The 72089-nt window shown below is 34.5% G+C and overlaps 1 protein-coding gene across 2 annotated transcripts; it reads right to left on the bottom strand.

Annotated features, from left to right (window-relative positions):
* Window positions 1-2430: 2430 nt before the first annotated feature.
* Window positions 2431-55619, bottom strand: PIK3CG (phosphatidylinositol-4,5-bisphosphate 3-kinase catalytic subunit gamma). 2 transcript variants are annotated; one of them, XM_074268355.1, is made up of 14 exons: window positions 55491-55619; window positions 55163-55216; window positions 48076-48223; window positions 47688-47737; window positions 43875-45875; window positions 37988-38053; window positions 37178-37403; window positions 35022-35125; window positions 30615-30761; window positions 28779-28869; window positions 25602-25732; window positions 24153-24264; window positions 20288-20445; window positions 2431-4145 (listed from the first exon to the last, which is right to left on the bottom strand). In XM_074268355.1, the coding sequence occupies exons 5-14, from the start codon at window positions 45870-45872 to the stop codon at window positions 3867-3869; spliced, it is 3312 nt and encodes a 1103-aa protein (XP_074124456.1). In that variant the 5' UTR covers window positions 45873-45875; window positions 47688-47737; window positions 48076-48223; window positions 55163-55216; window positions 55491-55619; the 3' UTR covers window positions 2431-3866. The 2 variants fall into 2 exon arrangements, with proteins under 2 accessions (XP_074124456.1, XP_074124455.1); XM_074268354.1 differs by lacking the exons at window positions 47688-47737; window positions 55491-55619 and having other exon boundaries at window positions 55163-55268.
* Window positions 55620-72089: the final 16470 nt, after the last annotated feature.

Here is a 72089-nt window from a genome sequence, read left to right on the forward strand (position 1 = left end):
ATGAAAATCAAGTGAGGAAAAGAGTATCCAGGTGAAGAGAGTATTGCTAAAGGCTGAAGAAAAGTCAACAAGGATGAGGACTAAGAAAAGGCTATTGTTTTTAGTTATGCCTTCTCATTGAGGTTTTCTTGGCAAAAATACTAACATGATCTGCCATTTTCTTGTTCAGCTCATTTTACAGATGAGGAGACCTAGGCAAATAAGGTTAAGGGACTTGTCCAGGGTCACACAGCTATTAGAATGTGTGAGGCTAGATTTAAAGAGAGGATCATTTATAAATGCTTGTTTCCTTCCTTCCTTCCTAAATCTGAGAAAAGATAAAGAACTTTAGCACCCTTTTGTTTGAAATAAAGACTCTAGCTCACCATTAAAAATTCTGGCTATACCACGAAAAGAATATGTGACTCTGTTGTACTGAGAGTTTTAAATTGTATTTTTTAAAAACAGCCTCTAAAATGAGATTTTGCAGTTCTCAGGCTGGCACTAAATTTATGGTATCAATTGCTTGTTTTTCCTTGTTAACAGAAAACAAAATAATAGACTATCCCTTGTCCCCAAATGAAGCACATGTACAAGAAAATATTTTTCCTTATTTTTAAAATACAATGTAAGAGAAGCAATTCATTTCATGAACACTGACAAAGAATGCCAAGTGAAGAAGCATATTTCCATAAGCCTCCTTTTTTTTTTCCTGAGGCTGGGGTTAAGTGACTTGCCCAGGGTCACAGTGTTAAGTGTCTGAGACCAGATTTGAACTGGGGTCCTTCTGAATTCAGGGCTGGCGCTCTATCTACTGTGTCACCTAGCTGCCCCCTATAAGCTTCCTTTCTAAATGAATTTCATTCCTTTTTCAGGGAAGAGCTTTTCTTTAACCTGGATTAAGTTTTTAATATTACAACTACTTATTTGGAAAGCAACTCTTTCATTTTGAAAAAAGGAAACTTCTAAAAAAAATTCCTAAAAATTTGTGTTTTGTCTAAGTTAAGGCAAATCCTCCAATGACTTAAAAGAGCCAAATCTAATGAAGCTAAATAGCACAGGTTTGAAACATTGGATCCATTTCATATCCTTGGGGCGATTCTAATAGTGCACAAGCAATGTGACCAGTATTTTCTGGTGTTTTTATATAACCATAAGGATGAAGGATAGTAAACAAAGCAGAAAAAAATTTTTGTTCTTATTCATTTCTGCTATGCTCATGTAAAAATAAACTACATGTATTAAACAGTGGTTGAAATAACTTTTCAACCTATCAGCAAGCATTTATTAACTGCCTAATCTATGCCAGACTTTTAGAGATATAAAAATAACTATAAGGTAAATTACATTTTATTGTGGGTGTGTGTATGTATATATATTATATATGTATAATGCATATATTAATAATAAAATAAATTTATTTATGGAAATAAATATTGATATATATTAAAATATATTATATATTAAGAAAGAAATCTGTTTAATCTGAATGCTCTTCTTTGTTTTAACATGATCCTAATGGGCTACACCCAAATCTCAGAGTCATAAGAGACCTTAAAAATTATTTAACCTAATACCTCTCAATTTCTAGATAAGGATATAAATGCTTAGAAATGTTCGGTGACTTCCAAAGGATAGTAGATAATAAGAGATCTTTGTTTAGAATTCAGAACTTCCAACTCTAGTTCTTTCCATGCCACTATGCTATTCTAGAGTCTCCAGACCTCTCCTATGACTCAGAGAAATTGGTTCTCTCACAATTTCAGGGATAAAGAAGCTCCATTTTATAGGATTCAATGGAGGCAGAAGGATCAAATTGGAATCCAGTAGATGATTTGCTTGTACTTATGAACATAACTCCAGAGTTGAAATTTTACCTTGCCCTCAGGATAGGGGACAATTAAGTCCTTCAGAAGATCAATTCCACATTACGTAACAGGAATGAAAAAAAAATTAAACTATCTTATCTACTATAAATTCTAAAAAAGAAAGCAATTACTTAGGTAGTAAGATACAAAACATTTTCTTTCTTTTGTTATCTTTAATCATCAAGGTAAGAGTCTTAGAGTAAGAGACTATCAATAACTCTGTTAGAAAGAAAAAATAATTATAGAATGCCTGATCTGGTTATTTTTTCATTTGAAAGTAATTATTTCTTACAAGAATAATGAAAACATACTTGTCTAAAGCCAAAATCTTTCTTTTCTTCCTAAAAGGACTTGTAGCAAACATTATCTTGAGAATCTCCACAGGCTCTGAGTTATCCTTCTAGGGATAGAGAATTTGTTTTCCCCTCACATAACTTAGGGCCTGCAGCAGAGTGAAATCTTTCCAGTTACCAAAGGATTGTAAAATTGCTTTAGTATAGCAACCCCTTCTTTTGTAGATTACTTCAATGTACAATTCTATGTATAGATTGTTTCTAAGAGCTCACAAATAAATTTCTAATGATTCCATTTCAGAGAACTTTTTATTTCACAAGAACCTCATAAATAGCAAAATATATAATATATCAAATAGTCTAATATATTTCCATTCATTTATTATAGGCTACCTGGAAAATATCTAACAGTTTTGAAGTTTATGAGCTTTAAAATAATTGGAGAAACTGTCATTCTTCTCAAAAGGAAAATTTTCTTAGAAGAACAATTATCTTTCCCTTTCCTGCCCCCAGGCAATTGGGGACTTATCCAGGGTCACACAAGTATGAAATGTTAAATATCTGAGACTGGATTTGATCTGACTTCAGGGCCAGTGCCCTATCTACTGTGTCCATCTAACTGCCCCAGAACAATTATCTTCCTTAAAAAAATTCCTTTTAGGCTAAATTGAACAGAAATCACTTGTTTACTAATTTGTATCTTCTGAATTATCCTTCAAAATATATTTCAAAAATATGAAATTTGTTTTGTATAAAGATTAAAAAGGTTAGTAATTCTAAAGGAGACTTTCTTTCCAAGTGATTTTTCTCAATTGTGGGACAAAAATGCCCTTGAAGATTTCACAATCCTGTGTGGGCATGTGTTTGTGTTTGTAAATGGTAGGGAGAATGGAAAGCAAGAAAGGAGGCAGAGAGGGAGGAAAAACTTTAGATGAGATGAGTGCCTGTAACAATGATTTCCTGTTTCCATGCTCCAGAAAGAACCTTTAATTACACTGAATTACTTTTTTCTTACATGGAGAGCACTAACAGATGCAATCATTTGTATTACGCACATTCAAAGTCTTGGAACCAGACCAGCAGAAAAAGAATAAGGGCAAAAAGGTGTGGATTTTCCATTTTAAGTTCTCCATGTGTCTTTCTATGCTCATTTGTTCACTTTAAAATACAAATTGCAAATAGCATTATGAAAAAAACTAACCTCCTTCTTTGCTCTTGACATATCATTGGTATCTAAAGATATTAGAGAATGTTTTGAAAGGACCTTTTAAGGAATGAGGTTAAAGTGACTACACTTTTTTCCCTGTAAAGAAGCTTGAAGGATAAAAGATAGAAATAAAAAGTCTGTGTTTGTGTGTGGGGGAAGAGGCATCAAGGGCAATCTTTGATACACAGATGAAAATAGATGTTATAATTTCTTTCTAGAAGTATTTTCAGAAACACCTAATAGCTCAATCATATCTTTTAACATAACAATGATGGTATTAATTTGCTTAAATTTACAATTCTCTTCCCAAGCACTGCTGGGAAAACCCAGAAATCTGCTCAGTATTATACAGTAGCTATTCAAACAATCTGCAGTGATACAGTTTTTCTATTTTAAAAAAAGTCAGCAAGAAGAGCCAACTGTCAGAATGTCCAATCCATTTTGAGTTCAAGTTCAATAATTGACATTTTATTTCAAATTCTTCTAATGGTCTTTTGCCTTCAACTCTTGTTCTAAACACTAGGCAGAGTGTTTTTCTCCTTGTTTGATACCAAGAACAAGATGTAAGAACCAGTTGAACTGCACAGTCCAACCTTTGTCTCTACAAACTTCTATCTGATCAAGGAAATACTTTTTGGCCTCCTCTTCATTTTTCCCCACTGTCAAGGCATCCCGGATATACTCAATATCTTCCTTGCTAGTTAACTGTGGCATTCCAGTCATCAGCATCATGGAAAACAGGATGATCAGCAGGTTAGTGTGTTGTCGAAGAGCTAGGTAAGCCTTGACACAAATGTCCTGGAAAAAGAGGAGGATCATTGTTGTTGTTAAAAATGAGATACTCAAAAAACAAGTTTCAAGACCTTAATTTGACTTGTGTAAAATAGGCAATAGAAATTATGACTCTTAAAACAGGGATCATATTCATAGATTATAAACATGTAAAAAACAAAACTTTTTTGTAAATTATAAAATGCCTTGTTTGCATATACTCTAGGGAAGCTTAGTAACTATTAATATTTCATTAACTATCTTTCATCTTATATTCTTGCCTTATAGATTATGTTCTCCTACATAGATACTGATAATGAAAATTTATATAAGCCCAAGAAGAGATATGAAACAATAGACATAGTTTTCTACTGAGGAAAATCAACTATATCTCCAAGAAGGAGATTTCCCTTACTAAATCTAAATTTGCCTTTTTGTAATTTCTACCCATTGTACTCTGGGATCAAAGAGAACAAATCTAATCTCTCTTCTACATGACAATCTTTCATATACTGGAAATCAACAATCATATCCCTCCCTTGATTCTGCTCTTCTTTGAGGTTAACATTCTAATTCCTTTACCCAAGTTTTTCATATGCCATGAACTCGAAGTTCTATTTGCTTCTCTTGGACATTCTATCTAGCTTCTTAGCATCCTTTTTAACTGTTGTGTCAAAACTAAACACAATAATCCAGAAATAGTCTGAGAGGATAGAGTAGGTGGGACTATTGCCTCCTTACTTACTTATGTTAGATATTATTAAACCTAGCCCAAGAATACATTTGTCTTTTTTTTCCTCCCCTGTGACTTATTGACTCATATTGAGTCCACTAAAACTTTATTTTAAGATATGTTTTCAGACAAATTGCTGTCTAGACACATTCATTATATATTTGGGATTGTGGACTATAGCTGAAAGGGACCTTATAGGTAATCCAATTCAATCTCCTAATTTTGAAGAAATGAAGACAGGAAATGACTTATTCAATATCATAAAAGTGATGTGAAGCAATGGAAGGATTCAAACCCAGATCTTCTGACTCCAAATTTCTTGTTAAACTGATTTACTGAACCCAAAGAGAAGACAATGTTTGTCCCCATTAAATCCTTTCACCTTTTATTTGGCCTGGCATCCTAAGTCATCAAGATCTTTTTGGATTCTGACTCTGTCATTCAATGTATTAGCTATCCTTCTTAGTTTTTATCATCTACAGGCCTTTATTCAAGATGCTCAAATGTTAAATAGCATAAGGCCAATTGTAGATTTCTGGAGTGTCCCACTATGTTTGACTTTTAACTATCCATAACACTCTTGAATTCATCTAATTATACAATTGTCTATCACACATACTTTTATAATGAGAGATATTTTTGCTTGCTTACCTACATTTGTTAAAATATACAGCATAACCTTATAAAAAAGGAAAATAAGGTTATCTTGGCATGATTTCTATTAATAGAGCTATATTGGCTCTCTTTGGGAGGCACTTTTTAATTTTTTTTAATGTTTATGGTCATCTTTTTGGAAGAAAATACAGTCAAGAACATTTGCCTATAGTTTCCAGATTGTATTTTTTTCCTTTTTATGGAGAGACTGAGTTGTTTTTTTTAATAGCATTGTATTTTTTCCAAATAAATGAAAAGATAGTTTTTAACATTCACCTTTGCAAAAGCTTGTGTTCCAATTTTTTTCCATCTCTTCCTCCCTCCCTCCTCCCCAAAACAACAAGCAATCTAATATAAGTTAAACATGTGCAATTCTTCTGAACATATTTCCATATTCATCATGCTGCACAAGACAAATCTGACCAAAAGGTAAAAAATCACAAGAAAGGAAAAAAACAAACAAACAAAAACAAGTAAATCAACAACAACAAAATGGTGAAAATACTATGCTTTAATTCACAGTCTTCCTAGTTCTCTCTCTGGAGGTGAATGACACTTTCCATCACAAGTCTATTGGAATTGTTTTGGATCACCTCATCATCAAAAAGAGCCAAATCCATAACAATTATTCGTCACATAATCTTCTTGTTACTGTGTACAATGATTTATTGTATACGATGATCTCTTGGTTCTGCTCACATTCACTTAGCATCAGTTCATGTAAGTCTTTCCAAGGTTTTCTGAAATCAGCCTGTATAGAGGGCCTCAAATAGTGGGGGAACTCTGGGTAAGATATAAGACTCTTCAGCTCAGAGGGAACCTGCTGACAATGTCTGGTTTGGCTCCCCATCTCCTGTAATGGCTCTCAGCCTTCCTGAGAAGTCAGGGAGGGAATGAGTACCTGTGTTCTACTTGAAGCAAGAGATACTTACAGTAAGAGGAATTTACATATCAATAGCAGGGTGCTTATAGGTAGCACATATGCAGAGTGATGTGATGATGTGGCGATGTAATGGTTCTATAGTTGGCACATGCTCAATGTGTTGTAGTGATGTACTTGTACTAAGGTATTTAAGAGCTGAGAGGATTTGAAATAAACAGACTCCATCTTTGACCATCCTATTGAGTCTCCTGCCTTCTTCACTCCTCCACTAAGACCAAAGACTCGGGCTGGTCCCGAGATCCTCCAAAGAGCTTGTCTGCACAGTATATTTTGGCACCCCAGCATGGAGGCTTTAGAAAGCATAGTATTTTTGGCACCCCAATTTGGGGGCTCTGCAAAGCACACTACAAGCCTGCTCATCATTTCTTATAGAACAATAGTATTCCATTACATTCATATACCATAATTTATTCAGCTATCATCCACTCAATTTCAACTGACTTGTTTAAAAAAAAAAAAACAAAACGTTAAAATATATTACTGATTTTATTTAATCATTGGTACTTCTCTGATACTGTCTCTCAGTCTTCAACAAAAATTTATTTTGTAACAAAGAAGAAAAATTAGGCAAACCAAAGTAATACTTTGACCTAGTCTGAAAAGATATATCTCATACCTTTTTCTTTCCAGCCATGGGGTACCTCTTTCATGATCTTACAAATATTACTGATGGTGATGTAACAAATAACATTCACCAATTCTTTCAGTTATTGAGTATATACTGTATCAAGTAATGTACACTTATGAAAGGGAGTTATGTTATTATCTTACTATCTTCCTACATATCTTGGGCATGTACTTGCTAATTAGTCATTTTTCTTTAATCCTTTCTGGCCCAAAGATCATTCATGGCAGAAACAAAACAAGATACAAAATAAAAATGGAATAGTTCTTCTTTTTCTCTTTCACTAATTATTATCTGATATTTCATGAACAGCAGTTCTATTCATTCTTTGATCCTTCTTTCTTCCCCAATATAGCTTTAACTGTACCCCACTCCCCTACATTTTTTGTTTTTTTAACCGTTAATTTAGGGTTCTCATCTTCTTCCAGACGTTCCCCCTAATTACTGATAAGTTAGATTGTCAAAATCCAATACCACATTTGTCCCTTCTTCTTTTCAAAAGAGCAGAAATATTTGTTCGACTCCTTAGTTCCAGTTCTTCCACTTTCCATTTGCTTATGGATCTAAAGTTCCCAAAGTACCTTGGAGTTTTTCTGTTCATGACTGTGCAGAATCCTTTGCCTCCTGGAAGACTGCCTCAGTGCATTAGGGCTCTTGCATTCTTAATGACTCCATTTATATTAAGAAATCATTTTCTTTTGTCCATGAATATACCCCATTGAGCTGCCTTTCATTTTGCCTTAGTAATTGCATTGGCTAAGTACAGACCTTACCAAAGGCAATATTCACATTAATTTGGCAACTTGTATAATTTTTCACAAGATGATGGATATAACTTTCTCTTGATTCAGAATCACTGTACATTCTAATTAATAATTATTTTAAGTCATTGTGGTTTTGGAGAAAAGGCATATGCCAGGTAAACATCCTGAAAATGGGGGCTTACTATTGAGTTTAAGTTCCTAGTGCTAGTAGAGAATTTCTAACTATAAATTAATGTATTATTGTGATGCCAATCAGTGAATGCTCCCTAATGAGTTGACTGGCATTTTGTATAATGCTCAAATTTTGCAAAGTATTTCACATACATCATTTCATTTGACCCTCAAAAAAAACCCTCTGAGATAGGTAATACAAGTATTATATATCTATTTTAGAGATAAGGGTGAGAGAGCTTAAATAGCTTTGACCATGATTATGAGATGTAAGATCTGAATCCACATTTTCTTTACATTTAAAAAAATATTTATGCCATTAAGTGTTTTACAATTACATGTAAAAACTTTTTGACAATTGCATTTAAAAATTTCCGAATTCTCTCCTTCCTCCTTCGGCTCCCTTTTTGAAAAGGCAACATGTAAAGTCCTGTAAAATATATTATTATAATAGCCATAGATATATCCATATCTATGAATAACATAAATTATCCATATCTTCTTGACTCCAAGTTTAGCCTTGTAACTACTAAGCTACAATGCCTGTGCCATAGCATCTGATGTGATCACATCATTATCACCAAATGAAGACAGAACAATAATGTGGAAAGGAAAGACTATGTAGAGCAATTGGCAATGCACTGGATTCAGACACAATGTCTGAATCCAAACTTCACTTCCATTACCACTTCCCCTAATCATAAATCATGGTAGCTAGGTGTTTCAGTGGATAGAGTGCTAAATCTGGAGTCAGGAAGACTCATCCCCCTGAGTTCAAATCTGACCTCAGACATTAGCTGTGTGATCCTGAGCAAGTCATTTAATCATATTTCCTTATCTGCAAAATAAGCTGAAGAGGGAAATGGCAAACCACTTCATTATCTTTGCCAAGAAAACCTCAACTGAGGTTATGAAAAGTCAGAAATGACTAAAACAACTGAACAACCAAAACCCTATGTATATGCATACATACATATGGAGAAACATATGGAAATATACTTATGTAGACATATATGCTAAGTATTGTGTTAAGTATTGAGCAACTCATTTAATTTTTCTGGGCTTTAGTTTCTTTATCTACAAAATAAGGAGGTTAGACTACATTATTTCTAAAATTCTTTTCTACTATAAATCTTATAATGTGCTCTACTAAATGAATATACAACCTCCTCAAAGATAAATGTCTTAGAGGCCACTAAATCCAACTTATAAACTAACAAGTATCTCATCTTCACATCTCTGATGAATAGAGTCAGTCCTATCTATTCAGAGGAATCACCTATTACAAAATCTACTTGGAGAAATAACCCAATAGTTATTCTCTAGTTCTGAATTGTCCAGCTGGCCCTGGGAGAAAAATCTTTTTTTAGAGTGTTATAATTTGCCATAAGCTCATTATATTGACATAAAAGGCTGGCCAGATCTAATGACTAGAATCCTCATCTGAAAATTTCAAGGGTTCAAAGCCCTCATACTCTGACAAGCCCAGATTCTGTGTCTGATTACTAGAGAAGGTTGTTGCTATTGATTCATATGTGTTAAAGAGAATCTCTATTATACTAACATAGAGGAATTTTTATCAATGGTGATAACCTGCCCAAAAAGGCCTTTTAACTATTAAAAAGGTCCTTCTACCAATAATAGGATATGATTCCCCTTCACTGGAGAATTCCAATCTCAGGACTGGATGATCATTAGGGGATATTTTAGAGAGGATTCTTGCTCAGATATGGGATGGAATCCATGATCTCTGTGGTACCTTCTAGTCCCACCCTTTCTTGATTTTAAAAAGAAGAATGACAATAATTATATGTAAAGCTGTCTGTAATTCCCAAGGGAAAATAGATTAGTAGCTTCTTTGTCCTTTGTTCTTCTCACACCTCTTTACACTGATGTGGTCAGGTAAAATTTCATTCTTTGCACTCTGATCAATGGTGGATCATGGCAAATGTGGAAATCTTTACTTTTCTCTCTCTTGCTTCTCAGTCCCCTTTAGTTCAACTCTAGAGACCAGGTGGCTTGAGGAATTGTGGGGTTCTGTTTCCAGGACTAGGTTTCAAGAACCAAGAAGTACTTTACATACATTTAACAACTCCCAGGGATCACTGTGCTAGACTCAAACTTATGTTTGAAAATTATGTTTTAACCATACACCAAAATCAGGTCAAAATGGGTTCATAACCTGGGCATAAAGAATGAGATTATAAACAAATTAGAGGACCATAGGATAGTTTACCTCTCAGACCTGTGGAAGAGGAATGAATTTATGTCCAAAGAAGAACTAGAGATCATTATTGATCACAAAATAGAAAACTTTGATTATATCAAATTTAAAAGTTTTGTACAAACAAAACTAATGCAGACAAGATTAAAAGGGTAGCAATAAACTGGGAAAACATTTTTATAGTCAAAGGTTCCAATAAAGGCCTCATTTCCAAAATATATAGAGAATTGACTCTAATTTATAAGAAGCCACGCCATTCTCCAATTGATAAATAGTCAAAGGATATGAACAGACAATTCTCAGATGAAGAAATTGAAACTATTTCTAGCCATATGAAAAGATGCTCCAAGTCATTATTAATCAGAGAAATGCAAATTAAGACAACTCTGAGATACCACTACACACTTGTCAGATTGCATATTATCTTTCCCTGTCATTCTAGCCAATGTTGGAGGGGATGTGGGAAAACAAGGACACTGATACATTGTTGGTGGAATTGTGAATACATCCAGCCATTCTGGAGAGCAATTTGGCACTATGCTCAAAAAGTTATCAAACTGTGCATACCTTTTGACCCAGCAGTGTTACTACTGGGCTTATATTACAAAGAGATCTTAAAGAAGGGAAAGGGACCTGTATGTGCAAGGATGTTTGTGGCAGCCCTCTTTGTAGTGGCCAGAAACTGGTGGATACCCATCAATTGGAGAATGACTGAATAAATTGTGATATATGAATATTATGGAATATTATTGTTCTGTAAGAAATGACCAACAGGATGATTTCAGAAAGACCTGGAGAAACTTACATGAACTGATGCTGAGTGAAATGAGCAGGACCAAGAGATCATTATATACTTCAACAATGATACTAAATGATGATCAATTCTGATGGACGTGGCTATCTTCAACAATGAAATGAACCAAATTAATTCCAATAGAGCAATAATGAACTGAACCAGCTACACCCAGTGAAAGAACTCTGGGAGATGACTATGAACCACTACATAGAATTCCCAATCCCTCTATTTTTGTCTGCCTGCATTTTTTATTTCCTTTACAGGCTAATTGTACACTATTTCAAAGTCTAATTCTTTTTGTACAGCAAAACAACTGTTTGGACATGTATACATATATTATTTTTAATTTATACTTTAACATATTTGACATGTATTGGTCAACCTGCCATCGGAGAGGGGAAGGAGGGGAAAAATTAGAACAAAAGGTTTGGCAATTGTCAGTGCTGTAAAATTACCCATGCATATATCTGGTAAATAAAAACTATAAAAAAATAAAATTATGTTTTAAAATAGAAAAAAATATCTCTTTTTCCTTAATTCCTTCTTGAAGTTTTTTTGCCCATTTTTCAAGTGGAGAAGATAAGACATGCCTTAGAAGCAGAATCTAATTTCTAGGATGTAGTTAAATCAATTTGCTACTGAGTGCATCCAAAAGTATTATATAGTGAGGTTGATGTTGATCATCTGTGAGTTCTCTTTCCTCAATTTTTTTTCCTGGAGCACTTTTCTGGACATTTCTTTTTGACTTATAAAATGGTATCATGTTTATTTGAATACATACCATATCCTTTCCCCCCAATGACAGAAACCTATAATTTTTAATGTTTGTATTCCCAGTGTCTCACCCAGAGTAAGAGCTTTAATAAATGCTCATTGATCTAAAATGAAAGTTCATCAATAATTATCAAATTAAGATAGTTCTCTTATTGACATTTATGTTCTCAAGCTTTTATTTTATTTAACTGCCTTTATTAGGGTCTCATAATATATTGAAAAGGCATTTTAAAAATCAGCCACAAACCTTGGAAATATGAATAAATGTGAGCATAAATCATCACTTCTTTGGCCCATAAGTTCAGCAAAATAAAGAGACCACTACATTGAAAATATTAAAAATTTTAGACACAATGTACTAAATTGCTAATAGTTAATGAATAGCAGATTGCTCTGGGTCATAATTTACTCTGGGTCTATTTTTCATCCAAAAGAGAACTTTCCACTTCCCCTGCTGTGCTTACACAGGGGTTAAGAGGAAGTGAAATACTATTGACCCTGTCCTCAAAAAAGTGAAGCAAGTATAGTAAGAGACAGAGGCATATGAGTGCGTGCATGCGTGCATACACACACATACACACATACACAGATGGAAAAGGAGACAGAGAGACACAGAAAAAGGGACATAGAAAGAGTCAAGTAACAGGATGGAAGATTATAGAAGTGTGGCTAAGGATAGAAGGAGAGAGAAAAAAATCCAAAGATTATTTTAAAATTCAAAGGAACTAGAAGGGAAAAGCAAACTCATAAATCTAATCTAATAATAATTATTATTTTCATTATTATTATTATTTGTAGTAGTAATATTAATAGTACTACTAATAGGGAAGTAGGACTTTATGTCTTAGCCAGAAATTGGTAATGTTTAATTTATTGCTCAGGGTTTTTAAATATTCCTCTGACAAGACAATGGAGATTTTATATTATGTTTTTGCTGGAAAAGAAAAGTATGGCTAATCAGAAAAAATATTAAGCATCTCAAGTTAAAATCTTTTATTTACAACCTTTGAATTATAACTTGTACTTTGATAACTTTTTAAAAATGATTCTCCAATTGGTTCTATCTATTAGTAGAAAACCTACACTTACTTTCTTTGCAAATATTTAACTAGAAACTCATTACAATTATGCTAGTACACATTCAGCATGGATTTTCTAATAGTAAGCAAGTAAGAAAATTCTTGGAGAAAAGTTATCTTGGCTTAGCAAATGTGAGTAATAGTAAACCAGTCTCCCAAACACTGGGGAACCTCTTCCTCTTCATTGATAAGCTAATGAATGAATCTAATTTCATCTTTGCAGAGCTAAGTTCACATCTCTCCCTGATAAGTGAATAATAAACTTAGTAATCACTCCTGAGCCCTTCTAAAAATAGAGGTTTTATCTAGGGGAGGGCATGTGGGAAAGGAGGGGAAATTGGAACATAAGGTTTTGCAAGGGCTAATGTTAAAGAATTGTCCATGCATATGTTTTGAAAAAGAAAAAGCTTTAATTAAAAAAAAATAAAATGGAGATTTTGTGTCACGGACTCTTTAAAAGCCTGGGGAAAGTTTTTCTCAGAACATTGTTTTTTAAACACATAAAGTACATAGGATTACAAAGGAAATTAGTTATATTGAAATACAATTATCAAGATATTTTCTTTTTAAAGTCATGGTCCTTAAGTTAATAAGTCCATCTTTAAAAGTTCCTTTAAAATGCCCTGAACCAAAATTAATTCAATTATTGAAGAGTAAAGCATTTTAAAATTAATGATGAATCTTGACTTACATCTAGGAAAAATAAGAGGCTACTCATTTGCTTTGCTTTCTGAGACTTTGGATGTGTTCTCTGTTTACAGTATAAACCCTCCTCTACCCTGCATATGTACACTCTTATAGGATCAAAAAATTTGGAACTGGAAGAAAATTTAGAGATTAGCTAGTCTACTCTTTCATTTTACAAATGGGAAAACTAAGATCCGAAGAGGTAAAATAACCTGCCCAATATCACACAAGAAGAAAACGACAGAGTTTGGATTTGTACTTGGGATTGGATTTGAACTCTGGGACCAGCTGCCTGAATCCTTAGAGATGTCTGAAATACATTTTATAAAAACCTTTTTCTTCTAAAATTAGAAAGGAAATCCTGCGGTGACATTCATGCTAAGTGTAAATGGCATTCAAAAACATTTTTGAGTTAAGTTTTAATTAGGGAGTGATCAGAGAAGCACAGTGCCTGGAGTAAGGAAGACCTTATTTAAATTTGACCTCTGACATTTACTAGTTGTGTGACCCTGGATAAGTAGCTTAATTCTATTTACCTCAGTTTCCTCATTTGTAAAAAGAGTTCAAAAATGAAATGGCAAACCACTATGTTGTCTTTGGCAAGAAAACTCCAAATGGAACCATGAAGAATCAGATATAACTGATGATGATTGAACAACAGAGAGGCAACACAGACTTAGGCTCAGACGTCAGACTCTTTACTAACCAGTTGACCCTAATCTTTCTCAGCTTTAGTTTCTTCCTCTGTAAAATGGGGATAACAATGTCAAGTGCATGAATAGGAAGTTGTGAGGATCAAAGAGGCTATGTTGAGGCTGTTCTGCTTTATTTAAAACAGACTCATGATTTCATTTTTGTGGGGAGCTCCTACTGAAGAAAATCCCTCTGCCAGTGCAGATCAGTATCATTTATAATTTTAGAGAATTGCCTGGGGCACTAAGAAGTTAAGCGAGCACAGTCACACATCTCATTTTTATCAGAAGCAAGGTCTTGAACCCAAGTCTCAGCTCCAAGAATCATTGGTGTTGAAATAAGATCTAGAGACTGTGATTTTGTTTGTACAGGAAATCCCCAAATGTGAAAATGTCTACCAACGCAGACTGGTACTTTCTCTGCAACATATAGTTTTAGGAAGCTGCTTAGAGCAGTGTCACACTCAAATAAAAAAATGGGGTCACTAACCCATTCACAAGAATCCCTTTGGGCCAAATATTAACTAAAAAAATCACACACTAACATTATATAAGCTCTATTGTAATTTAACTCATTTTGATAACTGTTTTTTGACTTCTCTGGCCTAGAAAACTGCAAAATGAAGGGACTTGCATGGGGCTACATCTATAGGATGTGACAGAGATGGCACACATCCAGCTGGCTTTGAAGATAGATCTTTATCCACTATGAAAACATTTTCTCATATGCAATGAGTTATGGAATAGATGTAGTTTATTATCTGGAGAGCTGTAAGAGCTAGAGGGAAGAGGGTTAAGGAAATTTAAAAGAGGATTGGGAGAAGCCAGATAGCAAACAATCAAATCCTATAATTTTGCCTGGGTTTAAAATAGACATTTACTCCTGAAAGGTGACTCTCCCCTCAGTCCTATTTGCTGAAAGTTCATTCTCTTCATAGATAAAAGAATTTGTGCCTTAAATTCAAGTGAAACAGGATGCACCCCCCCATTTTTGTGTGCCTCTGTGTGTGTGTGTGTGTAAGTGGCAGCTAATATGTGAGAAATTACTCTCCCAGCAACAAAGGTCTTGGAAAAAGAAAATCTCAGAAACACTGATTATAAATTCATGTAATCTGTACCCAACTTTTGCAAAACTGCTTCTTAAGAGTGACATCTAGGGGTGATTGCCTTTTAAATCTACTCTTTAACTGAAAGCAAAGTTCATATATTTGTAAAAGCTTAAATTTTTGCTTGGAAATTTTCACCTACATTTCTAATTTTCATTATTCAGGTAATTATTGAGTACCTACAATGTTCAGAGCTGGTCTTACAATATTTATTTGCACCAGGCAAGGTTGTCAGCTTTATCTACAGGGTATCCTGAAGTTGTTGGCATGGTTTTAAGTTAATATCTTTGGGACACCTAGTATTTTTTTCCTTGACAACTGTTCCTTATTAACATTGTTAATTATAAGCATTAGTGTACATCTCATTATTCAGTCACTAATACTCTTTTTCTAATAGGAAGAATTATATCTAATGCTCATAAGCAAAAAACAAAAACAAAAACAAAAAACCCCCCACAAAAGCTGTGTATATTAATTACAATGATTGAAGGTGTCATTTAGTAGCATGTTATGTTTAGTAAAGTGTTTATGTACCATGTTATATTAGATGACCTAGAAGGTTTCTTTCAACCTTAAGAATTTTTTATTTTTTTGTTTCATGTCTAAGGTTCGTTATTTTTGGAAGGTAACAAGATTGAATCTATAAACTGAATAATTCATAAATTATTTCATTTTATCATCAGGTGGCAGTATTTACTATTATTTTACAGACTCATAAAATCTTGGATTAGGAAGGGACTATAAGCAGCATCTAGTCTAACCAGAATTTCACTCAAAACAGGAATCTTTTCTATAATATTGATTTCTTTTAATCTTTTAGCCAAAGACTTATTTACTCAATACTCAAATGAATAAAAACATAAAACAGAGGCACCCACAAACCCTTCTACTAGGGATAATATGTTTTTCCCTCCACACTTGGAGATTTCCTTGGATGTTGATAATGTGTTTCAAAAGAAAGAATTTCAATGGCTAAAGATCTTCTTGAAATTTTGAACATGGCAGACTAAATGTTTGGAGTAATTTCTTTAGATTTAAAATGATATGGTCTTAAATTAATTATCAATAAGCAAAAGAATAATTCCTTCAATAGTTTAGGAACATGTTTCATGAAGGAGAATTAATTCATTATGATCATCACTATCAAAAATATTTATTGAGCGCCCACTGTGTGCATGCTACTATACCATAAGGTGGCCAGATGTCCTTGGTTTCAGAAGTTCTTTTTTTCTTCCTCCCTGACTGAAGCTGACCTCTTAAGTATATATTTTTAGGGAATAGTTCAAAGAAAGTAGCTCCATATTGAACCAGTTACCTCTAGAAGGAGTGAGGGGAAAGATAGAGTAGGGCATTCCTTTACTCTCTGTTCATGTCAATCTACTTTAGATTGAGGCTAATATTAATAGTAATAGATGGCATTTCTAAATTTCTTTAATATTTGCAAATTGCTTTACAAATACTATATCATTTGATTTTTACAACAATCTTGTATGTTAGGTGTTATTATAATTCCTATTTTACAGATGAGAAAACTGAGGCTGAGAGAAGTTATTTGCCCAAGGTCATATAGCTCAAAAGTGACTGAGATAGAATAAGCTCATGTTTTCCTGACTCCAATTCTTGGACTCTAAACATTGTGTCACCTACCTGCCACTAAGTTGGTATATTAATTCTGTGAAGAGGCTCATTATTTATTATTGTATTATTTTTCTTTTCTGCAGGACCTTAACAATCATCCACAAATGCAGCCTTGTGTTAGTTGGTAGTGAAAGCCCAACCTTCCCACTCTTTCTATATAAGTTCCCTTTGTTTGTTTACTCAATATATTAATCAAGTTTATTAGAGGAATTATTTTTTCAGATAGATAAAACTAGAGCCTCTTAAACATACAGTATCAAATGTATGTTTATGTACACCATGCAAATGTGTACAGTATCAGATTGTTACCAGATTAACTCAAATATTGATACTTTTGGTACAAAGTACCAAAGAATCTTGATAGTGTTTTGAAAGGTCATGATCCCTGGCTCAAAGGAATTTAATGCTTAAAGGGAAGCCAAGATAGATAAATATAAATTTGACTAGATAACTACATATACTGGAACAATACTAAAATTTTTTTCCTGAGAGAGTTAATACTGTTCATGTGAACTACAAGTCATTACTTTCTGAGTCTCCTTCTAACTCATCAAATCTGACTAAAAGTACTAACTAGATGATGGAAGAATGAGAAGTAAGTATGGTAAGCAAAATTTTAGCTAATCTCTAGGACAACAATTATTCGTAATGATTGGTCCATAGAGTCACAGTCTGATTCTGTTCCACAGTACTGTCAATAAATCTCAAAGTCCACTCATCATTAACCAGTTAGCTACTAATTCTATTCTTTTTATCTACTAGAAGAATATGTGTGAACAATGAATTTTGAAGAAGCAAATGGCAAACTACCGCAGTATCTTTTCCAAGAAAATCCCATAGACAGTAAGCTTGGAATGACTTCAAGAGATAGTGGAGGACAGAAGGAGAACAGAATGCTGTGGTTCTTGGGAGAATGAAGAGTTAGACATGATTGGATCCTTACAATTTATGCATAAAGACACATATATAATAGTAGTATGCTGGATTTGCTATCAGAATGCGGGTTCTCAAGCCAAGTTATGCCGCTAACTATGCAGCAGAAGTTTAGACCTAGTAGAAAAAAGGCCCATGACCTTAAGGATATAGGATGAACACTTAAGGAAATGGTACAGTCTGAAAGTTGACTACATTTGAATGTGAAAGATTGAGAACACAAGATGGTGGTCAAAGTGGTGGGTGGGATACCTAGGAAGATTTTACTGGTTATGATGGATGAAGATAATATTGATCATTATCCTAAGTAAAGTTCATAATATTAATGAGAGAAAAAGGAGATAAATTAAGCATATGATTCATTTTTTCAAAAGTGTCATTGAAACATAATAACAGTAGCCACAATAAGGCGTATTTATATAGCAATCTATATTTTTTACCAAATGCTTTCCCTCCCAACAATTTTATGAGTATTAATGAAGAGAAATGAGTACAGAGCCAGATTCTCTGCATTTATCTACTTCTTTAAATGTCAGTGTTTTTGCTATGTTTGGACAAATCCAGTGAGATAAATCCCATATATATAGTAGAAAAGAACTGATGGAGTGGTTTTTGTTTCCTTAAAAGATGAATTTCTGCCAATTTTTTTTCTACTTTTTTCCCCTCCAGGAAATTGTCAAAATGTGCGATTTTAACTTGGAAGAAAAACAGGGCTAAAACATGTCAAACCCCTTAAAAATCCCACACCTTTGAAAAAGTCACCAAGAAAAGGTCTGGATCCCAACTGAGACAATACAGAGAAGTACAAATGGAAAAACAAAACAACCACCCTGAGACCATCTGGCCAAAGGAAAGTCTTGGTCACATTGACCATGGCACTGAGTACTGAGAAAAGCAAACTTTGTAACCATTGAAGTGAACATCAGGCACACCAAAGACAAGCAGGAATAAACAAGTTTCTAAATGTAGTGGTCAGGATCCATGATTGGGTTAGGGATTTGGATTGGATGATCTCTGAACTCCTTTTTAAGAAACATTGGCAATGAAGAGCTAAAGACACGATTGTGTTACTATTTGTATGATTTTGGGTAAGTCAATGAAGCTCTTTGAAATCAGTTTCCTCATCTGTAAAATGAGGGAATTGAACTAAATAGCTTGTAGGGTTCTAGCTCTAAACCTATGATCTTGGATTATGATTTATATGGTTCGTCAAGGCCTGCATTACCTTCCTAGAGGCTTAGAGTAGAAATTCTCCAATTTTTCAGTCCTAGGGTCCCTTGACACTCTTCAAAAACAATTGATTATCCTCCAAAGAGTTTGTGTTTATACGGATTTTAATTATAATTATGTAATTAATATAGTTATAGAAATGAAAACATCTTAAATATTTAATTAATAAATTAATATTAAATTAATTTTGACCATAAAAGTCTAGGGGATTCCTATGGTCCTTGGATCATACTTTGAGTGATGCTGCTCTAGACCACAGCTTCTTAACTTTTTCCCACTCATAGCCCCTTTTTACTGAGACATTTTTACATGATCCTGGGTACATAGGCATACAAATCAAACATTTACTGATAATAAATCATAATTTTGTGACATCTACTTGTGGGGTCATGAACCACAGTTTAAGAAACTAGGTTCTAGACCACAAAGAGAGCGACATATAAAAAGTATGGAATAAACCAATGCATAAATCATTTAAAAATAAATAAAATCAAAGAAGCATCAAAGGAAATAGGTCCTTAAATTAAACTTTTGGTGAATATTAAAGTAAACAATCAGTCCTTAATTCACATGATCTTATATTACTTAGGGTCTTTAAGCCTCAGTTTCCTCATCTGCAAATGGGATAACTACTCATTCTATTGTCTTCATAAATTTGTAGTGAGGAAGCTGCTCAATAAACCTTGGAGAATGCAAGATTAAAATTAACAGTGTTCTATATATACATTTTGAGGGGGGAAGCCAGTTATTAACATTTATTAGGGAATCTACTACGAACCCTCTTATTTGAAGTTCAATCTATGAACCCTCTCATTTTACAGATACTCAATTCAATTAGTTTGCCTAAGGCAATAAAAACAAGCTTAGGTTAGGATTTGAACCCAGGGTTTGAACCAGGTGCTTTGACTCATGATCTAGCACTCTTTGAGTATCTTTCCATTTAGACTGGTCCAAAGGTTAATAGATAATATATCTATTATGATTGGACTCACACTTGAGGCCTTTCTAGTTTAGCCCAACCAAACTTGAAATTTACTTTCATAGCTTGTGATGAGACACCAGAGTAGGACTTTTATGGTTGTTTATAGCTCCCTATTGTCATTTAAGAATAAGACATTACCTGAAATTTCTGGAAGTGCAGGCTAGTTTTCTTTCCAGAAGTTCCCATCACGAAGAGGAAGTCTGGGGTTAGCACAAATGGAACTCTCTCTTTGTTGATACCCAGGAAACTTTTGTAATTCCCAAGAATGTGACCAAAGTCAATATGAAATAGATTTCCTTAAAGGAAAGAAATATCAGAGATCATTATGGTGAATAACCTGCCTGATGGGTTAATGTTGACTTCTTAGAAGGTTTCTTAAGCTGCTCTAAAGCCAACTACCTGGAAATGGGTAAGTTTTAACAATTTCCATCATCTTTAATTCAATTAACTTCAATAGATGTTTATTAAGCATTTGGTATATGCCAGGCACCAGGGGTCAAAGGCAAAAACCAAACAATCCCTCAAAGACCTTAATGCACTTTCTTTTGGGGAAAGAAACATTAATACATTAAGTAAATACAAAATCAGTCAATCAAGAAATATTTATTACACATTTACTTTCATACTATATTACCTGCACTTTGACTATTATCCTCATTTTTTCCCCCTTAAAACCTTGGGCTCCACTCCAGGAAATACTGGGTTCTCTACTTCCCTCCTTTCTATCTGTCTGCTTCCTCTATATGTAGTTATCTTCTATTTAAATATAGACTCTTTGTGAGGAGGGATGGTCTTTCTTGGACATATCAATATCCCCAATGTTCATAGTTTAATAAAGTTTTAATTATTCAGCTATCTATATGTGCTGGTACTATCCTAGTTACTTGTGGATAAACATGGCCGCAACCCTTGAGAAGCTTACATTCTATATAAAATAGCATTAGAGATCAGGAGATACTTTTAAAGGAAGTTATGGATGCTATGATTTTTTGTAAGATGTGAAAAATAAGAGCAAAATATAAATCAAATATACATCTGACCTTATTTTAATATTCTTTAAATCACAAGCAAATTATATTACTGAATTCTAGTTAATCATAGAATTATCATTAGCAATTTATATCAGAACTCATTGGTTACTATAGCCAAGTTTACATAAGGCCAGAGGCTATTTTAAGTTCTATATATTACAGGAATGGTTTTGAGTTTATCAGTTAGGTTTATTAGTTGGGGTGTTCTCCCTAAACCCAACTCTTAAAGGTATTTTCAAATTTCACAAAAATCTTTAAAGAGAATTTATTGTCATTGCTAATTGGAAGGGTAATAGTGGTGAGAGCTTTGAGGAGGGCATGACAAATACTGATTTTGCCTAAGAAAATTTGGGGTGGTAACCTACATAATCTCCCTAAAGATTTAAAAATTATCTATATGGAATTACATACACAATAAGACAATTCTTTTGGGAAGTTATCACATTTACAAGTGCTTTACCTCTTAAACCAATGCTCTAGGTTCATAAAAATTTCCATATTAAAAAAAATGAAACTAACATTAGGCAGTTTTACTAATCAAACTTTTCCTGAAGAAGAGATGAGAAAAATCATCTATCTTCCTTCACTTGAAAAGGGCATGAAACCATATTCTAAATATACTAACAAATATACTGACAAACACAATGTGTGGTTAGTTTTGCTAGGCTTCTCCTTTTTTTCCCCCTTTCCCTTTCTTCCTCTTCCTCCTCCTCATTCTTCTTCTTTTCTTCTTTCTTTTCTATCCTCCTTCCATTTTAGGGTAGATTTTTAATGTTTAGTCATAAAACAACTTTATTACAATAATATTTTAAATGCCCAAGCAGGAATGAGCTACAATGACTTTCCATCTGAAATGTCATCAGGAAAACATGCATTTTATATTCATTATAAGTGCAGCAGTATGAAATCTTCACTTTAAAAAAATAGCCATTTTGGTGAAAATTATGTAAGTGCCTAAGGCCAAAATACTGTAGTCATTGCTTTCAAATGGCATTATACTTTTTTTCTGAGAAAATAGAGATGATGGGTAATTGAGAATGAGCCATGCTCTTCTATGTAAAGAAGCATGGGTACAGTTAAAAAGAAAGACAAATATGGAGCTAATAGTTTTATGAAAATAAAAGATGTTGACTTGTAGTAGTAATATTTTCACCAATTTGACAGCACATAAAAATTGCTGTTGCATTTAAAACTCATTAAAATGAAAGCCTATTACTACAGTATACAGAAGCACACACGGTTTTGTTGATTGGTTTTATTGTTTTACATAAAGCAAATGTTTGGCTTGCACTACATTTGCAATCAATAACAAATGTGTGTGTTGTACAAATCAGGTTCCTGGTTCCAAAGCAGACGGTAAATACTGCTTTGTATGCAGTTATCCCTTCTGCTGGAATTTTATTTGAATACAAACATTCTTAATATCATTTGACATATTTTGCTAAATGTATTTGTGTTTGGGAGTGCATTGTAAGGTTATAATTTTGGAGGGGGCATATAAAGAGTGTTTACCTTCTGATTTTTCTAAATTTCAGATTCTGGAGGGATTTCTTCATTTTATGGTTCTATGATCTGTGAATGCTACATAGACTGTGAAGAACTATGGCTTGATCTGTGATTTGACAGATCTAAACTAAGCTAGGAATATGGTAGTTCAAAAATTCATTCAAAATGCCTCACAGGTGCTTATAATTTAAAGTCTGGAACCTTACTCTTGTAGCATAGAATGAACTCAGAAAAATGTACCTTCCATTTAATTTCTTTAAAGAAAATATCTATTGTAATAGCTAGCTTAGTTTGACTACTTCCATTTTGAAAACTGTCTTTTTCATGAGGCTTAAAGTAAGGAAATATATATTCTAATCACCACTCACCCAACCCTTCTTTAACCTCAAGCTCTACTCTCCTGTGTCCCAGAAGATGATGTCCATCTGTTGAAATCTATCTCATAACAATGATTCCTAGAAAACACCTAAATTCATTCTTTTGTCTCAGCAATTTTTTGCATTTTTTTTCATTTGTAGTGTGCTTCAATTTAAACATCCTGAGAAAGTCTGAAGTGAACAAATATTCTGTCTTCTTTGCAGTAATTTTCATCTCACTGCTCAGCGATATAAGTAGGATATATTGGGCCTTAAAGGAACTACTCCTTTAAAAAGTGATTTCCATCCTGCTCTCCTGTCTTTTAAATAAAATCTTTGAGCAATATTGCCTCCTAAACAAAGAGTGTGGGTTTTATTCTATGAAACACTATGTGTAAGGTCCCATTCTAGGGACTAGTGATCTAAAGATAGATGTGATAAATTCTAATATATCTGACACACATAGAAAAAATTAGCTAGCAAGCATTTAAATTCCGGGCAATGCCCTGGGTGCTGAGAGTACTACAAAAATGAATGTAGTCCCTGTCCTCAAGGTACTTATACAAATAGCTTCAATACAATGGAAAATATGAAAAATACAAGAGAATCTGGGCAAAATGCCAGAGATGACTTTCAGCTCAAAATGAACAAGAAAAGTGAACTCTTTAGAATGCTTTTGTGAGATCATCAGGCTTTGAGAACTTCACTTTACAAAGAAAAGAAAAGCAATTACATAATTTTGTCAATTCTGCTTAGCTTAAGATAAAGCAAACTGAAGAAAATTGAAAGTCTCTGAAAAGTTCTTTGAATTTAAATTTGGATCTTAGTCTTTTGCTTATTGCATTTCTAACTGTGGCTGGTCAGCTTGCTATGTATGTGTATATAAGCACTTGGACACACGTGAATACACACATATATGTACAGATTTTTGAGGTATGAAAAATTGTATATAATAATTGGGGTAGAATATTTTTATATTTCACATAGCATGATATTTGGGCATTAGATGCAAGTTTGGATCAGGGATTAGAAAAGATAGAATGCTCATTCCCATAAACTGTAATATAGCTTAATTTCATTTAAAGATTAATGGAGTAGGAATAAACTCACCTGTCTCTGTGATCATAATGTTGTCATTGTGTCTGTCTCCTATACCAAGAACAAAAGTTGCCACACAATAGCCGGCACATGAATACACAAATTTCTCCACTGCTGCCTGGAACTATTAATGCAAAAATTCCCAAAAGTTATTTGATATTGCTCCTCTACTTCCTGCCAAGTAGCACATTCTACCTAATAAAGGTTACTTCCCAAAACTCCTTTCTGGAAACTGCATTCAAAAAGCAAATTATAAAGGCTTTCATTTGAGCTATAGATATTAATTATAATTTACTTTCACTCTGGGATAGCTAAAAGGGCTAATGTGGTTAAAATGCTGGATCTGAAATCAGAAGCACATCTTCCTGACTTCAAATCTGGCTTAGACACTCTCTAGCTGTATAGCCATGGGCAAATTATTTAATCTTTGCCTCAGTTTCCTCAACAGTAAAATGAGTTAGAAAAGGAAATCACAAACCACTCCAGTATCTATGCCCTACCTCCAAAAAACCCAAATGGGGTCACAAAGAGCTGGACATGAGTAAAATGACTGAACAACAACAAATGTGTAATAAATTGAGAAAGGTAGATTGGATATTGGTAGGTTTTTAGCTACCACACAAAGAATCTTTATGACTTAATTGAGGAACAAATGTCAAAGGCAACTGTAATTAAATCAAAAGGGTTCACTACATCATCATGCATCAGTGCCCAACCCTTAACAGGAACCCAAAGTAATTTTCTCCTACACTGTATAACCCTTGCTTTGCTTTTGATCACTAATGGGATGTGAGCCTTCACAAAGCCATCATGTATAATAGGACTATTAAATGTCACTAATTACATTTCCCCCAACAAAGGACTAGTAACCATGCAAATGAGGCTAACTAATCCCGAGGAGCAGAACTTTAAATGACAGCCAAACAACCTTACTACACAGCTTGCAAAGGACTCAGCATATGCACTTCAAAATCATGCTGGAACTGACATTTTCGGTATCCATAATTTATTGTTTAGATTAGAGCAGAGTTGTAAATTATAAATCACTTTATAAAATATTTGGTTCTTTGTCAGATAGAACATAATTTACATATATGAATGAACATTTCTAGTGGATAGCAAAAATTACACACACACACACACACACAATGGCTAACCAAGTGTTTTGCATGGTCTAATTTTATACAAAACATGGCCTGCTAGTCAAAGGAGAGGCAAATGCTTTAAAAAGAAAAAAAAAAGCACCTTGAAATTCTGAGCTCATTATCTATCTTTTATTCAGAACTACTGAGAGCCAATGTATATGGATCTGCATATATCAATCACCTTATTTGTAACTTATCTCAGAGATACTGGGTACCATGACATTTATAGATCACTATAAAAGAATGAAATTGCTACATTAAAAAGTAAATATCTGTATAAGGAATCCTTAGAGTGAGGAAAGAGAAATTAACTCACCTTTTCTTCAATTGGGCATCTTTCTTTGAGCCAATGATTTAGCACCTCATCCTTAAATGCTCCAGTATTACCCACTGTGCTTTGCTGAATTTTAGCAATTGTTGTAGCATCCTTCACAATTTCAATCATTCCTATGTGATAGGAACATAGTTTAAGAAGAATAATCATGACTTAGATTTCAAGGTAAGAAACAAATTCCATATTTATTATCTCTTTTAGGAGTAACTGGGTGACACAATGGATAGAAGACCAGACCAGTAAGCAGGAACAATTGAGTTCCTTAATAACTTAATAGCTATTTGATTCTGGGTATGCCTCAGTTTCCTCCTTGGTAACATGAGAATAATGATTGTACCTACATTCCAGGGCTATTTTAAAAATCAAATGAGACATTTGTAAAGGATTTAGCACAATGTCTCACACATAGTAAATGTTCAATAAATGCTTATTTTCTTCCTCTTGATCCTTACAAAAACCCAAAAAGGAAAGTTATACAAATATTATCCTCATTTTACAAAGTAGGGAACTGAGGTCCAGAAAGGTTAAGTGATTTGCCAACTCACACAACTGCTAAATGACAGAACCAAGACTCAAAGTCAGCCATCCAATATCAAGTCCAGTACACTATCTCAATGATGCTTTGCCACAGGGTTATTTGCCAAGTCATTAGGTTTTGTGGTTTTCTTTTCTTTCATTTTTTTAAAAAGGGAGATAGGAAGGAAGTTGTGAAGAACTTTGTTACGAGATCTCAATATACATTGAGCATAATGTTTTATTTGTGAATGATGAGTAGAATTTGTCTGTCCTACCATGGTGAGAACATCCTTCCTCTTTTAGCCAACGGACATTTTCTTTCTCTTTTATTTAAAATCACACAAAGAGATGATTACTTTGTACCATTTTCCAATCAGACACCTAAGATTTTTTACTCCATACTTGTCTCTCAGTCATTTCCTTTAAATCCTGGGGCTTTAAATATTACTTCATTTCTTTTGAGATAACTTTGCAACCTCTTTCAAAATAGAATTCCATTTGGAATGGAATTTTCCAGATTTTTATAGAAAAGCTTTATCTTGAGAGCTAAGATTCATATATAGGTTCAAAGATAGTTTCATGTTTCCTGATAAAACTGCTCTTCTTCTGGTTTCACTATTTCAATCAGGGACATCATCATTTATCTTCTGTGCCATGTCCAAAACTTTGGTAGTGCTTTTGACTATTCCTTCTTCCTCATCTCTCATATCCAGTCTCTTAGAAAATTTATTTTTTGTTTATTCGACCTTTGTCAATTCTATAATTGAAGAATGGACAATGGATAGGGTGTTTCTAGACATGAAGCTCAAAAGAGTTGTTTCAAATCCCCTTCTGATGTTTTCTGTCTGTGTCACTTCATTTCCCGGGTTTCTCATGTTTCCACATGTATATGTTTCCTCATGTGTAAACAGATATAATAATACCTATTTTGCAGGATTATTGTTAGGGTCAAATGAAATTATGGATATATTTTGTGAAAATTAAAGCCACATAAAAAGTGTTGATTCCTCTTATAATCATTATCTATCCCTTCATCTATATTTCCACTGTTATATCTCTTTAAGAAAACTTGGATACCTCCTATTTGAACTCTTACAATAGCATCCAAACAACCATGCTGAATTCCTTGCCATACTTTAAAGCTTGACTCAAATATTACCATCTTCTCTAGGAAGCCTTTCTGTTTTTTTCTTACTCAGTATTAATTCCCCCCTTCCTCAAGCTCTTAGATTTCATATTTTTTTTATTATGTATTGTATTTAAATGTGTGTCATGCTCTCCAGTAAAATATAAGCTCCATGAGGGCAAGGTTCACTTCTCACATGGATTTTGTACCATTTCCCCTGCCCCACTGAATGGTCTAAACACAGTTGATCTGAACTTTCTCATCTTCCAGTTGAGAATTTGTTTATACCTCCCCAGAGCTCTCAGAAATGGTATAAACTATTTCTGCAGTGAGAAGATAGTGTGTCATAGTAGATAGCATGCTGGAATTGGGGTCAGGAAGCCCCAGGGTTCAATCTCTCCAATAGATAATTATGAGTTGGTGACACTGGGCAAGTTACTTAAATTCTTTGAGCCTCAGTTTCTTAGTTGTAAACCAAAAAGGATGGGTTGGGCTCATTGACTTTTAAGATCCCTTCTGGTTTGAAATTTATGATCCTGTAAGCAATCAGGTTTCACCTGATTTGTCAAGGTTTTGTCATCTTGTTCTCCTACTGGGCTCCCATGCTGGGAACTGGTACTGGGTTTCAGATTTCAGGGCTCATAACATCAGCTTAGTATCAACTTCGTCACAAACTCTTTCCATATTTCCAAACTCCTCAGGAATCCATATTCCAGACTTCCAGATGTAATCTCTGGTTTTTCAGTGATCTGGGATATGACTTATGTACCATGAGTAACATCCTGACTGCCTCACTTGCATTAACTGCAGTATTATGAATTGCAAATACCCAAAGACAGATTTCCAATGCTGCTTTTTCACTGATTATTACATCTTGGCTGTAGTAGAGGCAGAGGGCTATTTATTACTGAGTAATAGTGAAGGTTTTTCACACAGCTGACTCTTTCGAAACTCTATCAACAGCAAGTGTGTAATAAAGGTTTGTTAAAAAGTGACATTCCTGTATGGCCTAAATAGAGACATTATGAAGGTAGAATAAAAATAAATTTTATTGGGCCTGAAAGTTTTTAAAAGGGTCTCCAAAAGCACATAAAAATACAGTGAGTAATAAATAGCTCTCTGATAATCTGAACTTGAGATAACGGTAATAATAGCAAATATTTTCTGTTCTTTTTAAATGTTAAGGGAAAGAGAGAATTTTAATTTGCAGTAGAATATGAGTAAAAATTTGGTGAGGTTAAAAAAAAGAGGGAGTAAATTTTACTAACATCATGTAGAGTTACAAGGTTTTGGATCATTTCATTTTTTTTCTTCAGGCATATTTGATATATCCATATCCATAGCATGAATTTATGTCAATTAACCATGTTAATTTATTCACAAGACCACGAAGAAAATATATCTTACCCCACTTCCCCACCCCTATTATTAAGTTTCCTATGTCATAATTTGGAAAATGCCATAACTTGTTCCCTGCAGGCTGCATGATGGGTTTAGCTCCCAAAGGCTTTGCATACCTATTTTGTCTCCAGTTGAAATGCAACCATATGGCTGCAGGCACAAGTCCAAAGATTCTGCTTCCCAAATAGATCCCATAATTCGAAGAATCTAGGCATGAAAACACAAGTGTTATACAATGCATACTTATTTGTGTTGTTTGCCTTTCCTTTTTTAAAAAAAAATCACATTGTCAAACCTAGTATATGACAGAAAAAAAATGACACAAAGTTAAACTGTTGCATTGTACTTAAGGTCAAATCTTTCTAAATTATTCATCAAATATAAATTTTGAAATAGTTTTGCAGAATAGGCTGCCTGAACTCCTGTTATGTTGTTTTTGAAAATCCTAGAAATTATTCATTTTTTTATCTATGTAAAATACTCTCTCCTAGTTCTATTTAATTCTTACTAAGTGTAACCACAACATTAAAAAACAATGATTGCTTCAGTTTTTAAAAGTCAGACACTCATACTCTGGATGACCAAAGAAACCAATAGTCTTTTATTGTTATTGGGATCTATGATTCATTGGTCTAGCGCAGTGGTGCTCAGACTTTTTGGTCTTAGGACCCCTTTACATTCTTAAAAAAATAATTGAGGATTCTCCCACAGGAATTTTATTTATATGTATTATAGCTACCAATGAAGAAATTAAAACATCTTAGATATGAAAATAGTTTTAACCTCTTGAGCTCCCTGAATAGGTCTTGGGGTCCCCCAGAATTCCAGGATCACATTTGGAGAATTTTTGATCTATATAACTATTCAATTAGAAACCTTCTCTACCACTATAGATTGGCAATTTATAGTTTTAACAGGTTCTCTAGGCACTGAGAGGGTCACATAACTACTATGGGTTGTTGTAGGGTTTACATAGCAACTATAAATCAGAGGTAGAATTTGAACCCAGGTCTTGTCTTTGAGGCTCTTGAGCTCTTCAATTTACTAAATTGCTTCAGTGTATGTTAGATAAACGTATGTACTTCATTTTCAATCTCAATTAATTAATTTTTGGTGAAGCAATTGAAGTTAATTGATTTGTCTAGGGTCACATTACCAGTAGCTTTTAGGTATCTGAGAGTTGGATTTGAACTTAGGTCCTCCTCACTATCTAGCTGCTCCCTTTAATTTTAATTTTAAAAAGTAACTGGAATAATAACAACAATCGAGTTTTTTGTCATTTTTCAAAGATTCAAAGGATTTTTTTTAGATTTAATAATTTTTAAAAGCTTGAAGGGGTATTCATTTAAACAGAAATATTTAGGACAATTCTCATATCCTTCAAAAATATTTGTGACTACCTCACCAACTAATAATCATCTTCCTTTTGATCTTCCATTTCCTCTTTTATCTGTCTACTTAGTCTCCAATCCATGTCCCTATTCACCCTTTTTCTCTCTTTCTAAAAAGCTTTAACTTCTACGTTTGAGTGTGTGTGTATATATGAAAAGGGGAATATCAGTTATGGGGGAGAAGATGTAGGTGCACATGTTCATGAACACAGATGAATGTGGAATAGCTATACAGTTTAGATATTGTTGAGGGTAGGTGTTAAGAATGATACATGTGTGTTTAAACTATATGTGCTGTGTGAACTAGGTGTTTAAAAAATCAGCACAGGGGAGTGGAAAGTACAATATGATTTATTATTTGGGAATCACAGTTGAGAAACGAACCTCTAATATGAATAAAAATAAGTCTTTTACTAAATAACATCCCGAGAAGGCCAAGGTCCTCATGGTATAGTTTACAAAGTCAATATTAAAAAAAAATTCACCAATACTTAATTACTTGAGCTGTGCTAGTCTTAGAGCCCTTTGACCTTCCGCAACAACAAATATAAAATAACTTACTTGTAAAATAAGCATGTCTTGACGCAAATCATCTCCATGTTTGAAGATAATTCCTATCGTTTCATTGGACTGGGCTGTGGGATCAGCACATTTGAATTCAAGCCATAAAGGCTTCTTCTTGGACGCCATTACTTTGCACTTTTCAATCTGTAACAAGAGTTCACATGTTTTCCATACACAAAATGGACTCTTGGAATACAAACACAATGTGCGTTCTCTCTCTCTCTCTCTCTCTCTCTCTCTCTCTCTCTCTCTCTCTCTCTCTCTCTCTCAATATATAAATATATATTCAAATCCTTTTTTTCCTATTAAAGAGATTCCCTATAAACATGCTACATTTGTAGGTTTTGGTTATTTTCAAATAGAATTCTTAAAGAAAAGATAGCATTTGAGAAGGGATAACCAATGAAAACTGATGTTTAAATAATATGTTTAAATTTTACAGAAGTAAGAAAGAAGGAAAAATACATTTAGTAAGAACCTGCTACATGTCAGATGTGCTAAGCACTATCTCATTTGATGCTCACAACAATCCCTGGGAGGTAGTACTATTATGAAGTCCATTTTATGAAACTGAGACAAAAAGATTTTACTTACCTAAGGTCAGAGGACTAATAAGTATCTGAAACTGGATTTGAAGTTGGGTTTTTCTGACTCCAGGCCACCTACCTGATCATTAGATCCTCATAATGATCTGTGATATAAATACTTCAGATATTTTTTTCTCATTTTTCACATGAAAAAGCTGAAACTTATAGCTTGAAATACTCAGCTCCAACATCAGGCCTAGTGCCCCAAGTTAATATTACCCTTTTAGCTAAGTTCATCTTCCATGTGTTTTGTATAAATTTTATAAGTAGCTATTTTTGTGTGTTCTTGGTGTTTCCCATAATAGAATCTAAGTTCCTTGAGGGCAGGGACTTATTTTGTATTTTCTTTGTATCTTCAGTGCTTAGCTCCATCCCTGGCATATAGCAAGTGTTTAATAAATACTTGTTGCTTGATTGCTTGTTTGAGTATTTGCCTTTGCCCTAACAGGATTCAAATATAGGTCTCTCTGGACTCCACTGGATTCTTTCTATTACACTATATTACTTTTATAAGAGATTAACAAGGACTGCAAACAAGCAAGTCAAGAGAAAATTTTACAGTTAAATCTTATTGAGTTGGACCCTAAGCCTTTAGAATTTGTGGTAATTACTTGGGACACAGACCTGAGATTTTCTTTTACATTAGCAATTAAAATGAAGGGGCACTTACCTTGAATAATGAATAACTACATCTACTTCAACAATCAAATTGTTTTCAAGCATTAAATAAAACCACTTTTTAGTTTTTTAATTTCATATTTCTTGCATAAGAGGGAAAAATGCACTCATCTAATTTCCATTCTCACCTTATATTCTTCAAATTATTTATCTATGATGATAATTCATCATGTACTAGATTTGACTGTGATTTTATTGTGCCCAAATTACCTTGTATATTAGTAGAGAGTGGGAAAAATTGAATGTTTGTGAAATAATATGATGAAATTTTAAAATGGGATGTTTACTTTCAACCTCTCTAATGATTCAGCCACTTTTTTTTTCTTTTCCTGAAGTATTTTTCAATTCTTGTCTCTGATGGGTTGAGGACATGCTTTGGACTAGGCCAATTTCTTTTGTTCTTCATTCACACACTTTTCCTAAAGGATCTCACATGCTGCTATTGCATTCTTTATCTGCTGTCTTTACTAGCATTGAACACTTTACTTTTCCAATAATATTTTGTCTCAATATCTGGCTGTGAGTTTCCAAAGTGCCCTAATGCCAATAAGAAGGTCCATCTGCTAGAGGCCAATGGGGAATTCTTATAGATTCAATGGAAAGCCTCAAAGAGTCTCTTTGTTTCCCACTTTTATGAATATAAAACAGGAGTTTTGCAAGCCTATGGCTCAGAAAAGAAAGACACACAACTCTCATGGATTGTCTATTCTAGCATGAAAACAACCCCCTTAGAAGATACATTTGTTCATTAATAAGCAGCTCCTTATTCTTGATAGATTCTTGTTTGTCTATTATTGTTAGAAGAACTCTACATAGTCCCTGTTTCTCATGGAAAGAATTCCTCATAATCAAGAAAGTGATATAATAAGGGACCTAATAAGGTTTATCTGTTTACATTCCTACTTGGGAGGATGATACTTGTAAGTCCTTAGAAAGTTCTCATTATTATGACTGTTAGAAAGCATATATATATATATATATATATATATATATATATATACATACATATATATATATATATGTATATATATATATATAGGACTGTATTGGGAGAAGGAGAAGGAAAAAAAGAGAAGTGGAATGGTACAAATTATCTGCCATTAAAAAAGAGGCAAAGTGGAGGGGAAGACAGGGAGGAGAAGAGAGGGAGGAGAGGCGGGATGAGTGAACCTTATTCTCATCACAATTGGCTCATATAAGAAATAACATATATACTCAATAGGAGTATAGAAATCTATCTTACTCTGCAAGAAAGTAGGGGGAATGGGATATGGTGGAGGGAGGATGATCAGAGAGGGCATATTGAGGGAGGGAGTAATCAGTAACAAAACACTTTTGAGGAAAGACAAGGTAAAAGAAGAGAGAATAAATGGGGGTAAACACAGTCTTTGATGGAATATTATTGTTCTCTGGAAATGGATGAGCAGGATGCTCTCAGGAAAAAAACAGCTTTTAATTTTCATTAAAAAAAGAATTATTCATTTAGTTATGACTTCTTATGTCCTTTTGACATTCAAAGAGCTACCTAATGTTGTGAATGAGATTGTCTGATTTTTAATAAAGGCTAAATTATCAATTAGTATTCCTTCACAATCTCAACTGGGCCCTTATTGTAATCAGACAATATTTTTCTATCTTCAAATCAATTCATAATCAAATTGACCACTGTAGCTTTTCCATATCTTTTTATCTCTCCTCAAACTTCCCATCACTCCCCATCATCACATCCTCTCAGCTGAGAATCTTGATGAATATTGAAAAAAATCAAAGCTGTTTTCCAAGAGCTCTTTCCTCTTCCCCCTTAATCTCACACATTACTCAGATGTCCCCCCTCATCTGTCTTCTTTTCTATCTCTGTCTCACATGAGGTGATTAATTCTTGCCAAGATAAACACCTTTACCTGAATTATTTATCTCATTGTTCCTATATTCTTTAGCAAAGTGTCCTTTCTATCTCTGATTCTCCAAGGCATTACCTCCCTGATGTCACAGTCCTCTGAGAATGAAGGACAAACAACAACTTTTTTCAAGGCTAAAGTCCTTAAGTAGGTAATCTACAATCAGTGTCTTGGCTTACTTTTCTTTTTCTCTAATTGAACTTCTGTAGTTTGGTTTCAATTAATGCAAATGTAAAACCTTGTAGTGTTCAAAAATCAACTTCAACTTCATAAAGTATAAAATGGGAGAGAAATGATTAGAAATATTTTGCCTGGGGGAAAAAAGATCTTGAAGCTTTAGTGGTCCCAAAATTCAATTATATGTATATTGAAAAGCCAATGACGCAATCTTGGGTTGTTAAAAGAGGCAGAACAGTGGCATAGGTATTACAATCTGCAAGATTATTGGCAAACAACTTCTCCTTATTGAGTTTCAAAATTCTATCCCTAAAGGAAGACATAGGCCTAAATAATTTATATTTGTAGTACTCAAATTCGATGTTCTTATAATTCATAAGAATTATTATTCCCATTTTACAAAAGAGATGGACTCAAAGGAATTGAGTTATTATATAGAGGAGTTGAAACTTAAATCCAGATCTTTTGAAAGAGATCCCAGTTATTTTCATAATATCCATGTTTCCTGAAGAACAGAAGACCTGTTATTATCCTTTCAAATTGAAAAATTTGAGAGTGCAGTTTTTGTAGCCACAGTCGTGCCCTAGTACTATATTCCTAAGTGTAGATACTTCTCCTTTCAATTGCTAGGTCTATGTTTCTACCCTCTCAGGAAGTCTTTATGAGATCTGTGGCTGAAAGAATTTAACCCCCAGTGGCCATCTTTCTGGGAATAAGCCTCTGCATCTTTAACCAGGCTGGTCCTCAGGTGACAGATCCAGTCTAGCTAGATTGGTTTTTTCCATGCCTTCCAGATTGGTTGGAGTTCCTTATATGTTGGGGTTAGACTCTAGAGTAAGCCCTCACTGAAATTGCATGTATGTAAAAAACTATTACATGATACCACATCTATAGTATGCATGGAGACTAATACTTCTCATTGACCAGTGATTAAAATAGATTAAAGTCAGCACTCTTACTGCTCTCCACCCCTCTCAGATACATATCAGTCATGTCAACTGATGGACCAAAACAGGACATAACACAGAGAACTTCAAAGTGACAGACTCCAATGGGACACTTACCATGAGCGTTCCAGCTCTCAGGCCAGGATCATAGGGAACTCTAAAACTTTTTGGAAGATTAGAATTCTGAAGGCTTTCAAGCTTTTGTTTAAGTTGTGAAATAACTGCAGTTGACACATGAGAAATAAAAAAGAATTCATCAACATTACCAGCACTCAATAACATAATTTTTTTTCACTAAGCTTACTTAGTGAACTTTTAGCAATGACTCAGTTTTGCAAAAACAGACAATATAGATGATCAGATTTTTAGATGACTCAAAAATGGGAAGGAGAGGATCCAAAAAGATATTAAAAGGCTAGAACATTGAGGTTAATCTATTAAGATGAAATTCAGTAAACCACTACATAGCATTTCCAATCCCTCTGTTTTTGTCCACTTGCATTTTTGATTTCCTTCACAGGTTAACTGTACACTATTTCAAAGTCTGATTCTTCCTGTGCAACAAAATAGTTGTATGGATATGTATACATATATTGTATTTAACATATATTTTAACATATTTAACATGTATTGGTCTACCTGCCATCTGGGGGAGGGGGTGGGGAGAAAGAGGGGAAAACTTGGAACAAAAGGTTTTGCAATTGTCAATGCTGAAAAATTACCCATACATATATCTTGTAAATAAAAAGCTATAATAAAAAACAACTAGAAAACAAACAAAAAAAAGATGAAGTTCAATAGTGATAAATGTAAAGTAATACATTTTGGTTAAAAAAATCTACTTCAAAAATACAAGGTGATGGGGGGGAAAAATCTGTTTTGATCTTGACAAAGGAGAAGAGAAAGTAAAAGGGTTGCAGGAATTTGCTTTTTAGGTGGGAATGGGGAAAAACACAAAATATTTTTACAGTCAGAGTACACATTCAGGTAAGTACCTATATAGGTCTATAAGGATAAAGCACGGAACCTGAGATTTTAACAATTCAAGTTAAGAACTATTTATTAAGGACTTATTTGTGTCAGGCACTATATTAAGTATTGCGAATGCAAAGAAAGACAAAAACATGGTCTCTCTCTCTCCTGAAGGAATACATACATATTTTAATGAGTCTATACCATGTTTCATTGGGAGTTCTCTCCCAAATGAAAAGGAAATTCTTTCTACCCATTTTTAATGATGTCTTCTCTGCTAGGTATAGTTTCAAGAATTATTTTCTAAGACATTCAGAGGTTAGTTGCTGCATTAAGAGTTGCCCAGGGTTGCATAGCTAGTATGTGAGTCCCCTTTGAATCCAGGTCTTTCTGGCTCCAAAGATAGCTCTCTACTAAACTCTCCTGCCTCTCATCACGTAGGTCTATAAACAGTTAAATCACAGTGAAGGAAGGGAGCTAAAAGGTGACCTACAGCAGCTTTTTTTCCACTTTGTGATTGAGAGGTGGGAGTAGGCCAAAAGGAGTTGGAGGCTTAAGAACTGATAGGAAAAGAGATAGGATTTTATCTAATGCAAACTTGTATGACTGATGTAAACACTTTAAAAAAGAGGAAATTGTGGTGAGTGGGGGGTGGGAGTTAGAGGATAACTTAACATTGCTAAGAAGTTGTTTTTATTTGCTTTTAGCACTTAGAGAAATCAATCCAAAGTCAAAGTTTCAATATCAAATAGATGAGAAGTCATGATAAATTAGATTGATGGTCCCCAGTCATAAACAATTTGGAGGAGGAGAGAATATCAGAAATAGGTTCACCAAGAATCACAGCATGAAGCTGGAAGTTCTGAGTACATAGATCTAGTGTATGAAACTAAAGACTGAGAAAAATTCTCAAGTTTTTATTTTTAAAAAAAGCCCAAAAATTGGGTGTGGGGGGAGATAAACTAAATACCTATTTAAGTATAGGAAAGGAAATGTGAAAAAGTAAGTAATAATATGTGTTCCTTTTGAATGCAGTTGTTCTTTTAAGGATTATGTTTTGAATATTATATTGGTAGAACATTTTTCATAAATATTACCTTTACTCAAAAATCTGAAATATTGTTCCTTTTTCTCCCTCCCTCCTCACCATGTAGACAGAATTTAGAATTTTTTTTTTTTTTTTTTTACCTTTTGCACTTGGCTGTATTAAGAAGAAGAGCTATACTTTTAAGAATAAGGAAGGTAACAGAGGACCCATCTTATGATACTTGAGAAGAGAAACAAAAGCATGGAAATTGTACCTTGGGAAGTGACATCGTACTTTTCAGCAGACAGTGATTTAATCTCAATAGTGACTTTTTGTAGCAACCTGATTACTTGAACTTGTTTTGTGAAATCCTCTAACATGGCCATGCCGCAGCCCCTCAGATAAGCTTCCAGGATCACTGCAAATCGTTGCTGGTAATGTCTGGACTGAGCAATCTCACTTCTCAGAAACCAAAACAAGAAATGACCAATTCTCTTGTTCTGAGAGTGGGAAAAAAGTTGTTGAAGATGGTTAATATGAATGACATTTGGGGTCTATCAGTAAATGAAAGAGATAAGGCTTAGGCACAGGATCTCATTGGTGTAGGGAACTCCCAGGTGAGGAAATTCCCTTTACCAACATAGGTCATCATATTCTCTGCATTTTAGAGATTGAGAGTCCTGAGGGGAAATGACTTGTTCATAGTCTATGTGACCTGAACTCAGTTATCTCTGGCTTCAAGGAAGGTTTTAGTAAATACTTCTAAGATAGTAGGATACTACTTCAACTTCTCAAACTGTAGTTTACCTCATATGGGGTCTTGTGACTGAATGTGGAGATCATGAAATTATGATTTATTATTAGGAAATGTTTGGCTTTTATACCTATTTCACATATCATATACCAGGAGTATTTCTCATGCAAAAAAATCAAGAAGCCCTGTAGTAGATCATACTACCTCAGTGAAAGGAAAACTGGTTTTAAACTCTAAAGTGATAGCATACTATGCTGTGTTGATGCCTTGGTTAAAAGAAAGCTAGTTTAAAAAAAAAGTCTCTACTGTTAGCAAAACAAGAATACTTACTCTCAAACCACGTTTCAGCAGAAATCTGGCAAGAGCACTGTCATGGTATGGTTCAAATTTCACAGCCTAAAGATAAAACACATTTATGTATTTATTCATGATATATAAAGGCATATGTCAATGCATCCAACTATACAGATTCTTTTACCTCTTGTTAAGAAATAACTAAAAACCAAAAGGAGGTCTAAGCTTCTAAAAGCCAGGACAAATGGTAAAGGCTTCATCTTGCATCTCTAGCAAATGCTAATTTTCACAGAAAAAAAAAGGGGTCATTTCCTTTTTGTTCTAAGATCACTTCAATTTGTTCAAGTTGGGATTGTAGGAGTCTTAGTGACCAAATGAGAGAGGAAGAATTTGACTCATTGAGGCTTTGATGTAGGTCTCTGCTTTGTAAGAGGAACAGAAAAGTGAGGTGGGGTGAGAACTGAGAAAATACTGTTTATAATAGATTCTCAGAGTGACCTTCTTCCCTGGGACTAGTGCCTGATTATACCACAAATAGGAGAATTACACACTTGTGTCTCTCAGGTCTTTTTCCTCTCTGAAGTCTATTGTCCCTGCTTTCCACATCAGGAGGACGTGGGATCAAGAGCTACCAATAAGTTGTCTCTAAAGGCTCACCAAAAAGTTAAGTTCAACAGATTTCATCTTCAGGCATGAGAAAAGCTGAACTGTCTGCTCCTGCTTTGTCTTTAGCTTATTTCAAGACATTCTTCATCTATTCTCAGTTCACTTCTTCCTTGAAGATGTGGGGTGTGCATGTGAACACTGTGCAACCACAGGCAGATCCAGGGAGGATGGGCAAGAAGCTAAAAAGTTTTGATTATTTTCATGCCCCAACAGAATGGATTTACTGAGGGCAGGAACTTCCTCATTTTTATACTTTCATCTTTAGTGCCTTGCAAACTACCAGACACAAAGAAAGTGCTCCATAACTGTGTTGATAGATTAATAAAGACATGGGAAGAGATCAAAGATCAATGCTTTTTTGTCTGTCTGTCTTTGCTCCTTATGATGCATATACCTGGAATCTTCTGCATCCTTTAAAGGTCAGGACAAATTCTACTTCCCCAAAAATGCCTTCTCAGATCCTCAAAGTGGGTAATGATCTTTTGTTCCTCAGAACTCATGAGAAACTTTGTTAAACTATATCATAGCCATTTCTGTATAGACTGCATAATCTTATTAACCTAGAATCTCCATGGATACAGGAATCTCAGAAAGTGTCTTTATGGAATTTTTCATGTAATGGAAAGGACACTGGAATCAGCAAGACTTCGATTGGATAAGAGGGGAACATGTGTGACAGAAAGAGACTGAGAATGTCTCCCCTTCCAGGGAAAGTCTATATCCCAGACATTTTGATTCCAGGAAGGAGAAATTATTTATTGATTATTTATAAATATATTATATATCATATAATATGTATAATTATTTATAATATATATTATTGATTATTTATAAATATATTATATATCATATAATATGTATAATTATTTATAATATATATTATTGATTATTTATAAATATATTATTTATATTTAAGGAGAAATTATTGATTATTTATGTGCTATTGTGAGTTCTCTGTGTTTTGTTCATTTTGGAGGGGTCTTCAATAATCATGGTTATCTTGTGAAAGATTATGACACAAAGAAGGAGCAGTGGAAGATGGGACAAGACTTTGAGTCTTGGCTCTCATATACATACTTTTTATATTCTTTGTACTCTGAAGTTTCAGGCACTTCAGCACAAGTACTTTATAGGATTGTTGTAAGAAAGAAATTTTGTAACTCTTAAATGTAAATTATGTAATATTCCAAAGAAGGAGACAATAAAAAGTAGAGAAATTATATTTTGTTCTATAGAGAATAAAATCAAAGAATTCTAAAGCTGAAGGATACCTGATAGCATCTAATCTGTTTCATCTCATTTAAAAAATGAGAGAAATAAGACCCTAAGAGTTGATGTAAATTGGTTGTGGTCAAGCAGCTGGCTTATTACCAGAAGAGATGATAATAGCACCTGCATCTGTTGACTTCAAGTTAAGTGTCACATCATGCCAAAAAAGAAAGTTTCTTCTCTAACAGTAAAGAGCTAGTTTGACTAAGAGGATTATTGACTCCTATTATTGAAAAGCTGTATGAAACTCTAAAGTATTAGACATGAAATCAGGAGAACCAAGTTCAAATCCATCCTCTTACACTTACAAGCTGTGTGATCATGAGTGCCAATTCACATCTCAAAATCTTGGTTTCCCCATTTGTAAAATGGATATAACACCTGTACTACCTACCTCGAATCCTGCAGTATAATGATACCTCTTCACAATGATTCTTTTGAGGAAATTCTAAAACTTAAAAATACTATGTAAATATGTTATCATTGATTTAAAAAACAAAAGAGAGAATAGAGGAAAAAGAAAAGATAAATGTGGCTAGAAGAGCCAAAAAAAAAAGATAAGTGGTATCTGGATATAGTTGTAAACACATACATATCTATATCAGATGTAGAGAACCAAGGAAATTTAATCAAAGTCATAATCATGAAATAATAAAAATAATATAATGTTTAGAGTGCTTTAAGGTTTGCAAAGTAATTTACTTGTTATTTGATTCTCACAGAGACTTTATGTTATAACTGATATTATCATTCCTATTTTACAACTGGAAAAGTTGTAATTGAGAAAGATTGTCCAATGTTATACATTTAGTGTCTGAGGCTCCACATCCAGTGCCACCTTCTTGCATGAATATAATATTAATTTGTAATCTCTTCATGTGTTTTTCTATAAATATCCTTAGATTATTCAATTTTTCTATTCAAAAAGAAAGAGAATAGAAAGCACCTATATCACACCAATTCACTATCCCCTATTTTTCACAGATATGGAGGGTCCATAAGAAGGTACCAAAAATTTGGTTGGGTCTCTGGTGCAATTGTTTCCTCCCACATTGTAACTGATTAAAAGTGGCTTATTAAACATGTTTCTGTTGTGCCAAAGTTTCTTTAAAACAAAACAACAAAACCCCAACCTTTTCATGGGTGTGGTCAAATACATGCAAATTTAACTGCAATGAAGTTGCTGGCTCTAAGAATGTAATAAGTCATTCCAATAGTAAGTGTGTACATTCATTCTGGTACTTTAAAAAACTTTTCTTGATTGAATGTGACAGTTGATACTACATTTTTATGAAGTTAGTATGTAAACCTCAACTTGGAGAGGATTTTATTTAGGTAACAGGAATTTAAACACACTTGAAAATATAGTGCAGCACTTTTTTTTTTTTTTAATGGTCAAAGTCATATTTAAATTGTGCCTACTAATTTGAATTTTTCACATTATTATTTCTTGATTTCTTTAATTTCCAAGCAGGCAAAATTGAAAAAAAAAAAGCCATGAAATTCCCAGGTCTGCAAGGTTTATTCACAAAATAGCTAACGAGAAGCAATGTAGTTGGGCCCTTGACATGGAACAGAATTGAAATAAATTTAGAGTTTAGATAATTCTGTTTAGCACAACAAAATGAGAAGATTTTTTTTGTTGTTGTGCTATTAATATTCTGTAATTAAATGAATGTTGGATGGAGGGAAGTAAAAAAAAATTGGATGCTCTTAGATGATATGTAAAGACGGTTTACAGAAATGGTTTTTAAGAGTCTGATGCAAAGATAGAAATGTAATAGCTAAGAATGAGAACTTGATTACTGGCAAGGGGATGTGACAGAAATAAAAAACTCGATCTGGATTTAAAAGTCTTGCCTCTGACACTAGCTTAGGTGTATGAACCCAGGCAAGTCACTCAACCTCTTACTGGTTAAATGGGAATAACAAGACTTATAATATTGACTTCAAAGGAGTATGTTGTAAATCCTAAAGTACAATATAAATGTAACTGCTATTACTATATTTGGCTGGAAACTTTAGCAACAACTTGCAAAAATGGATGATTTGGCAACTCACTGCCTAACATATAAATTAACTGATTTCTGCATTAGTCCTTCCATCTCCTCCTAATAAGTACTTGCTATACAAAAAGTATAGCATAGTGGAAAAGATGAATGCATCAGGAAAGGAGAACTGAGTTCAAATTCCACTAGTATGACTGATCAAATTATGTTAACTAGGGCAGGTTACTTAAACTACTTGGGCCTGAATGCTTATTATATCTTGGCAATGGGGATGATAACAGCATACTTGCCTGTAAATAGGGGATTAACTCAGATGAACTCTTGAAGCCTGACTTTAAGCAAATCATTCTTCCACCTAACTTTGCCTTCTTTTCTTACCTATAAAATAAGGGATAGGGACTAGATGGTCTCTAAAGATTTTTCTGATTGAAAATTTTTTATGCCGATGAATCTTCTGGCTATAAGATATGATATTGTTAATAAAATAATTTATTAATAAATATAATTTATTATTTGGTATAGACAATTTGTGTTTGTGATGAATGCCATCAAATGGCATTTTTTTAATCTCTTGTTCTCACTTACAAAAGAACATGCCTTCTGCTACTCCCACTTCTCCATCCCTGAAAACTTATTAACACTGACCTGAGTAGAGCATTTATTTAGAATCATAGCTGTAGAATATCAGAATTGAAAGAGACATCAGAAATCAATTCTACATTTTATATATATAAGGAAACAACTGAGACACCAAGAGATGATGGGACTTTCCCACAGTTACACAGCTGGTAAATATTAGAACTAGGATCTGAATGCAAGACTTCTGGTTTTCAGTCTAGTGGTCTTTTCTGCTGCCTTACACTATTCCCTAGATCTTTGTTGTTATTATTATTGTTAAAGCAATAATGACTTGCCTAGAATCATACAAGTGGTGTTTCAGATTAGATTTGAACTCCAGGTCCTTTTTTCCCCAGGGCTAGTGCTCTATCCACTGTCCATCTTAGCTGTACCTTTCCTAAATCTGAACAAGTACCTTATACATCTCTGGAAGAACTCATCTCCAATTAAAGTCTAAGACACTATTGATATTGTGTTATAGACAAGCATTTAATGTAGATTTTACAGATAAGAAAACTGAGCTAAAATGAAATAGCTAGGTAGAAGAACCAGGAGAGCTGCTCTTGCATTCCATTTCTATCCCACACATTCTGCATGAATCAAAGTGAAGAATTACTATCAGTCTAATTCCCCTAGAAGGTGATGGCCCCATTTACTCTATAATAAAAGCTCATGTTTATATAGCAATTTACAGTTTATAAAGGCATTATCTTTTAATTCTCCCATAAACTCGCCCCATGTTGCCTTGAGCAGTAAGAAATAAATGGAATAATTTGCTATTTGGTGAGTTGATTTCACTATAGTTACAGGGTGTACAGTAGACAGAATAATGGATTTAGAGCCAGAACTTTGGATTTGAATCTGCTGGTGACCTTACACAAATCAACCTCTCTGGGACCCAATTGTTCATTTATAGAATAGAGTGAACTAGATGGCATGTCCCTCTGAACTCTAAATCTGTGATCCCATGATAATAGAACTACTCTGTAGTTCAATCTTATTAGTTTCCTTTTTAATGACACATTTAAAAACATTATTCTGAGAGGCTTGCCCAGATTGTCAAAAGGTTCCAGGGCATTAAAAAAAAGGTTAAGAATTCCTGATCTGGTTCAACCTCCTCATTTTGCACAAGAATAAATTAAAGGACAGAGATGTCAAGGATCTGGTTCTAGATGACAGAATAAGTTCTTTGAAGAATCAGAACTTGTACCTGCCCTTTCCATAACACCATGCTGCTTCCTTCCCAGTCCTAAAACACTGAACAAGAGTCATTTTTATAATTGGTGAATGAGGTGCCTGTGTACATGCAAATAAAGTTCTTGTGATTGTTTCCTTTAATAATTCAAACATTTTTTTTTTACCTGAACTAGTTGCAGCAGGTAATGCAAGACATCATCATCCTCCAAGCTTTCTAGCTTTTGAACAGCAATGGCTCTTACATTTTCATCTGAAAAGTTGCAGTCCAGGAGTTGCATTGTTAACCCAACATCCAAATCACTTTGATCCCAAGCTTCTCTTCTGGCTAACAACTGGTATGTTTTGGCCACAATTTCTTGTTGCCCCCATTTCACTGAGCTAAATAGCTTAGGATACGCTTTGGGATGCTTAAGGCTTTCATACCTAAAATGCCATAGTAATTCTTTGTCCTTTGCGGTCAGTGGGTTAAGTGGGTCAGTGGCTATGATCTCTTCCAGCTGTTTTCGAAGCTGATTGGGCATTTCTCCCCGTACTCTGTCCCCTTCAGGATCAGGCATGGGCCTGTGCTTAGGCAAAGCTATGGGGTGGCAATAATTGTCTAGCAGAATGGAGATTGACATAGAATTCTCCTTATCAGGGTTGGTTGCTGATGTAAGCTTATCAGCATTCATGCTTCCTTGGTTCTCCCCCTTCCCTGATATCTTCCACATGTGAAGGACATATTCTCCATGCCTCAAGAGAAATCGGTGGTCTATTAACAGTAGGTTCACGTAATAGAGTAATTGAGTTTTGCCTTTGGCTTCAAAGCTAGAAATCTCATGAGATCCAGAAGCCTTGGAAGACTGGGATGGTGCTTTTCCACAGTAAATCTGAAGGTTCAGTAAAGCCCCTTTGGGCAAGTCCTTGATTTTGATATCAAACTCAAGCCACACATTCCAGAGCACCTCCTCTGTGAAAGGTTTAGAGGTGGTTCGCCTTTGGCAAAGGACCTGCTGCCCATGTTGGATGTTTGCTTCCACAAAGACCGTTAGCTCAGTGTTCCGAGGGAGCACAGGGATGTCAATGCCTCTGATCTTGACCCTAAACCTTCGGTCACAGTCCCATAGGGAAACAGTAAACACTTTCTCATGATTCTTGCCGTTTATTGTCAGCTGCTCATGGTAGCCTGTGACTCCTGTACAGTCATCTACAAGTGGCCAATCCTCCTTCCTCACTTCATCCTGCCCTGGGTCAGGAGGAGTATCCAGCACAAGGTGAATCTCTTCCCCATTCTTGAGACAATGCCTGATCCATTGGAAATTCTTGATTGGTGTTTCACCCACAATGTACTCATCCCGGCCACAGACCCGAAGCACAAAATCCAGCTCATTTTGACTTTCAGGGATGTCCATTAGTGACTTCTTCTTAGCCATCTTGGTGAAGAAGCTCTGCAAGATTATACCTGGGGTGTCATCTGCAGAGACCTTGATTGTCTGACTTGTGGTACTTCGGTGGATGACAATCAAAATGCAATTATTGACGATTTTTTTCAACAGGTATGTGGGGAGTGGCTTGGAAGTGACCCAAGGATGCATGGCATAGAGTTTGGGGTCTCGATTGGCCACCTCCATGATCCGTGGAGTGACAAGACGGCGCCGGGTGAATTCCAACTCATCATCGTGTACGTTGCTCATGTTAGTGACATCATAGTCAATCAGATCATTTAGCTGCTTCTGGAACGCCCAGGTTTCCTCTGTGGGTGGCTGCCTCTGGACCACATGAATCTGACCCGTGTTTTTGTGGAGGGCTTTCCAGTACTTCACACAGTCCAATGTCTGTATCAATTGGTACTTGTCATAGATCTCATACCACTGTTCCTTTTTCTGGTACAGCAGGAGAAATTGTTCTGGGGATGATTGGTGATAGAATTCCATGGTCATGCTAGTCTCCATGGCCTGCATCCAGAGCTGTGCTTTCACCTGCTCCACATTACAATTTCCAGCTGCTTCCAGGATCACTGTTTCTTTGACTTTGGTGAGTGGGTGGATGGTGGGCAGGACAAATTCTATAGGAATGAATTCCATTGCCGATGAGTTCATACCAGCACTTTGTGGTTTCATTTTCCGCCTCCTCCCCCTGTTATCTTCTCTCAGAATCACGGGATCATGGTCCTCCAAATCCATGCCCTAGGTAAGCAGTAAGTAAAAGAAAGCAGAGATTTTAATCACAAAATGACATTTTTTTCCCCCTTTGCCAAATACCTATGAAATGTAGCAACCAAAGCCCAGGAAATCTTGTGCTTAGAAGATAAAATTGGTCCATGAAGGGCAAGAAACACTTCTCAAAATCAGTAAAATGTTCAGTTTAGGGACTATGTCCAATAATCGTCCAAGATGGAGTAGAAATTAAAATATTTTACTTTGAAGGCAGGCCATCAATTTATTTCCCCTTTCTCCATGCATACTTCTTGGGATTTAGACACACTATCTAAACTTGTCAGTATGTTCTCTGTTTCCAAATCGTCTATACCTCAACTTAATTATGCAACCTAACTCACACTTTGCTGAAATTAGTTTTGTGATGTGGTCATAATCTTGCTGTCTCTCTTTTCTGGTTAACAATACCAATAAAGGGGAAAAAATCACTATAAATCCAAGCTGTAAAAGAACTGATTAAAAAAAAAAACTACATCTAGCATATAAATAAATTAAACACATATGTAATAATGGAAAGGGCATTGTCATTGGAGTTGAAAGACCTGGGTACAAATTCCAGATTTGGCATTTAGTACTCATGACTTTAGGCAAATTAATGAATAGTTTAGTTTTTTTAATGAATAGTTTACTTTAGATGTTTTCTGATCCCTTCCAGCTCCACATCTTGTTATTTCTACATACCCCAGTTATATCCAACTTAAGTATTTGTTAGTCAAGTTAATATATGAACAATCATCTAGGAAATATTTCACTTTCTTTAAAATATATCAATATTTGCTATTTAATGATGCTTTGCACAATATAAAAATTAAATAATGACAAACTGGTGCAAAATAACTTTGTGAGTAATTCATCTAATTAATCTCTGCCACAGTAGAGACAGATATTGGTACTTCCTTTGTTAAGTCTTTCCTGCTCCCTCCAGCTGAAAGAAATAATTCCATAAGTGTTTTACTTTCCTCTAATTTATCCTTTGTGCTTATATTCTAATTCGTATCAGACTTACTGAGTATATATCTCTTACCTCCTCCACTTGGCCAAAAAGGAAAGTGTTTTGGAAGCAGGAACTCTTTTTTTTTTTTTTCATTTTTCTACCTCTAGTAACCAAGCCCTTTGAACATACAAAGTGTTTAATAAATGTTTGGTGAATTCAGTTATTAGAGATTATAAAACACTTTGTCTTAACAATGTAACATGACTAAAACTGCCATTAACTATTAACATCAATATTGCTGGGCAATTACAAACATTGATTATTGAAATAAAAATTGAAGCATGACTTATTATTCTTAAGTGATTAATATTGTCAATTCTACCAAAAGAAATAACCATGACTTATTCTTTCTTGCTTACATAATAAAGGATTCCATCATTATAAGAAAATTAATTTTGAATATCATGATACCATGCTCCGTTGTTTTATAAATAATTTTCAAATATTTGAGTTATAGTTTCTATTTACATTCCTTTAAAACATAAGTAAGGGTTACTGCATTGGAATAAATCTAAGCTATTCTTTTTTACAATTCTATTTTCAATAAACAGACCCCTAGAAATTCATGCGTCTTGAATCATTCTCTATTTAGCTCTTTGGCGTATACAGAGAAAACAAAATAGCACAAAACTTAAAAGCTGCATCAATACTTACACTAATATAGAATTTTAAAAAATCTTCCTAACTTTAAGCAAGGAAAAAAAGAACACGAAATTCTCTCTGATGTTTATGTAATAATCAAATAAGAAATTAATTTCCAAAGAAAGCAGTCTGATCTAAATACTCACAAGTTTTCCTTTAGTGAAATCTTCAAAATTATCTGATGTGTTGCTCTCAACTTTGAGGGGAAAAATGATGAACGTTTCGTGAATGAAAGGCTACGAATCTCTCTCATCTCCTCTGCTCCCTTTGAAACATCTCTCTTGCCTCCCTCCTCCCCCTCAACCTGCTTTGCCCCAACAATGACCTTCCTAATGCACCTGCTGAACTATTGTCAGAACTTGCAGATGTTTAAAAAAAAAAAAAAAAAGAGGACAAAACATGTAATGAAACTCAAAGGAAACATTATCTCACGAGCTGGCAATAGATCTTCCTAAAAATACTCTAGGTGAGGAATATAAACATTAAATTAGATATACAAAAGACAAAAAAAAAAAAAAATGAAGGGAACATTACCTGTCTAAAAAAAGCTGCAGCTATGATACTGAAGAATCACTTGCTTGGTTTTTAAAGCCAGGGCATTTTTCCCCTTCTTCTTCAACAATTTCAGTGTCTCTCTTCTGTTTTTCTAGGTCTCTTTTCAAATCCAGATGCAGAGGAAGTGCTGCAGTTACCAGGAAGGAAGTTTTGACCAAGTTGATTATACATATGATTGCTCGTTTTAAAAGTGTCAGAAATGCATTTCCTGTCATAGCAAATAAAGAGGTAGAAAAAAGAGAATGGAAGAAAAGAGGGAGAAAGAGAGCAAAATAGAGAGACAGAAATCCAAGAGGGGAAGGGAGGAAAAGGGAGAGAGAGACAGAGAGACAGAGAGACAAGAGAGACAGAGAGACAGAGTGACAGAGATACAGAGAGACAGAGACAGAGAGAAAGAGGGGGTACTTGATATTGTCCTATTTATTTTTTAACTGTGAAAGATGAATTGAAATATTAATACTCAAAATAGAACTGCAAATATACAAATATGCAAACATACAAATATATATGTAAATTTCTCAAGCTGGTTAAATTATAAGTCTAATAGTCACCTTTGTAAGTGTGATCGCTTAATATCATTAAAAGTTTTAAAGAGATGAAGTTCTGTGAATTCATAGTTCTTATCCTTATTCATAGCTGCATGTAGACATTCAAACACTTGAGGCAAAAATTCACTGGGAATGGTGTGGTCTCAGAGGGTGAATCTTGCTGAACATAATTGAAGTGAACTGGAGGAAGAAAACTTGGAAGTTTAGGTTAAGATTGAAGGAGGCACCGGTTGGAGCAGAGAAAACTGTAGGAAGTGCCCTCAACTTATTGGGTAAGTTTCTGTCATCTATGACCTATACTCACAGATGACAATAAGGCTATGGATGAGATGAAGTGAACTTTAAAGAGGGAGAGCTGGTTGTTGAGTGACAGATGGATTCTGAAAATAACAATCAAGAGCAAGGGATATGCTAAATTCTCTTTCTGAGTAATTATCAGGGCATGTGAAAAGAGTGCCAATCTTGGAAAAGGTCTCAAAAGATAGCACATCTTAAGGATCATAGACTCAGTTTCCGAGGATATATAGCTCAACCCTTTCATTTGACAGATAAAGAAACTGACATCCTGGGAAGTTGTGACTTACCTACGCTCAGTCAGGTAGTTTGGACAGAGATGAAATTAAAAGCTGGGTCCTCTGAAAACAAATCTGATACTTTTTGCAAAATTATGCTAGGAAAGAGGGCTTTTAGCAAGCCATATATGATAAAAGGAATATGAGAAGAAATACCAAAGTTGCTAAGATCACAAATTAAGAATTGGAAAAAGGCCTAGAGATCATTTAATCAAACAGCAAATGTGCAAGCTGTGGCCCAAATAGGTGAGGAGTTTTGCCAAGGTTTAATAGGTAACAGAGTGGCAGCATAAAAATTTGAATTCAAGGCCTCTAACTCCAAATCCAGTGATCTTTCAAATATACTAAACACAAAAAGGTGCTTAGAGGATACTGTGGAAAGAGAAAGAAAAAGAAAAAAAATTACTTCGGGAGAGCTAGAGTGAGTATAGGGGAGAATGGGACAGGGCATGGTAGCAGCTGCTTGTGTGGAGAGCAGTGAACTATCTTTCTGGCTCATTTCTGGAATTGTCCTGTGATTCACACTGATTCTGGGGGCCTGCAAGGGGAAGCTTTGGGACCATTGAGTCAATATGGGCTGGGGAGAACAGAGGAGCTCACTTCTGCTCTGGTTAGAAAGTTCTTCTGGGAAGAGGTGTGATCCATAAGGCACTGGGAGGGGATGGTGGTAAGGTGGAAGAAAAAAAGCAAGAAACACATCCACCATGGCAGAATTATGCTTCATCCCACAGAATGTCAGCATTTGGAACACAGTACAGAATGTCCTGTGCTGGCTTTATACTTGCCATATATTTCCCTTTTATAATACTTTCATAAATTCACTCATTGGGAGTGTTAACTTAAGAAACAAGAACAATTAAAGCATGTATTTTCAAAGACAAGGTCCAAGTTTTTAGCTATTTAGCAAAGCAAAGTCCTCCCTAATTGTTTTGAGAGGTTAATTCCAGAAATGTCAGTGGTTCAAAGTGAAAATAACTCAATCTGTGACAAAAACAAAAACAAACAAAACAAACAAACAAACAACAAAAAAACAAACAAAAAAACCAATGAGGTACAGCAATTTTAACAGGAGGTGACAAAGCAGGATGGATAGCCCTTTGGAAGTTGAATACCAGCTGACAAATAAATAATTTGGTAAACAGTTACCAGCTTTCTCATAATCCCAAGAGAGAATGACTCATGGGACATAGGTCCAGAACACTGGAGATTCTAGATCCCAAGAGACACAGTCTTCTTTGACAATAACAGAAAGAGTGCAAATGTTATGTTGTAGTCCACACTCATTTCCCACTGTTCTTTAACTGGGTGTAGCTGGTTCTGTTCATTACTGATTAATTGGAATTGATTTGGATCCTCTCATTGTTGAAGAGAATCACTTCCATCAGAATTGATGCACAATAGTATTGTTGTTGAAATGTATAATGATCTCCTGGTTCTGCTTGTTTCACTCAGCATCAGTTCATGTAAATCTCTCCAAGCCTCTCTGTATTAATCCTGCAGGTCATTTCTTACAGAACAATAATAAGGAATTATGTCTTAATTAAAATTTATAAGTGTCACTGAAGACAAAATTCTCCATACATTAGAACATAATAGATGCTTGAAGAAACAACTCTAATTCAGGAATCAAACTGAATTTTGGAGTCATTGGCGTATGAAGTATTTGATCCACCACTTTTGCACAAGTTTTCAACTTGTAGCTTTCTGTGTAAATCATTGTTTGGGGTGCATCTTTTTCATTTCTTTTCTACCTCTCAGACCATGAACTTTCTCAGTGACACCAGCATGCAGTATTAACAAAATACTGCGATAATCATTCTCCATCAGTACAGAAATCATTTGACATTGTGCCTATCAGTCATCCAGAGACAGAGACATTTATCAACATCCAGTATCATATGTTTTTGAAGGGTGTGGCCCTCCAGCCCACTCAAAGACTAGTGTTTGAATTTATGTGCATTTTTGTAAGTTCATAGATTGGCAAAGCTTGGGCAGAAGGGCAAAAGAGGTGCAAGAGGAAGAAAATTACTTGAGCTAGGATGAATGTGGGGGGAGAAACATGGGAAAATGAGGGAGTGTGAGCCTAACAAATTTGACTTCTGGAGATGAATCAATAAACATTTATTAAATGCCTATTTTGTGCTATCAGTTAGCTTGTTTGAAAGAACTCTTATCTTCTCTAGCATGTTGATATTAAATGGTAATAGTGAAAAGAAGGCCTCATATGTCTTCCAAGAGAAACATTTTAAAACCTGGCTATTCAAGGTTTATTGAGAAAGGAGGCAGGTAACACATCTCTCTGAGAGGCAATACAGTATTATGGAAATTATTAATAATTAAATGCCTATTATGTGCTAGGCACTGTGCTAAATGCTAAGGATAAAAAAAGAGGCAAAAGGTAATTCCGGTCCTCAACAAGCTTATAATCTAATGGGAGGAAGAGAGGGAAAAAAAATACGCAAATTTTTAAAAAGTATAGGTATGTATATATGTGTGTTCATATATATTTATATGTGTGTATGTATGTGTGTACATATATATTTATATATTTTTTGTGCATATGTATGTGTGTACATATATGTATATATATATATATACATATATGTACACACATTTATATAATCAAGCCAAAAAGAAAGAGAATCAACCTTGTCATCAACAGACCTCTACTCAAATTCTTCCTGTCATTTATTATGTGTGTCTTCTTGGAAAAGTCACTTCTTCTCCCTGTGCCTTGGTATTCTCATCTGTAAAATGAATGTGCATAACTAAATGGCTTCTAAGTTCCCTTCAGGCTCCAAGAACTGTCCATTTTAATGCTTGATGGTACAGAGTGATGAAAACAAAATTAACCACAATTGTAGATCTGATAATTCAGTAACCCAGTTTGCAAACTATCTGTTATCTGGGATTAAAAATGCTGCTCCTTTTTCTAAACTCTAAAAGTGGACTCTTATACAATAAGGGCTCCTCTAAGGAAAATAGATATATTTCTATGTTATTTTGAAGAGATATCCCATTTGCTAGGTGCTTTTCCTCCTGGAATCAACAGAGTATAGAAAGATAAACACTGGTTTTAGAGACAAAAATCTGCCTTAGAGCTCTGATATAATAAACTATGTAAACATTAACAAGTGAATGTATGCTCTTTGAAGGTAAAGACTGTTTATATCCTTATTTGTACTGTCAGAGCTGAACAAATTGCCTAGCATAGACTAAATGGTTAATAAGTACTTTTAGATTGACTGACCTTGCACTTGATTTATAAGACATCAGAATTGAAATCAGAGGGTCCAATAGCAGCTTCATTACTTATTTATTTTTTTTTTTGGTCTGACCTTGGGCTGATATCACAGGCCTCTAGATATCTAAAGTTCTTTCTTGGATTTTTTTTTGGTGTGTGAGGCAATTGGGATTAAATGGTTTGCCCAAGGTCAAACCAGCTAGAAAATGTTAAATAGTTCAATTTGAACTCAAGTCTTCCAGACTCCAGGGCCAGTGCTTTATCTACTAAGTCATCTAGCTGCCCCCTACAGCTCTTTATTTATCTAAATTCATGACCATATTAATAGACCATTTTAAAAGATCCCTTCCAGATTTCAATCTTATGATGCTATGTTCCCCATGAGTCTATCCTGCCAATTTTACCAGATAATAGTCAGTCAATAAATATTTATTAAGTGCCTACTTTGTGCCAAGCACTCTGCCAACTGCTGGGGATACAAAGAAAGGCAAAAGCCTATCCTGCCTTGAGGAATTCATGAAACCATAAGCAAATAAATATAAACCACAGGGTGTTTACAGGACAAATAGGAAGTAATTAACAGAGGAAAATAACTAGAATAAGAGGAATTGCTTCCTATAGAAGGTGGGATTTTAGGAAGCCTGGGAAGCTAGGAGTCAGGAAAGAGAAGGGAGAGCATTGCCAGGAATGGGGAATAGCCAGAGAACATGCCTGGATCCAAGAGATGAAACATCTTTTTTTATAGAACAGAAAGAATAATGATGCGAGATTGAAAAGAATATGGAGGAGAAGAGTCATTTAAGGTGTAAGAAGACTGAAAAGTCATGAGGAGGTCCTAGATCATGAAGGGAATTTCATTTTTCAGACCTGGAAAGGGGAAACAACTTCAAGATTAGCCTGGCCCACTGTGGAGAGACAGTTGAACTGGAAATCAGGAAGACCTATGTTCAAGTGTGCCTCTTTCACATTCTGTGTGACCTTGGGCAAGCTATTTAACTTCAGTAGCTGGGGCAATTATCTAAGTCTAACTAGGTTTCAGTGCAGGCTGACTATCTGCACTCATGGGAAAAAAATTCCCAATTGGAGATTCTATCATAGGCAAAGTCAACACTGGACCATTCAAAATCCATATAAAAACAAAACTGTAAAACTATGGAACCTACACTGCCATTCAATTCACAGCAAATTGTTCCATGGAGTAGAAATAGCTGGAAGAGTGTATAATTTAGGTTAGCAACTAGACTCAATAAGAAAGCTATTATACAGACCAATGCCTTCAAAACACCCATGATCATAGCTATCATTTATTATTAGTTAGTGGTTATTTCCTGACTCTGGTTTGGCTCAATCAGTCTGACAACAGATTCTGACCTGTGCAGTATTCTTAGGCCCATGCATACTGCAGATTTCATAAACAGAAGTAGTTGAAGAGTGATATGAGAGGGCACTACAACTAAAACTATGGGTGATATAGTAAAATATGTACATATGCACATATGTGTATAGCTACATATTCATTCTACTTGATTTCATTCAAGAATTAAAAATTTTTTCCTGATCCACCTAAAGGCTACAGGACAAGGTAGAAAGGAAAAATGGCCTAATCTGATATTGTGTCCAGAGCCAATTGTATTAGAATGGGGAAAAGGAAAGAGGCAGGTGGAATTATAATAGAAACTTCTTCCTAATCTTTTCCATGGGACATTGTTCCCCTGACTTTATGTTACAAAGAACAAAGGACACAATATCCTGCAAGTCAGGAAACCCAAAGAACAGGTCTAAAAAACAAAACAAAACAAAAAAAAAAACAAACCCTCCCATTTGTGACACTTTGAATCTCAGCTGGGGGCAGATTTTATGTTCAGAATCTTCTCTGTATTCAGAAAAAGAAATGTTGTGTCCCAAACTTTGGTTCAGTCCCTTCTTTTTCTTCAATTATCTTCAAATATCAGGTCAAGAGCTCTTCTCTTGCACCCTTTTCCAGAGCAGCAATGTCAGGTGTTGCTATCTCTGCTCTAATCCTTAGGTTTGCCTAGAACAGCAAAAATGGATGCCAATTTGTTCAGTCCCACCTCTGGAGCTCTGCCAGGTAGGGACATCTATGGCAGCATGCCAGTCCCTTGCCCCAGCTCTATTCCAACTTTTCTCTATGCTTCTGGAACCCTCCTCCTCCTCTTCTTCTTCCTCCTCCTCTTCTTCCTCCACCTCCTCCTCCTCTCCTTCCTCCTCCTTCTCTTTTTCCTTGATTTCCTCTAGAAGGTGTCAGAAGAGCAGGATGAATGCAGCAAGGTGGGCAATGAAGACATTCTTTGGGCACATTCTGAATCATAAGACTCTGTATTTCCAAAGGGCTGAAAAATCTCTCCAGGATATCAATGCCAGGTGCTACTATGAAGTCCGAGTTAGCTCCCTGTTGACCTCAGGATCAGCAAAAGTCTTTGGTCTTTAGGGGGAGAAGTAAAGAAGATGGACGAAACTGCCACAAGTTCTCCACCAACTTCCCTTTTCCTCTTTTCCTCCAAAATGACTCTGGCTTGTCTTACTCCACTCCCTAATCCCTCCTATAATTATCTGTATACACCAAAAGATTGAGCCAGCACAGAATAGTGAGAAGAGCCAATAGGTAATTACCCTTAAGTGCTCGGTTATCTGATTCCAGTGCATCTATTCAGAGTTTCAGCCCTTTACATGCTACTACTTACCTCCATTCCAGTCTTTAGTCACATTATAAGGTGATCTGTCTCATCTCTGGAATCCTGCCAGGTAGGAAAATCTGCATTAGCATCAGCATCCCAGTCCCTTGTTCCAGGTCCGTCCCAACTCTGCCCTATACTTCCTAGGCACTCCTTCCCCAGGAGTCTCCTCAGGGAGCTCCTTCATCCTCTGTCACCAACCAGCTTGAGAGCAAATTTTGGGAGCAAATGATTTCTAGATGAAAACCATAGACTTTTTGTCTTTTTTGCCCTATTACTGCAATAATAACTTGTAGTACAAGTCTTGAAGGAATCATCTTCACTAATAAAACCTAACCTCATATTTTGTGGAGGCTGTAGCTTTGGCCAGTGCATTGACCTCCAGTCAGGAAGATCTGGCCTCAGACTCAGTTTCAGTTAATGGGTCTATGCTGGACCATTACTAGCTGGACATAACTACAACTCTGGGGAACAGTTTCTTCACCTTTCTGAGCAAGATTGGGGAGGATAATCTCTCAGATATCTTCCTGCTCTGAATCTATGATCCCATGACTTGGCCACAATGCTTGGAGATTGGGAAATAGTCTCCTCTGACTCTCTCTGAGTTAGTGGTCACACTGAAGCAAATATCTTTCATCCTGGTCTGCACAAGAATGACTGGTATTTTCTTTTGAAATATAAAAAAAGCCCTGTATGAGACTTTTAAAAAGAAAATCTTTTCTTTAGATTTGTGTTTGTTTAGAATTCTTCACTTTAAGCAGTTTAATTATATTAGAATGGGTTGAATTTATTCAATCCTATTGATGAAATATGTAAAATTTAAGTAACTTCTAATTTAAGAAAAATTTATAATAACCCTACCCCCTTTATTATCCTTTGTTTGTTGCTACTCATTTTGTAAATCTTGGTTACACAGATGGCTCATCCACATGGTAGTCTCTTGCACAATCTCTAGGCTTTGTTCTTATACTATTTCAATTCTAACTGGAGAAGCTATCAAGTTAGAATGCAGGATCAATAAATACTGTTCGTTATCTACTTTTTGATTAGAGAAAGAGGAATTAAAGAGATCATATTTTTTAACCCTATCATTTTAAAGATAAGGGACTCAAGGAATTAAAGAGGCCTGTTAGTAAGCATCAAATATGGGATTTAAATCCAGTTTTTTTACTCCAGAAGTAGTATTCTTTCCGCTGTGGGCAACTATGTTGTTATGTGTACTACTGTGGGCACCATGGCATAAGGGAAAGGCTATTATAATAGCCTACTAAAGTCATTGGGAAGTGCTCACTTCCTGCTTCCTACCCCCATGCCAAGAAATGTTACATAATTCATTTCTTTCACATTTATATTTAGTGTCTATTATGTATAAGAAACTGTGTTTGGTTGTATAAGCAATGCAAAGATGAATTAGAAACAATTCCTGTTTCCAAGGAATTTGTAATCTGGTATGGCAATCTGGTATTCTACTTTAAGAATACAACTAAAGAAAAAATAAAACTAGAGAATTTATAAAATTTCTGTACATATGATATCACATGTTTATCTATGTAAAGTTTGTCTTCATGGAGTGCCTAAATTTATAGATAATCAGCACTGGAGTGGCATGAATCAGTATCTCTGGAATCTGGTCAATCCTCTCCAAGAGAAACTGCAGTTTCCATCTTGAAAGAATCTAGAGAAACTCGTTGGGTAAGTATTTGCTTTTTTTTGTTGCCTTTCTCCAAATAGGATTCTGATACTGTGAATATAAGACTCATATTCATTAGTTCAAATCTGGCCTCAGACACTTTCTAGCCATGGCAAGTCACTTAATTCTGCCTCAGTTTCCTCATCTATGAAATGAATTGGAGAAGGCTATGGCAAACTATTCCAGTTTCTTTGCCAAGAAAACCCCAAAGGATGTTTCAGTTGGAGTCAGTTGGAGACAATCAAACTGACTGACTAATCTCCCATTCTTCTTAAATATTTCTAGTCTAGGGATATTCAAATGAATAGCAATAATATTGGAGAAATTCTACAGATTAAAGTGCACCAAAGAGTGCATGAGAGTGAATGAGCTCTCCTTCTGTATATTCAACAAGTAAAATGGATCCTAGGCATGGATGAAAGCCTTTTTTTGTGATTTTTTTTGTGATTTTGTGATTTGTGATTGGTGTTTAATCAAATTATGTTCAATTGAATTGCTGGGTTTAAAGAAATGTAAAACATTAAAAGGGCTAATAGGAACCAAGATCTTTTTTTTTCTATTTAGTAGTTTTATTTTCCCCAATTACATTTAAAACAATTTTTACATTTGTTTTTAAAACCTTTAAAAATAAATGTAAGTTCCAGATTTTCTCCCTTTCTCCCCACTCCATTAAGAAGATACATGTGAAATTATAGAAAACATTTTCATAAATGTCATATTATGAATGAAAACATAAATCTCTGCCCTTCCCTCTCAAAAAAAAAACACCTCAAGAAAAATAAAGTGAAAAAAAAATATGTTTCAATCTGTATTCAGACCCAGTGAGTTTGTCCTCTGAGTATGGATAGAATTTTTCATCATAAATCCTTCAGATTAGTCATGGATCATTGTGAATAGCAAAGTCATTCATAGCTATTCATCACATAACATAGCTATTACTTTGTACACACTACATTTCACTTTGCTTGAGTTCATGGAGGATTTTCCAGGCTTTTCTGAGAGCATAATATTCTACCATATTCTACCATAATCACATAACTCAACTTATTCAGCCATTCCCCAATTGATGAACATCCCCTCAATTTTTTTGCCCATTTATTTTGATCATGTATCAATCGCGGAATGGTTCTAATTTTTTCTTTTCAAATTTGACTCAGTTCAGGGGCAGCTAGGTGGTGCAGTGGATAGAGCACTAGCCCTGAAATCAGGAGAACCTGAGTTCAAATCTGGCCTCAGACACTTAACATTTCTTAGCTGTGTGATCCTGGGCAAGTCACCCCAATTGCCTTAGAAAAAAAAATTACTCAGTTCCCTATACATTTGAGAAATAAATCCTTCATTAGAGAAACTTTCTTCAAAATTATTTTCCCTATTACAGTTGCTACTGTAATTCCCTCCTGTTTATTCTGTGAGTCTCTCTCCTTTTACCCTGACTCTCCTCAAAATTTTTTTGCTACTAACACCCCTTCCCCATGTCCTCCCTTCTATCATTCTTGCCTTCTCATGTAGGATACTAGATCTTAAGTTAGAAGGAACCTCTGAAACCATCTTGTCTAAGCTACTCATCTGAGATGATAACTCATAAGAATCTTTCCTTTTTTATTAAAGTTCTTTATTTTCAAAACATATGCATGGATAATTTTTGACATTCACCCCTGTAAATCCATGTGTTCCAAACTTTTTTTCCTTTACTTTCCCCTATCTCCTCTTCCAGATGGCAAGCATTCCAATATATGTTAAACATTGCAATTCTTCCATACATGCTGCACAAGAAAATTCAGATTAAAAAGGAGAAAAATGAGAAACAAAATTCAAGCAAACAACAACAAAAAGAATGAAAATGCTATGTTGTAATCCACATTCAATTCCCACAGTCCACTCTCTGCATCCATTTTCTATCTTGAAGGAATCTAGAGAAGCTTATTGGTAAGAATTTGCTTTTTTTGTTGTTGTTATTGCCTGTCTCCAAGTAGGATTGTGGTACTGTGAATATAGGGCTGTGCTTAGAATCATTAAGACTCATCTTTATTAGTTCAAATCTGGCCTCAGACACTTATTAGCCATGTGACCATGAGCAAGTCACTTAATTATGCCTCAGTTTCCTCCTCTATAAAATTAACTGGAGAAGGATATGACAAACTATTCCAGTTTCTTTGCCAAGAAAACCCCAAAGGATGTTGGGGTTTCTCTTCCATTGGAATTGGCCTGAATCATCTCATTATTGAAAAGACCTATGTCTATCAGAATTGATTATGGTATGATTTTTTTTTATGGCTATGTACCATGATCTCCTGATTCTACTTACTTCACTTAGCATAAATTCATATAAGTCTCTCCAGGCCTCTCTGAAGTCATCCTGATGATCATTTCTTATAGAACAATAATATTTCATAACACTCTTATGCTATAACTTATGTAGCCATTCTTCACCTGATGAGCATCCACTCCTCTTCCAGTTTCTTACCACTACAAAAAGGGCTACCACAAACATTTTTGTATATGTGGAACCTTTCTCTCTTTTATGATCTCTTTGGAATACAGATCCAGTAGAGATATTGCTGAATCAAAGGGTATGCCCAGTTTGATAGCTCTTTGGGTATAGTTCCAAATTGCTCTCTAGAATGGTTGAATCAGTTCATAACTCCAACAATGTATTAGTGCCTCAGTTTTCCCACATCCCTTCCAACATTCTTCATTATCTTTTCCTATCACCTTAGTCAATCAACAAGCATGTAGTGGTACCTCAGAGTTATTTTAATTTGCATTTCTCTGGTCAATAGTGATTTAGAGCACCTTTTCATATGACTAGAAATGGTTTCAATTTCTTCATCTGAAAATTGTTCATATCCTTTGACAATTTATCAATTGGACAATGACTTGAATTCCTATAAATTTGGGTCAATTCTTTATATATTTTAGAAATCAGGACTTTATCAGAACTCTTGAATGTAGAAAAAAATTTCCCAGTTTATTGCTTTCCTTCTAATCTTGTCTGCATTGATCTGATAGGTAGATTATTCTTTGTTCTTCTAATTTGCTTATAATATCATTCTTTATGTCTAAATCATGAACCCAATTCGACCTTACATAGGGTGTTAGGTGTGGGTCAATGCCTAGTTTCTGCCATATTAATTTCCAGTTTTTCCAGCAATTTTTGTCAAATAGTAAGTACTTATCCCAGAAGCTGGTTTGGGTTTATCAAACACTAGATTATTATAGTCATTGACTATTGTGTCTTGTGAACCTAACTGATTGCACTGATCAAATATTCTATTTCTGAGTTGATATCAAGTGGTTTTGATGACTGCTGCTTTATGATATAGTTTTAGGTTTGGCACAACCAGGCCACCTTTTTTTGTATTTTTTCCATTAATTCCCTTGAAATTCTTGACCTTTTTGGTCTTCCAAATGAACTTTGTTATTATTTTTTCTAGCTGTGTAAAATAATTTCTTGGAAATTTAATTGGTATGGCACTGAATAATTAGATTAATTTAGATAGTATTGTTATTTTTATTATATTAGCTCAACTTACCCATGAGCACTTGATATTTTTCCAATTGATTAGATCTGACTTTATTTGTGTAGAAAGTGTTGTGTTCAACTAGCTCCTGACTTTGCCTTGGCATATAGACTCGCAAATATTTTATATTATCTACAGTTATTTTTAAATGGAATTTCTCTTTGTACCAACAAGAATCTTTTCTTAAAACAACTTTATCCTAGCCATAGATTGACTTGGCTGACGTAGCTCATAGGTCAACCAGTCTTTATTCCTCTTGTTCTTTACCTTCATCTTGTCTAAAGAGCTATGACTAAGGAAGGCATTTTCCTATATAGCATTTTGTGTCTCAATGTTTTTATGCTTTAAGAAAGGGTATGGACAGCACTTCTCATTTCTTCTTCAAAAGAAACCCTCCATAAATGCCTCTGGCTCTATCTGACATAAAATCCTCCTCTGAGATTCTGAACTCCGGATGATTCCTGATTTCATGATCATTAGCTTCAATCTGGTTCTTCTATTTTGTCCTTTTTCCATGTTAGTTGGGCCATTTGTCTAACTTAGACCTAGCTAGATTTTGCTGTCTGCTTGTGATTAGTATTTTGACTTTGACATCTCTCTTTCCACTTTGATCTCCCTTCCTTTGATTTCTTGTCTTTACATTAGTGATCTGTACCCAAAAGACTGTTCTTTACTCACTTACTTGCTTTCTTTTTCCAGTGAGAAAAATGCTATCTGAATCAAAAGAAAATGAAGCAGAGAATACTGCTTTCATCTTGCCATCACTATATTTATCCTTCTTGGAAATCTTTATGACCCAGGAACCTTGAAAATATAACCTTCGTGATTAACCAGTTTCCCTTTGTCAAGGTCAATTTTCCTTCAATATAGGTATAGCCAGTTATTAAATCTAGACCTTCTTAGGTTAATAATAATATGATAGATATTTGAGGACACTGATTCTCTTTGACTTAACTGGGAGTTGAGCGCTCTCATCCCCTTCCTTGAGTTACTTCTATTTTTATGTGCCTATAACTATTTCTGGCCTTTGTCTTAGTTTATGAACTCTATCTCTTACTTTAGGTGAAACTTAGCTAAATTTATTATTTTAAGATAGCCTTTTGATTACTATTATTTCCTACTGACAGCAGTCATGTGGCTTCAGGACTAGATCCATTGTACTTGCCTTTTGTCATCTCTCTTCAAGGTTTAGAAACCAAGTTCTTTCTCTCTCTGTTTCAAAATGCATAGTCCCTATTAGACTCTCCACCAAGTTCCTCTTTTTGAAGAATGCCTCTAACTTTCAGCTCAGTAGCATATCTCTGATGATTAAGAATATTAACCTCAATTGCTAATCACATATCTTTCCTGATTGGGCTACCAGCTTAATTGACTTCCTTAAGTTCTATTTGATTCTTCACCACTGAGTTGTCTTCTCCAAAGAGAGCTCCAAGATGAATTACCTAAGTCAAGGAGGTAAATTTGACTTTATGGGCATCACTGAGACCTGAAGAGATAAGTATTATGACTTCAGTATTGCTCCAGAAAGTCACACCTTAATAAAAATGAGTCTTGATAGGTTTAAAAAAAAGGATAGTGTCTAGCAGAATTTAATGAATTCAGTTCAGCAGATGAATATATTCTTGGATGCTAAAAAAACTAGTGGATATTATTCTTAAGATGCCTTCAGTAATTTTTGAAACTGTGGAAAGTAAAAGTACTGGAGGACAGGCAAAAGCACTGAGATTTTAAAAAGAGTAATTTTTATGCCATGAATTGGTGAGCTTAGCTTAGAATATATCATCAGGAGGCTGGTTGACAAACATCTAAAAAAAAGAAGGTATTGATTATAAAGTGCCATAGTGGCTTCATCAAAAAGAGGTCATTCCAAGCTTAACATTATTTACTTCTTTAAAATATACACTTAAGCTGGTAGATGCCTTAAATATAGTTTACATATTTTAGCAAAGCATTTGATAAGGTCTTCATGCTATTCTTAAGTAAAAGATGGAAAGATGTGAGCTAGACACTACTTTAGTATATTTGGAACTTGTTGAATGGTCAGGAACAAAACAGTCATAAATAGTTTGATTTCAACTTGGAAAGCTGTTTCCAATGATGTGCCCCAGAAATCTGCATTTGGTCCCTGTGCTACTTAACTTTTAAAAAAATCAACAACTTGGATGAAAGTTGGGAGGGTTGAATAATACATTGGATGAAAGTATCAGTATCAAGATAATGGTATCCAAAGTATACCATACTGTAGAGTTGGAATGTGAAGGCACTGTGGACTGGTCTCCTAAAGAGCTATGGCTTCATCATAAAGAGTGAATGATCAATCAGAAGATATGAAGATGTGTTTGTTGTGAGTAGAATTTTTTTCAGGGATAGATTGGACTAAATAGCCACTCACCCTTTCAATTCTGAAATTCTATGACTCTGAGTGATTTTTTTCATGTCAAATTAGCATTTTACAACATCATAGAATTACATCTCAGAGCTAGAAGAAATCGCCTAAGCCAGCTAATTGAACTCATTAGTGAATAATAATGATAATGGTGATGTTGATGATGATGATGATGATGATGATGATGATGATGATGGCTGTATGTGCTATCAGTGAGTCAACAACAATCTATTAAGGACTGATAGATGATGTGCTAAATGTTGGAGACATAAAGAAAGGCAAAAAATATTGTCTCTGCTGTCAAGGAGCTCATATTTTAAAAGGGGAACAACATGCAAAAAATTGTAATATAAATGGAAGGTAATCTTAGAGGGAAGGTGCATGCATTGTTTGTGTGTGCTTGTGTGTGTATATATATGTGTGTGTGTGTGTATGTGTGTATCTTAGAAGGGATAATGAGAACAATCTCTTGCCAAAGATGAGATTTAAGTTGATTCTTGAAAAAAGCTAGTGAAACCTAAAACTGGAAGAGACTGAAAGCAGGGAAGTCAGTTGTGTGACTTAATTAAGGAATTAAATGTGTAGGTTTCAAAATATAGGTGTGACAATGAAAGGAAAGAGTTAATATGATTTAATAACTGATTAATATGATGAGTAAATGAATGTGAGGAAGGAAGATATTTTATAGAGCTAGACAAAATAATAAAATTTATTTAAAGGAAAAAATGGTACAGAATCTCAAAGAAATGATGATAAAAGTAAGAAGTTGAGAACATACATTTATTTGAAGATTTCCATATTTGATAAGATTTTTTTCTGGGAAAATATGGAAAGGAATTGGATTGAAATTAGGTTTAAATCAATATCTTATACCATATATCACCGCAATCTTGAAATTGTATATGAAAACAAAGAATAATTCCATAAAAATACAAGGAAAATTACATCAATCACTTCTTACAGTTATGGTTGAGATTTATTCAACAAACAAAAGATCATAAGAAATATACATATAATTTTGAATAATTTAATCTAAGAAGCAGGAAATATTGTACACTATAACAGCAAAATTGTGTGATATCAGTTATGAAAGACTTCTTCTCAGTGGTTCAGTGATCAAAGGCAATCCCAATAAATTTTGGCTAGAAAACACCATCTGCTTCTAGAGATAGGAGTATGGAGAATGAATGTAAATCAACACATGTCACGTTCACTTTTTTCTTTTACTTTTTCCTTTTTTTTTAATCTCATGGTTTTTCCCTTTTGCTCTGATTTTTCTCTTCCAACATGATTCATAAAGAAATGTATATTTTAAAAAAAATTAATGTACATGTATAACCAGAAAAAGAGAAAACAATAAAAAAGAAATTGTTCAGTGGGTGAGTAGATAGTGGGAGAATGAATTAAATGCCTATAAAAATAAATAAAAATATTTCTTTAAATCTTAACAATAAGAGAAATGCTCATAAAATAACTGAGTTTTATGTTTATATGTATATATACAGTGAGGGGGCAAAAATGACAGTTAATGAGATTGGTCAATATATTGTTGATAGAGATATGAGTTGGTCCAACCAATCTGGGAAAGAAATTGGAATTATGCTAAGAATTTGACTCAAATGTTCATACTCTTTGGCTCAGAGATGCCATTGCTAGGCATATGCTTCAAGGAGATTAAAAACAGAAAAAAGTTCCCATTTATAGCAAAATACTTATAGTAGCACCTTTGTAGTGGCAAAGAAAAGGGAAAAAACTAGAATCTCACAAAGAAAACATATTCTAGTGGGTAGGTGTAATAGAATATTACTTCACTGTAAGAAATTTTTTAAAAATAAAGAATTCAGAGAAGCAAGGATAGTTTTATATTAACTAATATAGTTTAGAAAGCAAAGCTTGTAAGACAATATTGATTTAAAAATAACTACAATGTAAATGGAAAGAATTAAAAACAAATCAAAATAAAACAAAACTCTGAATGCTATGTAATTAAAATGACTGTTTATCTCTAAAGGAGAAATGAGAAAATGTGCCCCTATGCTCACTTTTCAGAGAGATAGGTATGTAATATTGCATATACTACCAGGCTTCATAATTATATTAGTTTTTTTTGAATTGTCCTCTTATTTTCTAATTTATTCTTTGATAAAAATGACTGATTCTGTAGGGAAGGATATTCTGAAATTCAGAAATGAGTATAGTAAATACAAAAGAGAGCAACAGTTTTTTTTTTAAGAAGTTTTTTTTAAGGGAGAAGGAAACAATAAAAGTAACTTCAAAATTTCTAGCTCAGGAGACTGGGAGAATATTGGTATCATTGGTAGAAATCTTGAAGTTAAAGGGAAATTAGCAGCATAGATTTAGAACTAGAAGGCACTTTTGAAGGCTCTGATTCCAGTCCCTTTATTTTTCAGATGAGAAAACTCTAGATCCCTAGAGTTAAGTGACTGGGCCCAGAGTGTCTGAAACAGAATTTGAACTCAATTCTTCCTGACTTCAAGTTTATTCCTCTATAAATTATTTAATGCTGCTTGAAGATCTGAGGATATGACATATTCAGCATCACCTGTTGTTGTTTTAAAAAACTTGAGATACTTCTTAAAACAAGCTTGGCAGATCACTTCTAAACACTTTGCCTTCAAAGGCACCAGATGACAGGATATGACAGACATTTAGTAGTAATGGCTACTAGTTTAGCAATTTGAGAAATGCCTAGCAGAACTAGAGAGAAAGAAAATATGTACTCTGGATAGATAAGATTTATCAACAAAAGATAAGCAGTTTAATTTATAAGCACACAATAATATGAAATATGATAAGAATAATGTCATTATAGGGGATTTCAACAACATAGCATATTCTGGGAGTTTTATGAAAAGCAGAGCATGCAATAAATCTTTGTTTTGTCTTGCCTTGCTGACAATTTTATCTTAAAAGGATAGAGGAAATAAGAAGAGGAACTACTATTCTGGTCCTAATTCCTACTAGCAAAGAGGAACTGGTTTGTGAAGTAGAAGTGACAGGAACCTGGGAAAAAGTAACCACGTCATCTTTGAGTTGGTGATAACTTTGGAAGGGAAGTTGAGGCATACTCGTAAATAGAGTTGACTTTAAAAAGGCATTTCCCAAAAGGTTTGGAGAAGTAATAGACACGATCCCTTGTCCAGAGACAATAAAAAGGAAGCTGGTTCAAGAGGAAGAGGATAATGGCAATGTATTAAAAAGGACACATACAAAAGAAGAAAAGAAGGGCACACAGCCAAGAAAAAAATGGAAAAGTATGGGACAAACCAACAAAAATAATGGGATAAAACTGAAAGTGTAAGTGTTGTGGACTGAGAAAAGCAGTAAGAAGAACAAAGATAGATTTTTTAAAATTAAGGAATGAAACCTAATACTTGTAATGATGTCATAATGTTAACAGATTTACAGAGAAGATACAAAAGTATTCACTTTCTGGTTTCCATCCTTTCTATGAAATAGAATGATCTTCACACTAGAAAGAAAAAAACAAATTGATTTCACATGATATGAAGTCCAAGACAAATGAGAAGGTAGCAAGAAACCACATATCCACAGACCTGGGTGAATTATATTGCAGTACATTGAAAAAAAAAAAAAAAAAAGATCCATGTGTAATCAATCAATGAGCTTCAATCAGACATCTTTGAGAAAATGTAGAAAAATGAAAATGTGTTGAAAGAATTGAGATGATCAAACGTTGTCCCAGTTCTCAAAAGACTGAAAAAGGTAAATTCTAAGAGTTATGAACTAGTAATCTCACTGTTGATGATGCAGCAAAATTTATTATTAAATAGACAGGCAAAGATTATTAGGAGCCAGCATGGGTTCACTAAATGCATTAATCATAACAAATGAAATTCATTTCTTTTTAACCAGTTTCCAGGCTAATGTATCAAAGAAATTCTGAATTATGTATATAATTTTCAGAAGACATTTGACAAGGTCTACTATGACACCCTGTGGACAAGATGGAGAAATATGGGCTAGATGATAATACAATTAGGTGGATTTATAGTTGCTTATTAACACTGTTAACAGTGGGTCAATGTCAATATGGTAGTGATTCTCTAGTGTTATGTGCCTGAGCTCTTAACCTTTAGAACTCAGAGGCCCTTTTGGAAGTATAGTAAAACCTCTGGATTCCTTTTCATAAGAGTGTTTTTTTTAAATGCATAACATAAACGCATAAGATTACAAAAGAAACCAGTTTTATTGAAGTACAATTTATAAAAGGAAGACTGTAACTTAACAGTTTGGCTAATAACCATCATATTTTCTTTTTTTCTGAGGCAATTGGGGTTAAGTGACTTACTCAGAGTCACACAGCTAGGAAGTGTTAAGTGTCTGAGGCCACATTTGAACTCAGTTCCTCCTGACTTGAGGGCTGGTGCTCTATTTACTGTGCCACTTAGCTGCCCATAACCATCATAGTTTCAAAGAAGCAATAAGAATAAAAATATCTGTGATTTCAATTGATTACAAAATCATAATGCTAATAACAGTTTTTGCTTGTCCTTTGTTTTGAAGAGGACTACTGTCATCACAAGGTGATGTCTTAACTCTCGTATGACTTGATTTAAATGAGATAGATTTATAAGGATGTCAGCTTCACTCTTTCTTCCAGAGTCATTAAAATGCAGAGGCAAAAGTATGATGAACATGAGTTATGAGAACCCAGATGTAGTGGGTGACCTTGGTGTCTTAGATGTTTGAATAGGCTCTAAGTGCTCCATAATACTGCTTTTGTAACTTTCATCGCTTTTGGAACAAATATTCTTATCTACTCATTCCATCAGAGGAAATCTTCATCTGCTTGGAGTAGACATCCCTCCAACTCACTGGCAGGTTTGAGATTTGTCAGTTACTCTCAGTCTGGTTTAGCCCATATGTCAGAATTGGTTTATCAAGGTGTGGCCACTGGGCATGCTTCTTGGAATTTTTTGGAGTCAAAGTGAGTTGGGTGAAAGTGAACATAAAAAATGGATGATCAGCTCAGAGAAAAGCCCTCACATGAAAGGTGCTAGTCCTCTCTTCTTGTTGCCTATATTTGGATTCAAAGGAAATGTTATATTTCTTTTAGGATTTAATGAAAATAAAGATACATTTTTTTTTTTTTTAGTGTCCTAGTTCCCAGATACCTTGAAACCTATCCTTGGATACTGTGAAATCTATTCCAAATTGACAAGTCCATACTTAGACTTGAAGGGATATTAAAGATCATCTAATCCTATAATCCCTTTACAGATAAGGAAACTGAAATAATAAAAGATTAAGTGACTTTTTCAGTATCATACTTTGTCTTTGGTTTTGCCATATTTAATATAGCTATCAATGACTTAAATGAAGTCAGAGAAGTCTTGCTTTTCAAATTTGTGAAAACATGGAAGGCTCGGCCATTGCCAGATAAAGACAGACATTTCCTCAGAAAAGCTGTCAATATTTGCCACCCTCACGATCAATTTAGAAGGGGCTGGAAGATTTAGCTTTTGAATATAATTTGAATCATGAGAATAGTTATTAAAAAAATTACATGTGCTCCTTTCTGTGACTCTATTGATTATGGTAAGAGTTCCTACTTTTCATCTAGTGGCTGCTGTCTACTTCTGTCTCTCATCTTAGCATCTCATGTCCCTGACTGAATCTTGCTTTTTGCATAGCCATTTTAATGCTTTTGGCTCATCTGTCCCTGAATGGGAAAATTACAACCATACCCTTTCCTTGCTCCCTAACCTGGCAGGCTTTGTGTGCTGTATAAGACTCAAATTTTGATCATTACAAGTTACTTTTTTCTTCAGCCTTGCTTTGGATAAAATACGGGAGGGGGAGGGTTATTGCTGGGAAAAATATAATGGATAGGTTATGTATTTTATGGCAGAATCAGAACCAGTATCCAAAAAAGATTTTATTGGACTATAATGTTGGACTGACTTGCAAGACTAAGTGCAATAAAAACTACTAATATGTTCAGAACTTAAATTCAAAAATTTAACTACAAGACTGTCAGAATGAAAGGACTGAAGAGAGCAGTTTAAAGGACAAAAACAGATGCAAAAGCACACAAAAAATAGAAACCAACCAATGTATTTTAAAATTAATAAAACATATAGTGATAATATAATTTAAAAGTATGATAGAGTAACTCAATTATCAGACATAGCAGCTCAAGTATCAGTAGTAATGCAGATATAAATCACTTAAAATAAGTGATGAATCATCTTCAAGTGAATATGAACTACAAGAACAAATAAAATAAAATCTTGAAGAAAAAAATCATAATGATATTAAGCAATATTAAAGAATAAGAAGAAATGATGAAGAAAGTGACCAATATGGAGAATACAAAAGAAAATTTTTTTTTTAAATCTTAGAGTTACTCAATAAGTGGAAAATGGAATTGCAGATAACATATAGCAACTGGAAATACAGTTGCAAAAACTACTCAGTTTGAAACCCTATTAGATCATGTCTGATGAAAGTATAAAAAGAGACACTTGGAAGTTATTAAATATAAACAAAGATATACTTAGGAAAGCTAGGTAGTACCATAGTACATAGAGTATTTGACCTGGAGTCAGGAAGACTCATCTTCCTGAATTCATATCTGACCTCAGATACTTACTAGTTATCCAGGACAATTCACTTAATACTATTTGCTTCTATTCCTTACCTGTAAAATAAGTTGGGGAAGGACATTGTAAACCATTCTAGTATCTCTGCCAAGAAGACCCAAAATGAGGTCATGAAAAGTGGGAAATGACTGAAAAATGACTGAATTACAATAATGTAGATCTAATCCAGAAAGGATATCTAACATGGTAACATTAGTGTACTAATATACTATTATATAGTTCAAGATTATACTCTACTACCTCTGTTCATCATCATGGAAACATGAATGGGAACCAGGGCAAGGTATAGAGACTTAAAGGATCTTGGAATCATTTATCAAGTCTGCATGGGTCTGATTTGATGTAAAAGGGCTTTTTATGGACTTACATGACCAGGAAATTACATCAAAGGCCACCAGGAAGCTTCATCCAGTAAGGCATTGTTTAAACTTCCTACCTTATTACAATCCCATACTCTGGGCTGATTAGATCCCAACTTTATTTTCTTTTAGAGAAAAAAAGTTGTCCTAACCCATTTTGGAATGAATCCTGGTATATACTATTTCTATTACAACTGTCATCCTAGAGAACTGAAATAAACAAAAGAATATAGATATATTTCAAGATATATTTAAATATTAAAAATAATACTAGAACTGGTAAAAAATAAATAGATGGAATCCCCAGAAATATGACAAGAACTTATTCAAGATTTACATGTCTAAACACATTATAGTTAAATTTCAGCATGACAGTAATGAGGGGGAAAAGGTTACAAGCTACCAGAAAAATTGTGATACTCACTGAGGAACAATATTTAGAATTACAAAGTTTTTAAGGAGGATAAAAGAGGATTTTAGAAATCACATCACAACATTTATGACATTAAAAAGGATGAATAATGAGTCCAGAATTATCAATCCAACTATACCCTATAACTCTGTGAAACAAAATATCAATCAGCAACCACTTATTAAATGCTTACTTTATTCTAGACACTGTGCTAGGTGCTGGGGATAAAAATATGAAACAATCCTTACCTCTAAAGAGCTTACCCTCTAATGGAGGAGACAACAAGTACATTTGTAATTATATGTATATAGACTATAAACATAGAAGAAAAAAAAACAGACTTTTAAAAGATTACAAAAAGTCATAAGCACTTCAAGGGAGTCATTAAACATCATAAAAGACTATTAGCTAAAAGATACTTAAAACAATTACAAGTTACTAGCAATATATGAGACCTTCTTAGAGGACTATATTAGCTAAATGTTGATTCAGGCTAGCTTCCTGGAGGGCTTCAGGGTCAGCCAGAGTCAGGATAAATTAAAGTCCTTGGTCTTTAGGGGTAGAAGTGAAGGAGGCAGACAAACTGACATGAGGCTTGCCAAAGATATCTCCTGGATCCTGGAGTCCAAAGTCACCAGCCTCTCTCCTCCTCATCTTGCTGCCAAATGACTCTGGCCTCTGTTGCTCTGCCCTCCAATCCTTGCCTATGATTATCTTAACACCAAACATTCAGTAAGCACCAACAATGAGAAGAGCCATTTATCCAAACATATGCTAATAGAGTCATTGTCTCACATCGAATAGATAATTACCCTTAAGTGCTCTGTTGTCTAATTCAAGCATACCTTTTTGGAGTTTCAGCCCTCTCCAGCTAAATCACTATTAAGTTTCAGATAGGTATTTAATAGAAAAAAAAAAAAAAAGGAAACAAAAACCTCTCTTCCAAATTTCCATCTTTCTATTTTGGGTATGACCATCGTACTAGTTACTAAAATTCAGATCCATAACATAATTTTCAATTTTTTTATACTTTCTCTAAGCTCTCAAGGTCTGTCAAGCTTAGTTGATTATTTCAAATTCAGTCACTTATTTTGCTCTTAGTACAAGTACAGTACTCTTTCCCTTGAAAACCACATGAAATCAAGGCTCTGAACAGAGTGTGATGCAATTAAATCACTCTCCAATTCAAGATAGACTGGAAAAACTTCAATAAAAGTCAGTCTTACAGGGTGAAAAGGCCATTTAGTTCAGCTAAGAGAGATTGTGAGAAAGCCAGTGAAAGGGTCTTAATGGCAGCAAATCCGCAAGTAAGACCCTCAGTTCTGGCTCAATAGAGGAATAAATCAGTAGGGCAACTTCCAGTCCCATCTTATAAGGCAAACTCTGGGAAACTGGGGGTTTCTTGAAAAGCGCAGGCAAAGCTACTTCCTGCAAACACAAAGGGCCCCTGTGCTTAAAGGCAAGTCTCAGAGATGCACAAGAAGCTTGTGACAATGCTACTTTTATCTCAGGGGCAGAACTCAATCATAAAAGTAAAAAAAAAGAGGAAATACCAAAAAAGAAAAAGAATGAGCAAGAAACAGAAAAGAACCTTGACCATAGAAAGCTACTATAGTAACAGGGAAGACCAAAAGACTAACTCAGCCAAGGACAAAATGTCCATAAGAGCAATATCAAAGTATGATATGAATTCAACAGCTTGGAAAAGGAAGGGGAAAAAGTGTCTGAAGAAAACAACTCCTTAAAAGTAGAATTAACCAAATGGAAAAAGAGATAAAAAAATTAACTGAAGAAGACCACATTAAAAACTAGAACAGGGCAAATGGAAGGTAATGACTCTCTGAGACAGAAAGAATCAGTCAAACAAGTTAAAAAGAATGAAAAAACAGAAGAAAATGTGAAAAACCTCATTGGAAAA

Source organism: Sminthopsis crassicaudata, chromosome 5 (genome assembly GCF_048593235.1).
Source record: "Sminthopsis crassicaudata isolate SCR6 chromosome 5, ASM4859323v1, whole genome shotgun sequence".
NCBI classification, from domain to species: Eukaryota; Metazoa; Chordata; class Mammalia; order Dasyuromorphia; family Dasyuridae; genus Sminthopsis; species Sminthopsis crassicaudata.

Excerpts from the sequence above, each read along its gene's own strand:
- PIK3CG (XM_074268355.1), bottom strand. The coding sequence starts at position 45,872 with ATGGATTTGGAGGACCATGATCCCGTGATTCTGAGAGAAGATAACAGG. Across the intron at positions 35,126-37,177 it reads GTACGATGTCACTTCCCAAG|TTATTTCACAACTTAAACAA; the intron begins GTACAATTTCCA and ends TGTCAACTGCAG. Across the intron at positions 25,733-28,778 it reads TTCAACTGGAGACAAAATAG|GAATGATTGAAATTGTGAAG; the intron begins GTATGCAAAGCC and ends CCTATCACATAG.